Raw genomic sequence first — 72,089 nt, 5'->3', positions numbered from 1 at the left:
AGGTACCATACACTTAAGTGATTTTGGCATATCATAAGATATTGGTCACATACACTTAAGTGGACTTTTTAGCTTGCAGTCCACACAAGTGGTTTTATAAATAGAACCCTTGTGCAGAAGCATTTGTGCAGTTGCAATTTCATTTCTCTCTCTCTCTCTCTCTCTCTCTCTCTCACACATACACACACACACACACACACACACACTCACTCAAAGCCTTCATTCGTAGCAACTAGTACTGAGATTGAAGGAATTCGTTCGTGTGGACTGAGTAGAGGCATTGTCACCATTCAACGTTCGTGATCGCTCCGTAGATCTGCATCAAAGGTTTCAATCTCCATAAGAGGTAACGATTCTATCACTGATCATGCACATTCATAAGAATCACTAAAGGAGAGTTTTTTTTTTAAATTCCGCTGCGTTTAGGATCACTCTTCTCCTTCAGTGGTATCAAAGCCACTTACAAAACCATGCATCTGATAGCTGTTTATTTTCTGTATTTTTTGTATTAATACGATTAAAAGACAGAATGAATCAAAGAATAAACAAGTAATTAAATTTGGCATCATCTGTGTACGATTTGGATGATTGATGTTGACTATGCTTCGGAATTCAATGTTAGTATGGTGAAGCAGCGATACATTGATCGTCCATATGTTACGCAATTGAGATCGATCAAGTTATATATATATGATATAAGTAATCATGATGCAAAATACGGTATATATGATATACTGTTTCTGTTTCGTTCATTCAAACACTTAATGGTTATTTTCCTTTGAGCGATCAATGGTCATTTGCTTCTTGATCCGACATTAGTATGGTGAAGCAATGGCATGTTGATCAATCATACTGAATTAACAATCGAGGTGTGTTTGACGGTCTAAAATTGGCGCATTAGGGTTCATGACGGTACAAGGGTTGTGCTGTCAAAGAGTTATGCGATTAGGGTTGTGACTGTGCAAGAGTTGTGCTTTAAAGTATCAAGTGTTGATGCGAAAAACAACATTGATTTCAAATGAATTTTTCATTAAAATTTTGCGTCGGGGCGCTGCCCATGCAACCCCGCAGGGGGCACTTCCCCCTTGACCCTCGTCCACTGAACGGTAAGCGGAACCCCCGGCTAACTCTATGTAGTGTGATCGGTCGCCGAAATTTAATTTGGTTTTAATTAATTAACAGAATTTAAATTAATAATAACAATGTGTTTATTATTATTGTCTTGTGGTGATCGGTTATGACCTTAGTTTTCCTTTATTTTGTTTTGGGATTTTAAAATACGACTTGCGTGTCGTGCCTCTCTTTTAATCTCTGAATGTAACTTCTTTTCTCATCTCACTCCTCGTATGTAAAACGAGATTCTTTTATGTAATGTAATGTTATGAAGAAAGAGAAGAATACAATATCAAAGGAGGATAACCTTGAAGATCTTGCTTGGAGAAGCTTATATTGTTATTAGGTTAGCTTAGGTTCTCTCATTGGCTTGGGCAAACAATTGCGCTAGGGGCCATAACTGTTTCATTATGTATGTTGATGCATGTGAATGTATATTGATGCATGTGAATGTATGTTGATGCATGTGAGAGACGATTTATATGATAAATAAGCCGGTGAGATCAGAATAATTGCAAATTCCCTCAAATTAAATATTAAGTTTATGCTTTCCAAGTTTTAGCACTCATCAAGACTAGTATCGAATAATGTAGGTTTCGCCTACGCGAGGTGCATACTCTATATTAGTAAGGTGCGATGGGATAATTGTAATATCCAATTGCTAAAATAATGGGTCAAACTTAAATAAACAAATTATAATAAGATTATATATGTTTAGAAGCAAGAGTTGGAAATGATCCATGTGATGGATTGGAATAAGGAGTTATTCACCCAACTAAAATATTCGAGAGTTGTATTAGATACAATTGGAAGGAGTTCCTACCTAAATAACGTAGTTTTGTGTAATCCACGTACGCGGACTTAAAACAAAGTGAAATGTGGATCTCGACCCACTAGAAAATCTTCCAACGGGATTTTCCGAATCAAATGGTGAGGGTCATTTGTTTTGAGTAAAATAGTGGGAGCATATTTAATTAAAGGCCTAATTAAATATGTTATTGATACTTATATTTTTATTATTTTCATGTAGATTACCATGACAACAAACACCTCTAACAACATTTTGCGATCAATCCTTGACAAGGAAAAATTGTCTGGGACAAATTTTTTGGATTGACACCGAAATCTGAGGATTGTCCTCAAACATGATAGAAAGTTGTATGTCTTGGAGAAACCTGTTCCTGAAGAGGAACCTCCTAGTTCTGCACCTAAGGCAGAAAGAGATGCTTATAAGAAGCATGTCAATGATGCCAATGAAATTGCTTGCCTCATGCTAGCTACCATGAACTAAGAGTTGCAAAAGCAACATGAGAACATGGCAATGTTCAATATGATCAAATACCTGAAGATGCTCTATCAAGAGCAAGCAAGGCATGAAAGGTTTGAAGTTTCAAAAGCCCTTTTTCAATGCAAGTTAGCTGAGGGAGCCCCTGTAGGTTCCCATGTGCTCAAGATGATTGGTTATGTGGAGAACCTTGAGAGGTTGGGTTTTTCCCTTGGAAAGGAACTTGCGACTGATTTGATTTTGTAATCGTTGCCAGATAGATTCAGTCAATTTATCCTTAATTTCAATATGAATGATATGGACAAATCTCTTCCTGAACTATTATCCATGTTAAGAACTGCTGAGTAGAATCTGAAGTTAAAAGGGAAGTCCATTCTGATGATCGGAAATGGAAAGAGACAAAACAAAAGACCCACCAAGCAGGGTGATAAAGGGAAAGGCAAGGAAGTTGCCAAACCCAAACCCATTGCTCCTGCTTTGAAGCCTAGTGGAGGCATAGCAAAGGAAGGTACCTTCTTCCATTGCGGTAAGATCGGACACTGGAAGAGAAACTGCCAAAAATACCTGGAAGATAAGAAGAATGGAGTAGAGACTTCAACTTCAGGTATTTTTGTTATTGAAATTAATTTATCTACTTCTGCATCATGGGTAGTAGATACTGGATGCGGTTCTCACATTTGTACCAATGTGTAGAGGCTAAAAAGGAGTAGAGATTTGGCAAAAGGTGAAGTTGACCTACGAGTTGGCAATGGAGAAAAGGTTGCTGCTTTAGCCGTAGGAACTTATGTATTGACTTTACCTAGTGGTTTAATAATTCAGTTAGAGAACTGTTATTATGTACCTGTAATTAGCAGGAATATTATTTATGTTTCTTGTTTAGACAAGTTTGGTTTTTCATTTATAATAAAGAACAATTGTTGCTCCATTTATTTGAATGATATATTCTATGCTACTACACAAATGAACAATGGATTATATGTCCTTGATCTTGAAATGCCTATTTATAACATTAATACTAAAAGGATGAAACCTAATGAGTTAAATCCAACTTACCTTTGGCATTGTCGATTAGGCCACATAAATGAGAAACGCATTTCCAAACTCCATAAAGATGGACTCTTTGACTCTTTTGTTTATGAATCATATGAGACATGCAAATCTTGTATAATTGGAAAGATGACGAAGTCTCCATTCACAGGAAAAGGTGAAAGAGCTAATGGTCTTTTGGCCCTCATACATACTGATGTATGTGGACCACTAAACATACCAGCCAGAGGAGGTTTTCAGTACTTCATTACATTTACTGATGATTTCAGTAGATATGGTTATGTGTATTTAATGAAACACAAATCAGAGTCCTTTGAAAAGTTCAAGGAATTCAAGAATGAAGTACAAAACCAACTAGGTAAGAATATTAAAACTCTTCGATCAGATCGAGGTGGTGAGTATTTAAGCCTAGAGTTTGATGACCATCTGAAAGAGTGTGGGATCCGATCCATGATGAGTCACACCGATCTTCCAAACTCCTTTTGGGGACATGCACTATTGATAGCAGCTTACACACTTAACCGTGTTCCATCCAAAAAGTTTGAGAAGACACCATATGAGATATAGAGTGGTAATAAATCACATATGCCTTACATGAAGATTTGGGGTTGCGAAGTTTATGTGAAACGACAAATTTCAACTAAGCTTGAGCCCAAATCTGACAAATGCTTATTTATGGGGTATCCTAAAGAAACAAGAGGGTATTACTTCTACAATCCTTTTGAGGACAAAGTGTTTATCGCTCGAACTGGAGTTTTCCTAGAAACGGATTTTATTTCCAAAGGAATCAGTGGGAAGAAAGTAGAGCTTGAAGAAATTCAAGAATCACAAAGCATTGATACACTTATGGAGGAATTAGAACAGGAAACACAAGTAGTTGTGGAAGAGCAACCTGCTCAAGTAGAACAAGATCAGCGTAGGTCAAGCAGGATACGTCACCTACCTGAGAGATATGGATATCTCATAATTGATCAAGGTGATGTATTACTCATGGATCAAGATGAGCTTGTGACCTACCAATAGGCCATAACTGGTCTCGAGTCTGAGAAGTGGCTAGAAGCCATGAAATCTGAAATGGATTCCATGTACACAAACCAAGTTTGGACCTTGGTAGAGCCTCCTGTAGGAGTTAACCCTATAGGATGCAAGTGGGTCTTTAAAAAGAAGAATTACATGGATGGTAAGGTGCATACCTATAGGCAAGACTGGTTGCAAAAGGATATAAAAAAATTCATGTGGTTTACTATGATGAAACCTTTTCACCAGTTGCAATGCTTAAATCTGTTCGGATTTTACTTGCTATCGCTGCATGTCATGATTATGAAATATGGCAGATGGATGTTAAAACTGCTTTCCTTAATGGGAATCTTCTTGAGGATGTGTACATGACACAACCTGAATGATTTAACATACCAGAAGAAGCCCAAAAGATATGTAAGTTACAAAGATCAATCTATGGATTGAAGCAAGCTTCCAGAAGCTGGAATGTTCATTTTGATGAAACAGTAAAACAATATGGATTCATCAAGAACGAAGATGAGCCTTGTGTCTACAAGAAGGTTAGTGGGAGCGTGATGGTTTTCCTGGTATTATATGTAGATGACATATTACTCATTGGAAATGATGTCCCTACCCTGCAACAAGTAAAGTCTTGGTTGGGGAAATGCTTTTCTATGAAGGACCTAGGTGAAGCAACCTATATATTAGGAATCAGGATCTATAGAGATAGATCACAAAAACTACTTGACCTAAGTCAGAGTACATACATAGACAAAGTGCTGAGATGTTTTAATATGCATGATTCCAAGAAAGGATTCATACCTATGCAACATGGTTTGTGTCTATCAAAAATGCAATCCCCTTCAACTAAGGAAGAAAGGGATCGTATGAATAAGATTCCATATGCATCTGCAATAGGATCTATCATGTATGCCATGTTATGTACTAAACCAGATGTCTCATATGCTTTAAGTGCAATGAGTAGGTACCAATCTGATCCTGATGATGCTCATTGGGTAACTGTCAAGAATATCCTTAAGTATTTGAGAAGGACTGAGGACTCATTCTTGATATATGGAGGTCAGGAAGAGCTTGTTGTAATTGGATACACCGATGCTAGCTTCTAGAAAGATAAGGATGACTTTAGATCACAATCTGGTTATGTGTTTTGCTTAAATGGTGGCGCTGTGAGCTGGAAAAGTCCAAAGCAAGATATAATTGTTGATTCTACAACTGAGGCCGAGTATATTGCTGCCTCAAGTGCAGCAAAGGAAGCTGTTTGGATCAAAAAGTTCATTAGTGAACTTGGCATAATTCCTAGCATTGTGGATCCCATTGGTCTCTATTGTGATAACAATGGTGCTATCACAAAAGCTAAGGAGCCTAGATCTCACCAACGATCCAAACACATAATTAGGCGTTATCACCTCATTCGAGAGATAATAGATAGAGGAGATGTGAAAATATGCAGAGTACCTACACTTGACAATATTGCTGACCCACTGACAAAGCATCTTGCACAGCAGATGCATGATGGCCATACTAGATCTTTGGGCATTAGGGGTATGCCTGATTGGCTCAAGTGCTAGTGGGAGATTGTTGGTGTAATCCCTAGAGGCCAATACTTTTGGTAATTGTATCGAATTATTTATTAATAATAAAAGGCCTTTTCTTTATTATGTTTGTTTAATAAAGTCCCTAAAATAGCTAGTCCGTTTAATGTATCAAGTGTGACTTAATCATGAGATCCTATTAAACATAAGGACATTATTCTTAAAGTATTTGTAGTCGAGCTTTGTTGTGAAGTGGGATAACATTAAAGCATTAAGACTATTATGTATATAGACTGATGATCACATCTCATGGATCATGGATAAGGAGTTATCAAGTCTTAAACATAAGTATGAATATTGAGAGTAATATTTATACTGGATTGACCCGCTATGAGAATACTATATAGAATGTTATGCTAAGTGTCATAAGTTATTCTCATGGTGATAATGGTGTATACCACCCTTTGACCTGAAACCACTATGTACCCTAGATGTAGAGTCGAGGGCCTTATTGCTGATCAAACATTATCCATAATTGGATGACCATAAAGACAGTTGATGGATGATCCGCGAAGCATGCTAAGGGACATGAGTGACCTAGATGGAATTTGCCCATCCTGCGTAATAGGATAAGTGTCTACGGGCCTAATATTGAACTAGACAAGGATGACACGGTCTATGCCTTGTGTTCAATATAGACATAAGGGTAAAAGGGTAATTATACACATAAGTATTATCACAAAAGGATTTGTCAGATCCCATGACATTTTCATGTCTTGGGTAGCAGTGATGTGTTTCTAGATACCGCTCACTGCTTATTATGTTAAATACGTGGTTTAATATAATTGCTAATGTCGTGAAAACCTACAGGGTCACACACAAAAGGAAGGATTGATGAGAGATAGAGTAACTAAGGAACACCGTAAGGTACGATGCACTTAAGTGAATTGTAGAACATCGTAAGGTACGGTGTACTTAAGTAGAATACGAAATATGGTAAGGTACCATACGCTTAAGTGATTTTGGCATATCATAAGATATGGGCCACATACGCTTAAGTGGGCTTTTTAGCTTGCAGCCCACACAAGTGGTTCTATAAATAGAACCCTTATGCAGAAGCATTTGTGCAGTTGCAATTTCATTTCTCTCTCTCTCTCTCTCTCTCTCTCTCTCACTCACTTACTCACTCAAAGCCTTCATTCGTAGCAGCTAGCACTGAGATTGAAGGAATCCATTCGTGTGGACTGAGTAGAGGCGTTTTCACCATTCAACGTTCGTGATCGCTTCGTAGATCTGCATCAAAGGTTTCAATTGCCATAAGAGGTAACGATTCTATCATTGATCATGTTCATTCGTAAGGATTACTAAATGAGATTTTTTTTAAATTCCGTTGCATTTTGGGTCGCTCTTCTCCTTCATTATGGTTATTACGAGTATTAAATTATGTCTTTTAGTGTGACTAATGTGTTAGGAATGTTCATGAAGTATATGAACAGGATTTTCAATCCCTATTTGGATCAGTTTGTCATAGTGTTTATAGATGATATTCTGGTATATTCTAAGTCGAAAGAAGAGCATGAGGAACATCTAAGAATAGTATTGCAACTCTTGAAGGACAAGAAGTTGTATACTAAGTTGTCAAAGTGCGAGTTTTGGTTAAAATAAGTTAATTTCCTTGAGCATGTAATTTCTAGTGGTGGAATAGAAGTGGATACATCTAAGGTAGATGCGGTATGTAGTGGGAAAGGCCTAAACGAATAATCGATATCAGGAGTTTTCTGGGATCAACTGGTTATCATGGAAAGTTCATGGAAGTTTTCTTAAAGTTATCACTGCCTTTGTCTCACTTAAATCAGAAGGGTCAAGCATTTGTGTGGGATGTGAATTTTGAAGAGAGTTTTCAAGATCTTAAGAGGAGAATGATGTATGCGCTAGTCTTAATTTTTCCATGTCTGAGTGAATCTTTTATGGTGTATTATGATGCATCTAAGTTGGGTATGAGTGGCGTCCTTATGCGGAAGGGTCAAGTTGTAACTTATGCTTCTAAACAACTCAAGACTCATGAAAAGAATTATCCTACCCATTATTTAGAATTAGTGGCAGTGGTTTTTGTGCTTAAGATTTGGAGGAACTATCTTTATGGATCAAGATTTGAAGTTTTTAGTGATCACAAGAGTTTAAAGTATTTTTTCAATCAGAAGAAATTTAACATGAGGCAAAGGAGATGGCTAGAATTTTTGAAGGATTATGATTTCAAGTTGAGTTATCATTAAGGTAAAGCTAATGTAGTCAAAGATGATTTGAGTAGAAAGTCGTAGCATGTCTCTGCTTTGATGGTCAAGGAAATGGATTTAATCGAGAAGTTTAAAGATCTAAGTTTGGTGTGTGAACTAACAATGACAAATGTGAAATTAGGTATGTTAAAGGTAACTAATAATGTGCTAGAAGAGATTAAAGAAGGTCAGAAGTTGGATTTACACTTACTGAAATAGTTGACATTGATAAGTCAAGGAAAAGAAGTGGAACTTAGGGTAGGTAATGATGGAGTTATGAGATTTTGAGATAGGATCCGTGTGCCATATAAGTCAGGACTTAAGATGATGATTTTGGAAGAAATTCATAGAATTGCGTTGAATATTCATCATGGAGATACTAAGATGTATCAAGACCTTAAGAAAATACTTTGGTGTCCAGGCATGAAAAAGGATGTTGTTGAGTTTGTGCATTCTTGCTTAGTTTGTCAGAATATGAAGATAGAACATCACAAATCATATGGATTAATGCAACCTTTGAGCATTTCTGAGTGGAAGTGGGATAGTTTATCTATGGATTTCGTGTTGGGTTTTCCTAGAATCGTTAAAGGGTATGATTTGATATGGGTTATAGTCGATATATTGGCTAAATCGGCTCACTTTATCCTAATCTATATCACTTACTCATTGAATAAGTTAGTAGAGATGTATATTAATGAAATAGTGAGATAACATGGGATTCCATCTATCGTAGTTTCAGATAGAGATCCTAAATTCACGTCGAGGTTTTGGGAAAGTTTGCAAAAAGCTATGTGAACTAAGTTAAGATTGAGTTATGCCTATGATTTGCAGATGAACTGTCAGACGAAAAGGATTATCCAATTCTTGAAAGATTCGTTGAGAGCGTGTGTTTTGGAACAAGGAGGCAGTTGTGATAGTTATTTACCGCATATTGCATTTACCTATAACAACAATTTACATTCTAGTATTGGAATGACTCTTTTTGAAGTGTTATATGATATGAGGTGTATGACACCCTTGTGTTGGTATGAATCTTGTGAAAGCACCGTTTTAGGACCTGGAATAGTTTAGTAGAGTACCAAGAAGGTTAAGATAATTCACAAAAAGATGAGGGCGTCGCAAAATCGACAAAAAAGTTATCATGATAAGCGAAGAAAAGCCCTTGAATTTCAAGAAGAAGATCATGTGCTATTGAGAGTCGGTCTAATGAATATGGTCAGTCAGGTATTGAAGTCGCGGGAGCTTACTCCTCATTTTATTGGTCCTTATCATATTCTTAGAAAATTCGGTGAAGTCACCTACTAAGTTGCATTGTCCTCATCTCTTTCAAATCTCCATAGTGTCATTCATGTCTCTCAAGTTTGTAAGTATATTCTCGATTCGTCGCATGTGATTCAGTAAGATGATGTGCAAATAAGAGATAACTTCGTCCTTGCGAATTAATGATTAAAAGGTAAAAGACTTGAGGGGAAATGAGATTCCTTTGGTTAAGGTCGTATGGGGTAGAACTATTGACGGTAGCGTGACATGGGAGCTGGAAAACGAAATGAATGAGTCTTACCTAAAATTGTTTGTTTCAAGTAAATTTTTAAGGACGAAAAATTTAATAAGTGGGAGAGAGTTGTAACACCCTAGATTTTATTCAAATTTTATTTTGTTATTAATAAGTCAATTTTGGCGTGTTTCATGATATTATTATTCTTATTATTGTAATAGTTAAAAAGAAAATATATACGTTTATTTTATTATTAAAGAATTTTTGTTATTATTAAGAATATGAATTATTAGAATTAATTAATTTGGAATTTGGTGGAATTATTGGAAAAAGGAAGTTAGAATGGTAAAATTAGTGGAAAAGTCAAATTAGTATAAATCATAATTTTAGGGGAATGAATGAGAATAAATATGATTGATTTCAGAATTTTAATTATAAAAAAAAAGAGTTGGAAAGAAAAAGGTAGTATGTGTTCTTTAGGAAGAAAAAGAGAGACACAAACCCTAATACACAAAATTTCCTTCTTCTTCTCCAAAATTCTAAGAGGAAGACTCAATTCACCAACGGGAAAGATATAAAGATTGTGCAAGGAAGTATTTCTAACATTGTTAGGAACTCGAAGGGAAAATTTTGCACTAACGAGGTAAGAGAGAGATTTTTCTATGAATTAGTATTTTGGCGTTTAGGGTAGTGGGATTTTACCTTGAACCCCGAATTTGATGAACTTCCATTTGAATTTCCCTTACGAGATGATTATTCATAATCTTAGGTTAAGATCCCTCTCATCATCATCTAATTTCCTTTGATTAGTAAATGATTGGTTCTATCAATTTTCATTCTTGCCATGAATATATGTGAATTTATGCTAGATTGTGTTGTTTTAAGCGTTTCTAATCTTTATAATATGGCGATTATGTTGAAGGTTTGATATGAACTAGTGTTTCATTATGCTGGAGGTTCGAAAAGGATCAGTGTTGAATTATGTTGTAGATTTGATAGAATCAATGTTGAATTCGATTGGAGGTTCGATAAGAACCAGTGTATTAATTATGGTTTGGAGGTTCAGATGGAATTAATGTTTGGTTGCTTTTCATACATCATATATATCAGAGTAGGTATCGTCTAGCGAGAGTGTGTAGTACAACATAACTCACATGTACTTCTAGACATTGCTTGTCTATAGAAGTCTAGGAGAGTGTCATAATATGTGTGTAGCTTGCATGTACTCCTAGAAGTAGAGTTTAGCAAATGATATTGTAGTGCATACGTAGCTCACATGTACTTCTAGACATTTAATGTCTACCGACATCTAAGAGAGTGTTGTAGTGCGGAACGTAGCTCATATATCCTCCTAATCTATTAAAACTCATGAAAATAAGCTATGAGTTCAGTGATAGTACCACATGCATTGAATTATATGAGTAATCCATTTCATAAGCATTCATGTATATGTTGTGTAATATTGTATGAATCTATTTGATGTGGTATGAATAATCTACGTGATGTGGTAGGAATTGTGTAAATACGATATATTATGATATTGTTGCCCTTTGCTGTTATTATATCATTTAATTTATAGAATGTAGTCTCACACCTCTGTTGCTATGTTTCTCAATGTGAATCTATGTGCAGAGTATTATCATGTCAAGATTGAAGAGTAGTCGTTTTGCAGTGCTTGATGGAAGAAGGTGTAGAAGACCAATTCATTAGTTTCTCTTATGGTTATGTTTTGTGGAACTATTAAGTTATCTAGTTAGTTTAAATTGTAATAAAGCTATGATATTGTGACATCGGGGTTGAGATTCATATCTTTGAATTATTTTGTTCGTTGTTATGCTTTGATCAGGTACTAATTTATGATTATTTTCCTTGTTATCTATGTTAGTGTGATACCATATTGATTTTATAACAACTTATTCCGCAACGTATGTTATATTATAAAAAAAATTATTGGGGTTTAGGGTGTCACATAGTCAAGGGGGAGAAAATACTGTCTCAAAGTGTTTCCTAAACCCTATGCCTAAAAGGCCCTTATATATACTTCTCCCTCAACGGGAGAAATGACATATCACCACTTACACATTCACCACCTAAAGCAACATGCTTGCATAACATGTCCTCTCACCTCATGTGAGCAGGACCTCAAAAACCACCGCATATGGCATCTCACCATCGTGGGAAAGTCCTAACCTTTATAAACTGTTAAAAAACTACTAAGGTCAATGAGTACCCATGTCCTTGCAAGGGTAACATGCACACATGTATTTTTTGACCAGTAGATAAAATTATCTCACAAGACTTTCTTTATATTTCTGCACCAAACACTTTTCTGATGAGTCCCTCTACAATGTTCTCTCCTCCTTAGCTATTAAAAACTTTATGTTTCTTCATGGAAAATTCAGTTCAAGGGTAATGCGACCCCCAAACAAGGACTTTAAGCCTCAAAATATTGTCCCCCAAAAAGTCTCAATAAAGTTAAATTTAGTTATAATATATATATGACATATAAATTACGGATATACTCATAGTAGAGTGGGTAAAAAAGACTTCATATGTTTTTGGTCTTTGTTTTGACTCTTGTCGTCCACACAAATTAAAATATATTTTAAATGTCTCACTTTAAAAGTGACTTAATTAAAATATATTTTAAATGTCTCACTTTAAAAGTGACTTTAGACATCTAAAGTGGTTAGATCGGTTATGCTTCATGGCTCCAACATTAAACCTTTTTGGTCATGATGTTAAAGACCATCGACGTATTTTTTTAAATTCTTTATTGTCTTCTTTTTTCTACTTAACCATAAATTTATTGACTAGGAACATTTGTTACCTCCATTAATTTTTTACACACACAAATATATATATATATATATATATATATATATATATATATATATATATATATATATATATATATATATATATATATATATATATATATATATATATATATATATATATATATATATATATATATATATATATATATATATATACTAAATAAAATGGTAAAAAGGAAGCAAAAGGGTGTAACAAAATATAAAAAGGGGTTAATAGCTTGATTTATTTTTATGTTGATTATATATATATATATATATATATATATATATATATATATATATATATATATATATATATATATATATAATCAACATAAAATAAATCAAGCTATTAACCCCTTTTTATATTTTGTTACACCCCTTTGCTTCCTTTTTACCATTTTATTTAGTTTCTTTGTTAGATAAATAATGGATGCTAAATTGTGATGATGAATTAAAGCCAATACTGGACATGGATGCATATGCAATCAAATTTACTTTGTATTTATCATCTAAGATTAAAGATGAAAATGGTGTGAAACATTTGAAATATTTATATACTCAAAAGAAAGTTATTTGTCAAATAAGACAAAATATAAGAAGGAAGATGAATCTATTGTCAATGCTATAAGAATAACTAGATAAGGATGAAATGAAAATTTTATTCAAAACAAGTGGAAGAAATTGAAATGTTTTTCTTAAGATGTTAGATACAATATTGTAACAATGTATATGATAAGTTTAGTACGAAATCAGTAAAATGACACAAGTTAACAGTTTGGTGTAAAGTCATCTATGTCTGGAAGAACTTAACCCAAGAAAAGAAATTCACTGTTAATATTGAAAAATATAAATTGGTCTAATTTAAACTTTTCTAGTTCAATATCATTTTTCCTAATATTACCCGTGAATTTCTATTAAGAACTCCCCTTGAATATGATAGCCCTCTCACCTCTTCTCAACCAATTCTTAAGTGTTTGGACATTTACAATAAATCAAGAATGATTATACAAATCACAACTCAAACTACTATATCCCTTAACATATAAATAAGACTTACGAATAGAGTATTACAACATAAAACAAAATGACTCGGACAAATAAACACACATTGCTAGATTCTCAAGGTCCGAGTCTTGACAATGGAGAACTCCTCCTTAAATAGCAACAAGGTCCAACTTTAAAGCCTATTAGAGTTTTCATCTTAGAACTCGGCTGAACAATCCTGCAAGCGCAAGAAACAATTATTCATTAAGTTAATTTGTAATCATTGATTTGTTGCATCTTTATCATATTTGATTTAATCCGTTTAATCTTGGTGAACAATCTTTTGGGAAAACTTCCATATTCTAAAAAGTGCATAAAACATTTAAAACATGATTAGAAGAATATAGCAACAAATTTTCAATCAGGCGCAAGATTCACTCAACGCACAACAAGTTCTTGTCGAGAAAGAATGTCTCACAATCTTGGAAATATTTTGCTCTACATATTACCTATAAAATGACGTAAATCATATGTAACAAAATAAAATAGTATAAGATAGTTCAATTTTATAAAAGTCATGTGCATGCTCTTTTTTATAAAGTAGAAGTGAATACAAAAAGGAAAGATGATTAATTTGTGACCACTTAAAAAATTATTCTTATAATTCAGAAATTATTTTACGCAATATAGACTTGGCAATAAAAGGGTTAATTAGTTAATTTTATTTTTACCATAAATTTATAATTAATTTGTAAATAAAAACAATGTTTTTGTGTGATTAGTGAGTGCAAAGAGATGCGATAAAAAAAAAGATCACACATAGAAAGTATCTTGGTTCAATCAATGTAGGTTAGTTCGATTCTCACACTTTTGTGATATTTTTCACTATATGGTGCTTAGCTTCAAAATGTTTTTCTTTTCACTATCATTCTTGATCACTTTTTTTATCAATTATAGTATGTATTTTGATAGTCTCGCCATTATTACAATTTCCTTTTAACATATATGCGATGTTATTTAATCTATCTTAATAATAGATGATGAAGAACTTGAAGATAAGATGGGAGAATAAAAGAGGCATTAGACACTATTCATAATATATAGTTTGGGGTGTTCAAAACCGAAGCAACCCAATAGAAAACTACAAATCATACAAATCAAACCAAATTAAATTGAAACTAAAAAAAATGCATTTGATTCGAATGTGTTTGAGTAATTTTTTAACAAAAAACCGCGCAGTTTGATTTAGTTTGCGGTTTATATTTTGCAAACTAAATTAGACCAAACCAACTGAATTATATTACAGCCCAAACTTCACTAATCTCACATCCAACCCAAAATCCAAACCTACTGTACCTTAGCCTTACAATTACGAATATTTTTTTTTACTCGCATTTAGGGTTTCAATTTCAACCTTCTCAAATATCTTCTAGCAGTATCTCACGTTCTCCTCATCTTCTTTACCTTGTACGTCACGTATCTTCTACTCTAATTTATCATTTCTTATATACTTTCTTTTTCATCTTCTCACTTTTATGCTAGTGTTCTCTCTTCCAAATAAGTTTTTATCGTACATTTCTTCTCTAATCTCATATCTCTTATGTTCTTTTTTTTTCCATCTTTTTAATCTCCCATCTCCTTTGTTTTTCTATTTTATTATAATGGTGTTGATACTGTTTTATGTTACTATTTTATGTTTTTTATTTCACTTTTATTTAATCTGATTTTTTTTATATTAAATGAAAAGTTTTTGTTTAAATATGATGTGTTTCGTTGTTATTTGATAATGTATGAATGATTAAACACAAAATTATGTTATTTTTTATAGGTGTATGTATGACTCAATAAAAATCTTGTAAAAAATCGAATCAATCTAAATCACGTTAGTTTGGTTTGATTTGATTCAATTTTATATTTAAAAGTCAACTAAACTTAATCGAACCACATATTTTTTTCTGACAGTTCAGATGATTTTTAACGTTAAAATCGTTCAAAATCGCATTGCAAATACTCATTGTTATATTGATCATTCTTTTTAAGGTAAAAGTTTGATATGTTGTTTGTTTCACAAAATTGATCAAAACGTTCTTTCTAACCATAGTATTTTTTCACATTATTGAGACAAAGTGACATTTAGGGGATAGTTGATTGTAAGTAGCCTTTAGGGATGTGATGGCTTGAAGAGAGTCGTGCTAGTGTCATTTCAGTATTTGAAAGAGTAAATTTGTTCTTTATTGTAAGATCATTTAATTTGTGTTTCATTCATATTGAGTTGTCTAGATCTTTGTTAGATATTTACTTTTTAGCTAGTTTCTTTCCAATTATATATATAGTATGATACGTGAGATTTATGCATGTTGCATTTTTTTTTAATTCAAATCTTAAATAACATCCTCACATGCATAGGTGAATTTATAACGAGATCAAAATAATTAAAGAACATAATATATGTTTGTCATCTTTAAAAATTCAAATAAGGATTTTTTTTAAACAATCTCTTTTTTAATGATGACAGTCATTTTAATTAGATTTTTGAAATTTCATTCTTATATAAAAGAGGTTTATAATTAAAATTAGAGGACTAATACAAGTCGGATAAATTTGCCATGACATATCAATGGTTCAAGAAATGAAGAGGAAAAAACATAAATAAAAAAGGACACACATCATAAGATAATTTTTAGAATGTAGTCATCGAAACCCTTCCCTCTACTAAATGAAAAATTAGAGGAAAACTTGATTTTATTTTGTTTTGAAAGTGAAAATAAACATGCATGAAGACACTTGGATAATTTAGGAATATTTTGTTAGAAAATTAATTATAAAATACGTTTAAATAGTCTTTTTCTCTTTATAAGTTAGCAAAATTTTGAATTTAGTCCTATATTATCTTTTTTTTGTCTGAGTCCTTATATCTCAATTTTATGTTGACGATAGTCCCTGGGGTTAGATTTGTGTTAAAAAAAGGTGAATTGACAAACGGCGCACACGTTGAATTGTTTTATATATGTTTTATATTCAACAATTTACATACGTGGATATTCCTTTATTTCCCACCAAAAATACAATGTTGTTCAGAAAATATATTTTGCTTTTAGTCCCTGTAAATTAGAGTTTTGTATGTTGGAAGAAAAAAGAAACTCAGATTGTGGGAGGGAGGAGACGAAGCAACGAAGATGACGAAATGCTAATTTTATGACCTAGTAACACACAATCGCATCTTCGAAACTCAATCTCATCTATACTATCTTCTTTCTTCCTTCTATCGGTGAGTCAACTCTGTTCATTGTGTCTTCTTGAAACTTGCATGTATGAAATTCAGTTTGATTTTTCATTACGAGGGTAGATTTGATAGGGACTGTTTAGTATATTACACAGGGGAAATGAGCATGCAGTAGAAATAGATCCAGATAGGTGGAGCTTATTTGAAGCAACAGGTATCATGAAAGAGTTAACTGAGCTTGAGCATTCAAAGTATTGGCTACGTTGGTATAACAATAATGCTCATAAGTATAGTAGAATGGTGAGTGATAGTGATACTGATAAGGTATATCAATATGTCATGATAATGAAATGTGCAGTTCACATATATGTTGAACATAAAGATAAAGGCAATGCAGAAGAAGTTGATGTAGGTGATTTTCAAGTAGACAATGTTGGTGGTGTTGAACAGGTTAAAGAAGACAATGATGGTGGTGCTTAACAGGTTAAAAAGGCTAATATTGATGGTGTTGAACCGGTTGAAGAAGCTAATGTTGGTGATATTGAACAGGTTGAAAAAGTTAATGTTGGCGGTGTTGAACAGGTTAAAGACACGGAGGACAGTGGTGATAGTGACTTTGAAGCTGATGGTTTATCATTTTATGATAGTGAGGATGAGAGGGCTCTTGGGTTGGATAATTGCTTTGATGTTATTGAAAATCAAGTTGAAGAAAGGGGTAAATGAGATGATCATCAACTATGCTAGTGATGAGCTTGGTAGTAGTGACCCCGATGCTTCTAATGGGGAGAAGGAACCAAAATATCCAAGGTTTAAGATGCAAAATTTGGACAAGAATTACAAATTCAAAATGGGATTAGAGCTTGTATCACTTCAAGAATTTAAAAAATCAATAACTGAATGGTCGGTATTAAATGGGAGACAAATAAAGTATGTGAAAAATGACAAAGTTAGAGTAAGGGTAATTTGTAAGTTGGGAATAAGCACACATATAGAATGAAGAAATGGGTTGGAACACACACGTGTGGTAGGGTATTGAATAATAGTTCTGCCACTTCTAAGTGGGTTGCAAAAACGGTGGCGGCTAAGATGGCATCTTTAGATGGTGTTAAGATTCGTGATATTGTCTCTGGGATTAAGAGTAACTTCTCTATTGGTGTAACTATGGGCATGGAATGGAAGGCCAAACAAATTGCCAAAGCTCTTATTGAAGGTGATGTAGTAAAATAATACAACATTTTATGGATATCCTCTACAGAGTTAATGAGAGTCAATTCTGGGAACACTTGTAAAATTAATCTAACAAGGGTTGGACCAACAATACAACCAAGGTTTAACAACTTTTATTTTTTCTTAGATGGGCTTAAGAAAGGCTTCACAACATCTTATATGTCATTCATTGGAGTTGATGGATGTCATCTTAAGACTAAGTATGGATGGACTCTTCTTATTGCAGTTGGTAGAGATCTAAATTACCAATATTATCCCATAGCTTTTGGTGTATGTGAAACTGAAACAAAGGAATCATGGAGGTGGTTTCTTACCTTGCTTTTGGAGAACATTGGTCAAGAAAAGAGGTGGATTTTCATCTCTGACCAACAAAAGGTACTTTCATAACTACAATATTTTTTGGATCCTATCTCTAATTATGTAATATGTTTTGGTTTTCATCCCTAACTATGTTAATTATTTTTGGTTTTCATCCCTAACTTTGTAGGTTTTGATCCATGTCTTTGAAGAATTGTTTGAGAGGGTAGAACACAAACTTTGTTTTAGGCATTTATATGCCAATTTCAAAAAGAGTTTTGGTGGAGGGACACAAATTAGAGACTTAATGATGGATGCTGAAAAAGCCACATATATCCAAGTCTGGGATGCTAAGATGAAAGAATTGAAGGAGCTCAATGTGTAAGAATGAATTTTATTTTTATCCTAGATGTGATGTTCTTATGAATAATGTATATGAGGCATTTAATAACACTATATTAGTGGCAAGAGATAATCCAATATTAACTAAGAATGAATGGATAAGAAATATCTCATGAATATGAATGTCAACTTAAGAGAAAAGGTTGATAGGTGGAATCATAGGATAATGCCTAGACCTAGACTTAGGTTGGATAAGGAAGTGGAACATGGAGGGAATTAAATTTCTAATTGGCCTGGTGACACATTATGGCAAGTCGAACATACACATACCAGGAATAGTTTCACTGTGGATACTTCAAGGAAAACATGCACATGCAGCTTTTGGGAACTAGTGGGCATTCCTTGTAAACAGCCAGTCGTTGCATTAGGTTTTAGGAACCAATCTCCTGGAGATTGTGTTGATGGCTATTATTCCAAAGATACTTATGAGAAATGTTATGGTTATAATGTAAGTCCTATAAAGGGACAAGACATGTGGTCGGAGGTTGACATGGAAGACATGTTGCCTCCATCATATAAAAGAGGACTTGGACAACGAAAGAAGCTGAGGAGAAGGGAACCTGATGAGGACCCTAATAAGGTAAGAACACAAACAAGTTATTGTTACACAAGATGTGGTGTACATGGCCATAATGCAAGAAGATATACAAGTCAAGTAGTTGACCATGAAGCTAAAAAAAGAAAGGTATTGGACTCCCTGTAACTTTGCATATGTTATCAATGTCATTGATATGTTACTAATGTTCTAACTTGTTTGTCTAGAGAAAACTAAAGAAAACAATAATAGGACAAGGACAAACTCAAACTGCAACACAAGAACAAACTCAACCCACCGAAGCTCAAACTGCAACACAAGAACAAACTCAACCTACTGAAGCTCAAACTGCAACACAAGAACAAACTCAACCTACTGAAGCTCAAACTGCAACACAGGAAGAACCACAACCTAATGAAACTCAAATTGATGTTGACCCTGAGTTTGAAATGCTTGCTACAAATCTTGTAACAACATTTTAGGCAACTCAAACTCAACCAAATATTGATGTTAATAGACCAGTTGCGTCTGCACCAAGTCAACCAAATCATAGTGCACCAATTACACCAGCTTAAGGTGAAAACTTGTTACATCTTTCACAAATTTATGATGTACCTGACTATATTTTGAGTGCACCTGTTCGAACAATTAATGATGTACCTATTGCACCTGCTTATACCAATCCAACAGTTCTTAAACCAGTTAAGTTCAATATACCATTTCATAATGATTTGGAATTATTTTGTTGATGTCTTGCATCTCTAATATTCTATATTTTACAGAAAAAGAAGACATACAAACCAAAAGTTGCAAGAAAATTGGAGTTGAGGATAAGTGGCAGGACAAGGGTCCTAAGATGCAAAAACCTAAAAAGAGAAGGAAGTAATCAATCACAACCTATGGATGTGGACAAGGCTCCATAAGCATCTTGTTGGTGTCTTGCACCTTTATTATATTTTGAGACTAAAGTCTATGCCCTTTGGCTTTATGTAATTCTGAGACATATAACATCATTATTATTTATTTATGGTGTGTCTTTGCTGTACTTTGAGACAAAATTATTTGCCTTTTGACTTTATGTAATTCTGAGACATCTTTATGGTTTATGTGTGGTGTGTCATTGTTCTATTTTGAGACAACTTTATATGTCTTTATGTTCTACAATATTAAGTAAACGCATGAAATACATGGATGACATAGAAACATAACATTAAAAAATAGGGATGTAATACAAAACGCTACAAACATATAGGGACATAAATTAAAATTTTCAAACGTTCTGATTCATTCAATAATTAATCCTTACAGGGACGAAATTAAACAACTACCCTTCTTCTAAGGACTAAAACCAAAAATAAATTACAGACACCATGAACATGAAAATCACTATCATTTCTGGTAAGCAAAGAACAAACACCACGAAAGAGTCAACAAAAGCTTAAACATTTTGGTCTTCTTCCTTTCGTTTTCCAACTTCAGTTTCATATTCTCCTTTTTCCTAGCTTCAAGATCTTTAATGATGCAACCTAACTCCTGAACTACCTCTGAGCAATTACATCTGATTGAGTTTTTATGTTCAGTTGATGTGTTACATTCAACTTCATCATCCTATATGAAAAGCGAGCAACCTAATCCCGAATTAGAACACTTCTAGAATCTTCTTTTAGGGTTTTTAGTTGAATTTGAGATGAACATCCCCATTGCTTTATTGCAACCATAAACTGGAATTTCAAACTCAGAGAAATTACCTAAAGATGATGTTGTCATGGTTGAATCTGCACTAGGTTTGAAGTTTTGGACAAAGGAAGAAGAGAAGAAGAAGCGGCGAAGATTTGAAGAGAAGAAGAAGAGATGCAAAATTGTGTCTTTTTTTGGATTTAGTCCTCCTTTTTAATTATCCTCCACTAGGTTTTCCATGTATTATCCCCATAAAATTATAAAACAATTCCATGTATGCGATGTTTGCCAAGTCACCTTTTTTTAATGGAAATCTAACTCCAGGGACTAACACCAATACAAAAGTGAGATATAGGGACTCAGACAAAAAAAAGAAGATACAAGGACCAAATTCAAAAACATGCCAACTTACAGGGACCAATAAACTATTTAAGCATATAAAATAAATGGATTGAGACTAAAATCGTGAATAATCACTTTTTTATAGTATTTTAAACACTCTCGAATTTTCTTAGATTTTATACAAGAATATCCAAGATAATTCAACATATACTCGAGTTTGCACAAGATCGATGAAACTCGAATGTAAAGAAGATAAAATACGGAATTTTGGTGAAGAGGATAGGCTTTCTGTTACATTTTTCTGAATACGAAATGCTCAATTTATAGGTCAAAGTGGTGGTGTTTCATAAAGTTGCGACCCTTGATGAAACACACAAGTTGCGACCCTTGATGAAACACACACTTTCAACAATATTTTTATCAAATATTTCATTGTTTCGCCTAGAACAACACTTTTACCAAATGTTGTACTATTTTGCATTCTGCAACACTTCACGGGTGTTGTCTATTTCAAAATGCAAACTGCCTACTACAACACTTCACAAGTGTTGCTTATTTTTGAATTAAAAAATTAACCTTCACATGCATATTTTCTTGTTATTTTGGAATACATTCAAGATTATTAATTGTTAATAATTTACAAAAATCCTCCACTTGTTCTAATAATGACAAGATCAATGACAAAAAAAAGGGAAACAAAGAATATTAATACAATTAAGTATCTTTCGATTTGAACATAACCTTAGTAAGGACAACACAAAGCCTAATCGGAATGTTAGGTAGTAATGCTTTGAACTGTCATCCCTTGTGATTAAAAGGACATTACCTTACACACACTCGTTAATGGTTCTTCTCCTATATCTCTCGCCTAACACTATTTATGGTCACATGCTTTTCCTGTTTCATGAATTTTTCGTGAGAGATACTCCAGTTCTCACTTTGAGATGACACCATATCGAAATTCACATAGCCGGAGTTCATATTGTATCTATCTTCCTTGAGATACATATTCTTGACATTGAACTTCATTTAGAGTTTGAAAACCCAATCCTCAATATGTAATAGTCAATAATTTCATATAATGTTGCACAAACATTCAAATCAACGAGTTGTTGTTATCCATTGAATCTTAGGTTAAGGTTTTCTTAACTTCATATTATGTTGCTATCATTGTTGGAACTCTTATTCAATGAGTTTCAATCCCATACCTCTCGAGGTAGTCTTTACTAAATTTTTTGCCAGTGATTTAGTAAATAGATTAGCCAAATAATAGATCGACTGTATGTATATGAGTGAAGTGACTACATCCTTAATCAATTTTTTTCACGAAAGAATGTCTAAGTATTATGTTTCTAGACTTTCCATTATACACTTAGATGTATGCTCTAGGTAAAGTGGCTTGATTGTCACAATGTATAAACACCTTTGATGAATTTTCGTTAGCCAATGTAACTTCTAGCAGAAGGCCTCCCAACTATTCATCTTCTTAACCTGCATAAACGAGAGCCACAAAATTTGATTTCATGATCGAAAGAGTAATACATGTTTGTTTCTCACTCTTCCAAGAAATTGCACCTCCAACTAGTGTAAATATTCACTCAGTTATATGTTTATGATATTCAACAAATGATATCCAACTCGCATCGATATATCCTTCTAATATGGTGGGAAATATACCATAATTAAGACCAATTTTTTTGGTTTTCATAAGATAGCCAAAAATCCTAATGGTGGCCTTCCATTGCTCACCATTTGGATTGCTAGTAAAATCTACTCATTTTACTAATTGTAAATGTTATGTCGGGCCTAGTACATTGCATCAGATATATTAGACAACCAAATGCACTTATATATTTCAATTGAGCCACAATTCTTCCAGCCTTCTTTTGAAGTTTGACACTAGGATCAAATGTAGTGATCGTTTCCTTAAAGCGTAAGTGTTTGAACTTATCAAGCATTTTCTTAATATAGTATGTTTGACAAAGTTCATAACCACCACTATTTCGCTTTACTTTGACCCCAAAATTGTGTCAACTAACATAAGATCTTTCATCTTGATATATGGAAGTTAGAATCCTCTTTGTTTCTAAAATTTCATTCATCTTGTTGCTAATGATCAATCACATAGTCAACATGGAGACAACTGAATATCACAATACTCTCACATAACTTTGTGTACAAACACTTGTAACAAAAATTAGATGAAAAAAGTTTTTAGATAATCATGCATGATGATGCAAGAAGGTTTTTAGATGAAGTGAGAGATGCAATTATGAGCAATTTAAAGTAGTATAATATAAATTGCAATGAACGCCTTAATTATTTTCACTTGTCTCAAATCATCACTTGAACTTATATGTTCAACCTTCTTGATCAATTTCATCATTGATGTGCATGATAATTTTTGAGCATTTTCTTCACAACCTTTGTCTTCATCAAAACTGAATTAGATATACAATGTATTCTTCACAACCTCCCCCTTTTAATGATGACAAACTCTTTGAATTTGTGTTTTGATAATGATTGAAATATCTCCCCTTAAGTCATGTGTCTCCCCCTTAATTGGTGAATCTTGCAATGATATAGTCAAACTTTTTGATGTCATTGTTCTGATGCTTGTTTTAATCCATACAAGGATTTAACAAGCTTGCATGCCTTTTGCTCACTACTAAAAAGCACATAACCTTCCGGTTTCTCCATGTAAATCTCCTCATCGAGATCTCCATTTTGGAATGTCGTTTTGACATCTATTTGATGAACATAAGGTTATGCAAAGAAGTTAATGCAAACAATACTTCTAATTGTCATCGTCCTTACTAGAGGTGCATATGTATTAAAATAATTAACTCATTCTTTTTGTCTAAAACCATTGGCTACTAATCTTCTTGTAGGTGTTTAGTGTACCATCACTATGATACTTCCTTCTAAACACCCATGCACAATCAATAGATCTTGATCCTTTAGGTAGATCGACAAGTTATCAAGTCTGGTTTGACATTACTAAATCCATTGTGTCTTAGATATCATCAGTCTAAAAGAATGAGTCCTTTGAAACTACTACTTTTTTATAAATCTTAGGATCATCTTTCACTTAAAGAATAATGAGAATATTACGAACAAATTTTTCTTAAAGTGAACGGTAATTATATAGACTTACTACACCAAAATGATTTATATATGCACAATTGAAACAAATGAAACCAATGGACTTTGGCAATTTCTGTATATATGTATACTGAAAGTTTTAAACTATACCCGATTAATGCCAATGTTCCAAGCTCTACCACAATTTTGTCTTATATCAATGTACTCTCAGAATAAAATAAAATGTGTACATGATAGTTTACATTAAAAAAAAAAAAAGAAACTGTGTTGTGGTCTTAGACAATTTATGTGACAATTAATCCAAATGTCTAACACTTTACTATGTTCTTAATATTATATTAAGATTAATTAAATGCAGCCTTAGTTTTTCTCATTTGATGCACTGTTTATTTGCAAGCTTACTTCATACCATTGTTTACTTGCAGGACTCGGGCAAAAACAATATTCAATATCAATTAGGTGAAATATGTATTACTGTATCCACATCAACTTCCATGCAAACAAAACCCATACATTTGAAAAATAATTTCATATATTCTTTCGATTTCTTTGATAACATATACGAAAGTTTAAGATTTTTTTTTTTTGGAAATCGTTGATTTATAAAATATAACATAATTCATAGTTGACACAATTATTTTGAAATTTTCGAAACAATTATAGGCACAACATATATATTAATTAATGATAATTATAAATTTATATTGCAGTTCATATCAATTAATAATTTTTTGAAAAATCATAATATTTATAACAAATAGAATTATGATTATTTATTTATTTATTTATGAAAAACAATAAATCGTATCCGGATAGATAATACTGTTGAGAGAGTTTTTCACTAGGGTACATTGAACATTGTGAGAGTTCTTCTAAAGCAACATCTTTCTGAGAGACATACCATATATTCACCCAAAATCTTAAGGTGATAGGTATGTGGGTTATCTCACTTATAAATGTCCAAGTCTCCATATTTCTAACCAATGTGGGACGATTATCCACACTTCTCACATTTGATACATTCTCAACACTTCCCCTCAAGTGTGAGTCCACAATATTCCCCTCAAGTGAAAGTTCTTTTTACTTCCACAAACTCTTGTACCGCACGGAACGTTTCTTATTCACCACACTGACACCGTTGACACTCTTCAACGAAACATTTCTTTTTCACCATACTGGCGTCGTTTGACTTTCGATACAAGTAAGTCGGTCCTTTTCTCGAACCAAAGACTCGTGATACTATTTGTTGGAGGAGTCTTTCTCACTAGGGAGCATTGAACATTGTGAGAGTTCTTCTTCTAGAGCAACATCTTTGTGAGAGACACACCACATATTCACCCAAAATCTTAAGATGATAGGTGGGTGGGTTCTCACACTTCTCACACTTGATACATTCTCAACAAATACTGATTTTTTTTCTCGTGTTCTTTCTTCTAATATTCTTAATATGAATTTTTCCCTCCTCTTTTCATTCTTACCTTTAATACTTAAAACGAAAGTATCGATTGTCATTATTTAAAATACTATAAGATTGTTAGAAAAATAATTATTAAATAAATTGATCGAGACTATAATCGTGAACAAATCACGTTTCTTATATTATTTCAAGCATTCTCAAATTGTCTTAAAGTTTGTACAAGAATACACTGGATAACATAGGCTATGCTCGACTTTGCATAAGACCGATGAAACTCGAATTAAACACTTAGTCTCATGCATCGAGACATCATCTAGATCAAGCATATAGACATTTTCAATCATAGAACTCTTAAACATAAGGTCCTTACTAGTCTTATGCTAAATTATACAACTAAGAGTATCAAATGAAATTCAATACCCTTTGTCACATAGTTGACTAATACTTAGGAAGTTGTGTTTAAGCTGTTTCACTAACAACATATTTTCAATGGTAACTATGGATGGATTTTCCACAACACGTTCACCAAAATTTTTACCTTTTGTACTGTCTCCGTAGGTGACATGACCACTTTCTTTCTTATCGAACTTGATGAAAATGGAAGCATCTCCCGTCATGTGTCTTGAATATCCGCTATCTAGAAACCATAATCTTTTTGCGGAGGTAAGTTCCTGTGACAAATCAATAAGGTAATTTAGGTCCCTAACTAGTGGGTAATTTAGGGTTAGTTGAGTTACATTTAGGTATCCATGTCATTTTATCATTGGGAACTTGAATGTTCCTAACATGACAAAGAGGCCTAATGTGACCCTTATATCCACAATAATGGAAAATAGCTTTAGATGAAACATTTCTTCTACTTCTCCTAGTGATATCAGGGTTTTTTCTTAAAAACCTTCCCTCTTTCACTTTAAGAACTAAAACAAGTATTAGATAGTGTGGTAGCATGTGTTAATTTTTCCTTAAGAGTTTCAATTTTAGTGTTTAAAATTGGACATTCAGAACATTCCATAACTTATATCTTTTCAGCTAAAGTATTTGAAACAATACAACACTCTTCCATAAAAAATGAATAAGCTTCCTTTAAACAATCTAAAGCACAATTAAGATTTTTTATCTCTTGTTCAAGTGTATCAATAATTTCTTTTTGGAGAGCAATTTTCTTAAACGCTTTAATGGAATCAACATACATGTCATTAAAAGCCCTAGACAATTCACCATAAGTATACTCATTTTCAAAATCTGATTTATATACCTTTGAAGTTCCACTTTTCTTTCATTCCATCAAGCAAAAGTTGGCACACTCATCATCAGAACTCGAGAAGGAATTAGAGGAGAATTTTTCCACCTCTTATTCCCACGCGATGTAGGTTGTACGACCTTTGGAAGAATTTTATGTTGCCTTGTAGAAAGCCTTGTCTTTGCTTTTATGATGTTTAGTAAGATTTGAACATGTAGTTCTATATTGTCCAAATTTACCATATTCATAGCATATGATCTCATCATCTTCTTTCTTGTGATCCTTCTTAAGTGGATGAGTATTTATGAAATTCACTAAACCTTTATCGGTATGCTTGAGCTTGTTTCTCTTAAGATATCTATTGTAGCGTTTGACGAATAAACCTGTTTCATCATTTTTGGAGGCTTCTTCATCAGAGTTGTCACTTTATTACTTTGAGTCCTTCACTTTTAAGGATGAAGCTTTCAAAGAAAGATCTTGTTTCTCTTCTTTCCCCTTTCTCTTTCTTTTCGAATTTACTGCTCTATCGATGTGTCGTTTCAGCTCATTCTCATGCTCGACTAACTTCCTAAACAAATTTTGTAATATCCAAAGTACTAAGATCATTTGCTTATTTTATTACGGTGACTTTTGGTTTCCACTCCTTGCACATGGATCTCAATATTTTGTTAGTACAATCTTTGTTGGAAAAGGTTTTGCCTAAGTCTCACAGTTTGTTGATCAAATTGAGGAATCTAGCTTGCATAGAATCCACAAATTATATGGGTTCCATACAAAATAGTCTAAACTCCTATGTAAACATATTTATTTTAGAATCCTTGACGTCCTTCGTTTTGTTGCGTCTCAAAAAACATGATCCTTCGTGAAGTCGCAAAAAAAATGATTCAAACAGAGTCGCCGCTGAACTTTATTTATTCTAAAAGAGGAAATGGAAAATATTTATAAAACCCTTAAGAGAAAAGGAAATTGGTTGTCGCAACCGAATTCGGGTTCGGGAGTCAATTATGAAAGGGGAAGGTATTAACACCCCTCACATCCGTTGTATCCAACGGGAACCTTTTAACTAAACTTTTGATTGAATGTTAACTTATGTTATTTGCTTTATTCAAATGGTAAAAGATGTAAAAGGAAAAGGGGTCGCAAAAATGTTTTTATTAGGATACTTGAAAAGATTGCGAGTTGTGCTCCTACGTATCCTCGGGTATAATGAGGAATTCAAAGCGACGTAGTTTTGGGCAAGACAAAGTATATTTTTGGTGTTTTTTGTTATTGTGCTTGACGAGATGTTGAATCTCACTCCTACGTATTCCCAGGTGTGATTGGGAACTCAAACCTATGTAGTTATTGGTAGGAAATGAGTGTTTGTTGATTGATTTTAATAAGCGAATATTTAGATCACATTCTATCGGTTAAAGATTGACGATTTTGCTCACGGAGGAGGCTTAAGCGCTAGTTTGTATACACATTAGAAAGAACTAAACAATGTCCATTTATGAAAAGGTTTTAGATAGCACGGGGTGAGAAAAGATAGGATTGATGTGTTGAATGTTTTGTTGGATGATGATTACTCAGATAGTCGAGTAAGGCAACTCGTATCCAAACAATCGAGGAGAGGAATCGAAGGCTCTAGACCATCTCCTTTTACATCCTTAATTGCAAAAGGATTTGAATATTGTTAAATTATTTTGGATAGATAATGAATACTCGAATGGTCGAGTAAGATAACTCGTATCCAAATAATCGGAGAAAGGAATGGGAGGCTCTAGACCACCTCCTTTTTTGTCCAAATTATTACGAAAAATGAGTTTGATTAGATTTTGATTATGAAAGTGGTTTGGGATGAATCAGATTAGAAGTTTTTTAATGGATGGAAATTGCTCGAATGGTCCAGTAAGGCAACTTGTATCCAAACAATCAAGGAGAGGAATCGAAGGCTCTAGACCATCTCCATTTTCACCCTTTGAAATGATGTTTAAATATGATTAAGTGTTTTGACTTAAATTGGAGAAAAGGAACTCAATGTTGATCGAGTTTTTATTTATGTTGAATCTAAACAGGATGAAATGAGTTTGAGAAAAGATCTATTTGGCGTTGGACCAAGGGTTTTACTTATTGAAAATGATTGAGAAGTTAGGATAGTGGAAATGATTTTGATTTGGGGAAAATTACTTGACGTTCAATCGAGTGCTTATTTTGTTCCTTTTTGAAAGAGTTTGATTTTAATCTTGAGTTAAAAGTTAACTAAGATAGCAAAGCAATCAAAAGGAAGGCGATTAAAATACAAGTCCATTAAACAATTATATGTAAATAAAAATGAGCTCATTGTAAGAAGGTCCGAGAGAAAGCCACAAGACCAGAAACAAACCGAAGTCTAGGGTACTGAATTTAGCGATATGTTAAGCTAACTTAAAGTGAATTCATGTAGGAACACTCTATAAGAAGCTGGTCAACAAAGTCTATGTGTCTAAGCAGTTTTCAAAGCTAAATTGAATTTGAGCTTTGAAATCACAATGCAATAAAAGTAAAGGCAACAACAACCAAAATTGTTTTACATCATTACACTATATGAACTACTCAATTTATCGACTTAACAATTAAGAGTGATTAATTAATCAAATAAATCAATTAATAAACAATTTAATTAGTTACTAATTTGGGTAAACAATTAGGAAAAGATAATAACAATAAATAAAACAAAGAGGGTGCATTGTATGAATATGGGGTTGCAAAATACCATGGACTTTATAGCCCAATCAAAACTCACTTAAATCCTAATTAGAATAAAATAATAAAATAAAAAGTGAATAATAATAATAATAATAATAAAAACAAACAAATTAAATGAAACCAACACATGTTGTGGAAAACATGGGACGACGCCCCTCTTGCAAGCAACTTTCCTCTCCTTTTGAAATTCCAACCACATCCACACAAAAATCGACACATGGCAAGGGATATATTTTTTTAAAATAAAACAAAAAAAGCAAACTTACTCTCTTTCTCGTTTTTGAATAATGTAAGTCACAACTCTTCAACCCTTGTTGACCGGTCCATCATCAATAACAACAACGCTGATCCTTTTAGGAGCTCGTAAAATACTTCAATTTTGCCTACACTAACAAATGTTTCCCTTGCGAGGATTTAAAGATCTTCAAGACTAGTTGTCTGTTTATCCTACCTCCATTTTTTATTATAAGTCACTTTGGGAAAATATTTTGTACCACAATATAAGTTGTTTTATAATATCAATGAATCATTAATGTTGACTTTCCCATTATACACTTAAATATTTATTACTCTATCTCTTTTCAATTATATCAATTTGTTTCTCCAATACCATTAATGAAGGATAATTTTGTAAAATCCTTCATAGTTTCTCTTTTTTATACCACAATTATTACATTTCTTAATACGTGTGAAAAGTCAAAAACGACTTATAATAAAAAATGGAGGGAGTATAAGTTAAGGTCACACCAACATAATAGAGGAGCAAACAATTACTTTAATCCTTTTATGTACTACAACATGATAGCTCTTAGAGCACAGAACTAAAGCACTTCATAACTTTTAATCATTTCCAATATAAGCGTTGTGTGTTCTTGGTGGTCTGCGGTGCATGCACATTTGTGAAGTTATAGTATAGTGGTTACGCAGTTTTATGTTGATGGAAACACGGTGGCCAGAAGTTAGTTGAGCGTGTGGTTTGAGTTTTACATAGACGGAGGTGATGACACAACTTGAATGGAAAACAAATGAGAGAATAGTTTATGAAAAAACTTGTGAGTTATGGAGTTTGAAGTGTGGTTTGTTTTGAGTGAAGGTGGGTGGATAATAAAAGAAGAGTTCAAAGTAGAGAATTATGATGGTGTGAATCGTCGGTTGAGGTGGTGGATCTTGAAGTGTGTTATATATAAGGGTAGTTCGGTTGTGATTATGGAGTTTGGATCGAGAGTGGTAGAGGGATTAATAGTGAAGTTGTTTAAAAGGTTGAAGGAGGATCGTGTTGTGTAACCAAAGGTGGTTGATGGTGGCTGGAGGTTTGAGAAACTCACGGTGGTGGTTTCATTGTTTAAAGAGGAGTGTTATTTATTTATTTATGTTGAAGGTAGTAAGTTGTAACATATGAACATGGAGAGAGGAGAGTGGTAAGTTGGTTTTCAATTTTTGCAGAAAAGTGAGGATGAGAAGAGAGTGAGTTTATTTTGCAGAAAAAATTGTTGAGTGAGTGAGGAAGTTATAATGAAAGGAGAGTATTATATGTGAGAGCTAAGTTATTTTCTTAAAATGTGAGTGGATTTTTATTAAGATAGGAGAGAATATTTTGTGGATATCACCAATGAGAAGTCATGAGGTGTGAAGAAAGCAGTTGATGAGAATAAGGATGGAAAGTTGGTTTTGTTATTGGTCCACATTCTTCTCCCTTGCAGTTTTTACTCCTTTTTCATTTCCAATTGAGAGAATGAAGATTCAACGTGGCATTTTGCTATTGGTAATGGATCACCCTTTTTTCACACTTGTTCACATCCTCTTTTTTCTTCAATTGGTGAAAGATCATTCATCTCTCATGTGGGGTGTGTGTCCCCAAGTGAATGGAAAGACTCCCCATGAATAGTATGACGAGGTGTGTCCATGTGATGGAGGGAAGGAGGAATAGAGATATTTTGATTTTTTTCTCTAATTTTCTTTATTAATCTTATTTATTTAATTTCTATTTTTTTATTGGTCGCAAGGAATAGACATGGATTGCAAATTTGAGCATTTGATTAATCCTGATTTGAAGATAAGATTAAATCAAAAAAACACAAATTATTGAACAATTTAAAATGTCTAGAATGCCCATTTCTAGATGTTTTAATTGATAAAATCAAATTAAATCAATTAAAATAACTAAAATTTACATTTTTAAAATAAACACAATAAAGTTAAAATGAAAGCATGAAAAATCCTATTTAATTTTTCTGAATCTTTTGACAAGAGAATAAAAATAAAATGAACAAAAAATGCATGCAAAAGTTTTCGAAAAATTTAAATGAATGCACTAAAATGATCAGTGCGAAATAAATTTCTCAGAAACATATAGGTTCTGATCAAATTTTGAAATAAAAAATGATTGGTTAAAAGACTCAGGATGATCAAAATGCGGCCAAAAAAGTAGTCGAAAAAATAAAATGAGTATGCCCGGTTAAACAATGCAAATTGCAGATTAATAATTCTAATGTGTACAAGCTCGATTTCAAAACTTTTCGCCCGCTAATTTTACGTACATTTGAAAATTGATTCAACTGGTTTGTTTGTATATTTAGAAATTTATTATGGTCAACATTTTAGGTATTATGCATGATAAAATGCATGTTATGCTATGCAGATGATGAAAAGTAAAGCAAAGACGAGTGTATGAAAGTTTTAAAATGCGTGAACAAAATTGGGGGTATGACATGTTCCCTCATAGAGAGTTTGAAGAGCATCTCAAATACCTTAACACTCGTATAATGTGAAATCGAATAGACCACTTTAGCACTTAGTGCTGAAATAATCAAACTACTAGCTTTTGATGCCAATTGTTGGGTGTAAATATAAAAGTAGAAAAACTGTCTAGAAGGGGATGAATAGACCCAAATTAAAAAATGCAACCGCCATTTTCCTGTCGTACCCCAAAAATTTCTTTACCTCCTCATTCAATTCAACTGACTTATGGTTTTGTTCATTTACATACATTTGTCTATGTGATCATACATTTAGGTCATTCATCGACATTTGCATATTGTAACAAATTTAGGCCAAAGGTTCGGTAATAATTGATTTAATTGGTTTAAGTGAATTTCCGAGACAAATTATTTGGTAATTATTCTGGTGTATTTCTCATATTACTTATGATGTAAATCATCTCTTTATTCCCGATTCATGGTTACTTGGGGGATTGGAATAATTGTCACTTAATTCAGAGGTTTGCTTGGATTCAAAGAAAAGGGCAAAGTTGGAATAAAAGGAAGTTTTTTCATTCATTTATTATAAATTCATGGTACAATGCATATTTCTTGAGATACAAATCAAAAGAATGAATTACAAGGAATGAAGGTAAAAAACTACATCTTTTGGATACAAATGACTTTTTAATCAAATAGTTAACTTTTTGGTCAATTATTGACTTTTGGTCAACTGTCGACCATTGACTCGGTTTTGACTCCTGAATTTTCCTAGATCTATTCTACAAGTATTTGATCAAGGGATTCATCACAAATAACTTGTGTCATGATTACGTCAAGTGATAATTTCCAACAAATTATGTCTTCCATAAAGCTTCACTTCTATGATTTGTTTTTCAACATTTTCCAACATTGTTTCAAGCTCAAAAATTTAGAATTTGATTCATGAGTTTACACCATTAAAAAATTCTTATTTTCAACACAAAATTATTTCTCAAAAGCACTTAAAGTCATGGGATAATTCACAAAAATTAAAGGCAAAAATGGTGAAAAAGCAAAGCAAAAGCAGTAAAATTCAAGTTAATTACTAGTGACTCTTTGCCTTACATTCCAACTTGATACTTTTGCAAAATACAAGCATCATTTGTCTCTAACTACCTATGCATCCACAAACCTTTCAATTACCCAAATAACCCTTAACTGCCATAACTACCAAACTAACACAAAAATCATCAAACAAACACAAATTCCAAATTCAATTTTCAATCAAATTTTCATTCAATCCTAACCATTCTTAACAATTAATCCAATGGTTGAAATTGGTGATCCTCAACTAAAGCTTAAATTAATTTCCCACCATTGATAAACCTCTTATTTGGATCACAATTCAAGGATGATAATTCATTTACAAAGTCTATATAAGCATGTCATTTCTCACAATTTTGGACTTAACTAAGTTAACTAACCTAATTTAGAAAATTCACAATTAACCATTTTTTCTTTCCAAGTTCTCTCTCTCTCAATTCACCTTCTCCCTCGCCATCACCAAAGTTCATATTCATCACCATCTATAATTTCACATTGAAGTTTTAAAATTGTGGAACTTAGCCATAATCCAATTCTCATAAATTATCAATCAACAATTCATACATTATCATCAGCAATCATCATCTAAAGTTCATCAAGATTCATCAACAATCATCATCCAAAGTTCATCAATTCAAGCTTATTCATCAATATTCTACATTCAAGATTCATCTTCTATATTTATTCATCATCAATAATCATCAAGTTTGGAAGTTAATTGGATTAAATGAGCTTTTTCTTAAAGTATTTCGGGTTTCTCTTCGACACTCCGATTCTCAACACTAACCGAAGTAAACATCCGTTTTGTCGATAATCTTTCATCTCTTCCACACCCTTGCCATTAATTGTTGGATTTTTACTTGTTGTTTAGTTCAGGCCACTATTGTGAATTGCTTATTATAATAATCATTTATTTTGGCATGAGACACATAAACTTGAAAATAGTGATTTTTCAATTCTTAACTATTAATAACATGTAAATATATCATTAGAAGCGCATGATTCCGAATATGTGATTATTTTTCACGAATCATTATAACGAATGTGATCGATCGATTCTTTATAGACTTTTTTCTTCACATTTTTTCCCAATTCTTCAAAATTCGTGGCTCATTTGTAAAATTTGATCGCATATTTGGATCCTTGGGAAAAATCGAGCCCAGTGATATATAATTTGCATATAGTTTATTGGATTTAATAATTTTGGTAGATTAAATTTATGAATATATGAGCAAATGATGAACAAATGCACAAACTCGGAATGTACAGAATTTCGCCACGTGTCACTGTCAATTTCTCCTTTTTTTCCTTTCTCTCTTTGTGTCACTTAGTGCGTTCCCACTCGATATGTGCAAGGAGAATAAGACAAAATAAGAATATGACAAAATAACAATCCTATGCATGCAATGTAGTACGCACCCACTGGTTAGGACCATCAGATCTCACATTATATCGTCAGACATCCAGCAGGCCTTTCTCCCCCCATGTTGACTATAATTTTTTAGTTGACTACGCTGATTTTATCTGGCTCAAGCCTTTGGGCCTTTCTTTTTAAGCGCCCATGTTAGGCCAATCTCTTCTAGCACACCCTTTCAAACCTATGCACCCCATTCTGATTTAAAGAAATAAGAACAATATTAATGGTCCTTAAATCTGCTTGGGTCGTACACCATCTCCCCTTGCTGACTTGTTTTTTAATTTGTTTGTTCTCTTTTTTAATTCTTTTTGTTGTTTTCTAATCAATGGAAAAATAGACAAATGCCTATTAATAGGCATTTTTTAATTAAAATAGTTTAATACATAATTAGTGTTAGATTTAATTAGGTCTTAATTATGAATTAATTGAAATACATTTTCAATTTAAGTTCTTTAGAAAATAGTATTCATGTTAATCTGTTTTTTTTTTCTTTATGCTTTAGTCTTCAAGTAAATCCATGTACTTAGCTTGTCTTAGCAGGATCTTTGTCCCTTAATTAGTTGATCAAATTCAACTTTGATCAATTAATTGCACTTGATATTGGACTTTGTTTCCTGATTCCCTTGAGATTCATACTCAATTAAGTGATCATAAGTCCCTTGATCACTTGATTGAGTTGAGACCTTTGCACTTGCACTGTGTTGGATCCCTAAAGCCAAGTCAAGACTCCATTCTCAAGTCAAACTCAAGCTCAAGACATCATGCAAGACTCTGAAGACTCTAGATATCAAGCAAAATAAAAATATTCTTCTCTCAACACTTGTCAGTTATGATACGAATTGTGCGCCACGAGCCTTAAGTAATAGAGAAAGGATGAGAGGGAGTATTCATATCCTCATCCTGAATATCTTTAGATATGGGACGTCTAACCTAGTTGTTCAAAGTATTCATCTCTATTCATAGTCTTTAGTGCAATTCAAATAGAATAGTTGTTAAGTCTTATTCCCCACAAACCCTACAACAATCAACATCAACAATAATTGTCTCTTTGGACCAAACACACACATTCTCTTTGACATCCATACATTATTTGGGTTAATCACCTCATGGTAAAACACTCAGCTCTGAACCAATACCCTTTCATGCATTTCCATGTGGAGCTCCATGCTCTGGAAAACCTTTCATGCATTTCCCTGTGGAGCTTCATGCTCTGGAAAACCCTTTCATGCATTGACCTATGGAGCTTCATGCTCTAGAAAACCTTTTCATGCATTGCCTTGTGGAGCATTGTGTTATGGAGAACCCTTTTCTTTTACTTTTCTATGTGGAGCTTTGTGCTCTAGAAACCTTCACGTATTGCTCTGTGGAGCCTGATACTCTGGCAACTCTCATGCATTGCCCTGTGGATCCATGTGCTCTGGAAATTCTCATGCATTTCCTAGTGGAGCCTTGTGCACTAGAAACCCTCATGCACTGCCCTATAGAGCTCCATGCTCTAGCAACCCCCTTTCTTGTAGGTATTGATCTCCTGGATCTAGACAAAAACCTACAACTCTACATTGGCCACACCATTTATTGGTTAACACCACACACTTTTTGGTTCATACACACTTACCTATGGTTTCAAATAACACAATAATGGTTTAAGCAGTACTTTCACTACACCTTAATAACACTTTCCTCATCCAAATAACTATTTTTCAATTCAAGCAACTTTCTCCCTTTTTTCTTCATTTCAATCAATCTCTTTTTAATTCAAGTTAAGTAACTTTTTCTATTTCTTTTATCACATAAACTTTTTTTCAAAACAATTTTCTCTTCTTTTCATAAAAGAACTATTATAATCCATTCCTTAGCAGTCAGACTAAAAAGCTTAGAGCACCCGAACGAGGATCAGGATCAGCTAACGTCTACACACTTCTAGGATACGATTATAACGGTTTCCCTAAAATCAACCAACAAATATGTATTTTCTACCACAAACTACGGATCTCTATTTTTCTCATTACACTATGAGAATATGTAGGCATAAGGGTTCGAATCCTTGACGGGCGCACTAATTAATAAACTTATTTTTTCTTTTTGCAAGTAACCTTTTGATAGCAACACCTATCCATATAAAGAACAATCAAAATGGTTCCGGTTGATTACAACAGATGTGAGGGGGTGCTAATACTTTCCCCTTGCATAACCGACTTCCTTACCCGTTTTCTCTTCTCCTTGGGTTTTATCATTATTTTCCCTTTCCTTCAAGAATAAATAAAGTTCGGTGACAACTTTGTTCTATCTTGGAGCATGTGATGTGTTCAGGTATTTTTCGCAACACGACAGTTGGAGACCCTGTCGGGGACTCCATAAGCAAGTAGAGCTTAGTTTTGTTTGTTTCCTTGTTTGTTTAGGTGTTTATATTTACTGTTTACTAGCTTTATCTTTATGTTATTTATTGTATTATTTATTGCTTTAAATATTTATTATATGCTGCATATTTGTTATATTCTTTGTTGTGGGTTGGGCTTTGTGATTCGAGAGAAGCTCTATACTCAGTATACACACAGGATAGAATCGTGGATAGTCGTATTGACTTACGTTTCACGCGTTAGGTTGACACGAGATCCACACCCAGACTAGGTTCACTTGGAAGAACCATTATCTTGCAAGCATTTTCTATGGCAAGGTATTTTTATTTGGATCCATAACTTTGGGAGGCCTTTTAGGGATCACCTTTGAATACTAGAACTTACCCGGGGATATGGGTTTTTTTTGCAGGAAACCATAGACTCTACATTCCTTGAAAATCATAAATGCGTCGAACCTTTGAACCTACATTGAGAATCGTATACAGGCTATTCGGAATATGTTGATCATTTAACCTACTTTGTTGCATACCAGGCATATACAAGCTTTGATACAAGGCTGACAACCAGACTTTCTAATACTCAAAGAAAAGTCAATTATCAATTGAAATACTTCTGTAACCAGGCTTCTGCATTTTGGAAAGTTAATTATTTCATGTTGATTGAGATATTTTATATGTGTTAAGATTATGTTTAAATTTTAAATTCAGGGGGGAGCTTGCAAACCTAACTCTGAAACTCTAAGCTGAAAAATAATTTCAATAATATAAAATTGAGAGGGAGCTTACAGACCTCACTCTGGTGTTTTTATGTGATTTAACCAAGTAAAAATTGATCATCAAAATACATGGTTTTGTCACCATAAAAAATGGGAGATTGTAAGAACAATATTTGGTTCTGCATATGGCTTTTAGTTCTGATGATAATAATATATTATTTCTTAGAGAACAATTTTGTACCCTAATAGTTTTGTCTAGTGTGTAGCTTTTTCTAACAGGTTTTGATTCTGAAGATTTTGTGTGTGACGTCATCAGATTCTGGACTCAACATATTTTGACTCTAAAGAGATACAAAAAGTGCACTTTACAAGATTATGTTAAGTTCTGGAATGCTCTTAAACGATGTTCTGATGAACATTTGTGCTAAATCTTCTAACTATGACTCGGATAGAAGAGCCTCTGAAGATTTGTCAAGCTCTTAAGATTTTGCGTTCTCAAGTTTTGAAGACTCTGAAGACCAAGCTCTAAAGACTCTAAAGATCGGGTTCTGAGAAACTGTGTCAAGAGTCTAAAGACCAAGGTTTTAAAGTTTCTCCCAACCAGACTCTTGATCCTTCTAAACATGCTTCAATAATATTTATTCAGAAGCCTATGAAAATTAGAAGATAAGATCAAAAGGTTTTATGTAAGAAAATTAGTATACAATACAAGATCAAATATCCCCTCACTGCGCTAATTTTGTAGTCTAAGAAATGTACTATTGTACTATTTTGCCTCCCATTTTGCAAGTCGTTATGCAAGGATGCAACTGCAACTTGGTATTCCAAATCTACACTCTAGTGGATCTTTTCATTGCCTATATAAAGAATACTTTGGAGAATGAATAGGTTGTTAATTCATTATGTTATACAAGTCATCATCTACATGAACAATATATTGTGTATAGAGAGAAGAAAGTGCACATAGAGCTTTTATTCGTTATTGTGTGATAAATTCATTGTACTTAAATTTGTGTAATCATCTTTCTTAGAAGAAATCTTGTAAACACATTTATTGTAATCTCATTGATTGAGTTTGTATTCTTTGAGTGACTAGGGTATAGTCATAATTACTCAAGAAGACATTGACATGTAATCTTTGTGTGTTTGTAGTCAGTTTGGTTATAGTTGATTAAATCCTTGTTGATAGGGCAAACTCACCCTGGCGGGTGGACTAGAGGTAGCTTAGTTAACAACGAACCAGGATAAAAATAATTGTTTCATTTATTTTTGTTCTTTGTTTATTGTTGGGTTGGGTTGGGTTGAAAAAACTTTCTTTTTTAGAAACTAAATTCAAACTCCAATTTCTTGTGTTTCTTGCCACCTTCACAAACATTCAAGATTGTACTTCTTTTTCTTTTTCTGCTTGGCAAATCATGAAATATAATTCCAAAATATTTACCAAGTTGTAAAATACATGCAAGGTGGTATTTTTCAAATTTCCACTTGACAAATTTGGAACTGCACTTTCGAATTTGTCACTAAATTATTAAATTAAAAAAATCATTATATGAATGAATTCAAAGATACACCTTTGTGTGGTGAGAAAACCGTTAAATTGTAGTTGCTCAAACCTTCGGACAAGGAAGAGATAATACAAGGTAAAAGCCCAGATAATATCACTCTTGCACATCCTGTACAACCTATACAGACTCTAACTGTTAATTCAAGTGGAAATGTTTGTGAATAGGAATTAGTTTATTCATAGATTAAGGGTTTATTCTTAGAATAAGGAAAACAAATCAGAAATTGATTTGTTCTCATTAAATGTAATTAATTAGTGTAATTACTTGTATAATCCTGTAACCTCTATATATACCAGAAATAATAATAACAAGAGATATCTAATCCAGACATGGTATATGTTCACATGGTCAAAGATAAATGGAAGACTGTTACGAAAGGGAGCAGGGATAGGGGGAAAACACATGTGCAAACAGGAAGCATAAATTGTGAAAATGGCTTTGAGACACTAGGGGTGGGAAAAGCATAATATTTCACGAGGATGTCCCATGATCCTAGCTTGGAATGTGAGGGGGCTCAAAAATTCGGGGAAGGTGAAAGAGATAAGCTCCCGTCTCTTAGGCCTAAACCCCAATATTGCTATATTGATTGAAACTAGGGTGAAGGAAAACGAAGCTGTGAAGACTAGGTCCAAATTGAAGTTGCATGGAAATTACTTCGATAATTATGAAAAACATGCTAATGGAAGAATCTGGGTCTACTGGAATCACAACAAGATTAAGGTTCAAGTGGTGAAGACAACATATCAAATGGTTCATTGTAGTGCTTCTGACTGTAATGGAAAGTGGTTATATTGGATTACAACGATCTATGCGTAAAACCAACTGAATAACAGGAAAGTATTATGGAATCATCTTGCAGCAATTTGTTGAATAAACTTAATGTTAGAATTAATGGGTTTTTAATAATAAGTTAATAGAGAGAATTGGAAGGTCAAGAGACAGTGGGAAAATTAAGAGTATTTACTATTTATCTTAATTAGTAGAATAGCTAAAGTTTTCTGTATGTATAAAAGTCCAAAATTGCACTCTAATAAAACACAGAAGTTTACAAACAAAATCGTTTCTTCTGACAAATTGGCATCAGAGCTAATGGCAAATATGATGAATCAAATGCCGTTACCACGACTAACGAAGTTGAATTACGAAAACTGGAGTATCCAGATGAAAGCTCTTCTCGGATCTCTAGACGCGTGGGAGGTGAACAAAGATGGGTTTGAAGAACCAACAGATGTTGAGGGATATACGGCAGCTCAAAACAAGGCGTTGAAAGAGACGCGATCGAAGGATAAAACGGCACTTTACATGTTGTTTAGGGCTGTTGATGAATCAAGCTTCGAAAAGATTGTCGGTTCGACTACGTCGAAAGAAGCGTGGGACACACTGGAGAAAGTGTTCAAAGGAGCAGATCGAGTAAAGCAAGTTCGACTCCAAACACTTCGTGGCGAATTGGAGAGGATGCAGATGAAGGAGTCAGAAAATGTATCTGACTACATCACGCGTGTACAAAAAGTGGTGAACCAACTCAGCAGAAATGGCGAAACAGTAACTGATGAACGAGTTGTCGAAAAGATTTTGAGATCTTTAACAGATAAGTTTGAGAATATTGTGTGTGCAATAGAAGAGTCGAAGGACCTTTCGACGCTCGTAGTCGAAGAGCTCGCAGGTTCCCTCGAAGCACACGAACAACGTAAGATGAAAAAGAAGGAAGAAGGAGTAGAGGACGCAAATCAAACCAAGGAGCAAATCAAAGACGAAAAGGTACTCTTTTCTCAAAATTTTCGAGGAAGAGGACGTGGTCGTGGAGGACGTGACAATGGTCGAAGTGGTAGAGGCAGCAACTTCGACAGAGGACAGTCGATCCAGCAAAATTGGCGTGGCAGAGGACGTGGTCAAAGAGGTGGTAGGTCGAACCATTCCAACTTTGAATGCTACAAGTGTGGGAAGTATGGCCATTATGCGAAGGATTGTAACTCATTCAAATGCTATAACTGTGATAAAGTGGGACATCTTACAAAAGATTGTCGAATCGAAAAGAAGGTAGAAGAAACAACCAATCTAACCTTGGAAGCTGAAGCAAATGAAGGTTTTCTCTTGATGGCTCAAAATGAGATCAACACAAATGACAATGTTTGGTACCTTGACTCAGGAGCAAGTAACCATATGTGTGGTCACAAACACCTGTTTAAACAAATGAGAAAGATTGAAGATGGCAATGTGTCTTTCGGAGATGCATCGAAAGTGAAGGTCGAAGGCAAAGGAACGATTCGTTACCTGCAGGAAGATGGGTTGATTGGATCAATTCAAGATGTTTATTATGTACCAAACCTTAAGACCAACATCTTGAGTTTGGGACAACTTACAGAAAAAGGTTATTCGATACTGATGAAAGAACGGATACTGTATTTGAAGGACAAGCTGGGACATCTGATTGCTCGTGTCGAAATGGAGAGAAATCGAATGTACAAACTGAATCTGATAAACGTTCGAGAAAAATGTTTACAAGTAAATGTCGAAGACAAAGCGTCACTATGGCATCTACGCTTTGGTCATCTACATCATGCTGGTTTAAGAAGGTTGGCGAAAAAGAACATGGTTCATGGACTACCAGATATGGATTATGAAGGAAAGTTTTGTGAAGAATGTGTACTTAGCAAACAAACAAGAACTTCATTTCAAAAGAAGGCAGAATATCAAGCTAAGCATATCCTTGATTTGATTCACACTGACATATGTGGGCCAATCACGCCAGAATCCTTTAGTAGTAAAAGGTACTTTATTTCCTTTATCGACGATTACTCACGGAAGACATGGGTTTATTTCTTGAAAGAAAAGTCTGAAGCATTCGAGGTGTTCAAAAGGTTCAAAATAAAGGTGGAGAAGGAAACCGACAGACACATTAAAGCAGTTCGATCTGATAGAGGTGGTGAGTATACTTCGACAGCTTTTATGAAGTATTGTGAAGAACAGGGTATAAGGAGATTTCTAACTGCAACATACTCACCTCAACAAAATGGGGTGGCTGAAAGGAAGAATCGAACAGTCCTTGACATGGTTCGTTCAATGCTTAAAAGCAAGAACATGCCAAAGGAATTTTGGGCAGAAGTTGTACAATGTGTCATTTATGTTCAAAATCGTTGTCCACATTCGAAGTTAGAAGATCAAACACCACAAGAAGCGTGGAGCGGACAAAAGCCAACAGTCTCTCATCTCAAAGTATTTGGAAGTGTTGCTTATGCACACGTACCAGATCAACGAAGAACGAAACTTGAAGACAAAAGTCAGAAATACATACTCATTGGGTATGATGAGAAAACAAAAGGGTACAAGCTATTTGATCCCATAAGAAAGAAGGTGATAGTGAGTAGAGACGTTCGAATAAACGAAGCAAGTAAGTGGGACTGGAACAGTTCGACAGAAGCTGTTGTCGAAGTTGAAGAATCATCTGTCGCTGTACCATCAAACATTTCGATAAAACTTGAAGATTCTGACGATGAAGATGAACCTACACAACCCAGAATGCGAAGTTTGCAAGATTTGTATGATTCGACAAGTGAAGTGCACCTTGTATGTCTCTTGGCAGATGCTGAAAACATCAGTTTTGAAGAAGCAGTACGAGACAAGAAGTGGAAAAGTGCCATGGACGAAGAGATGAGGGCGATTATCCACAACAACACTTGGGAGCTAATTGAATTGCCAAAAGGTAGTCAACCCATTGGTGTAAAGTGGGTATTCAAGAAAAAGATGAACGCTCAAGGAGAAATAGAACGATACAAAGCGAGACTTGTTGCGAAGGGATACAAACAGAAAGCAGGAGTTGATTATGACGAAGTATTTGCACCTGTTGCAAGAATGGAGACAATTCGATTACTCATATCTCAAGCTGCTCAATTCAAATGGCCAATATTTCAAATGGATGTCAAAACAGCTTTTCTGAATGGTGTACTAGAAGAAGAAGTCTATGTCGAACAACCACTCGGGTACATGAAAGCTGGAGAAGAGAAGAAGGTACTGAAATTGAAGAAAGCGCTATATGGGCTGAAGCAAGCACCGCGGGCATGGAACACACGTATCGACACATATTTCAAGGAGAATGGGTTCGAGCAATGTCCGTACGAACATGCCCTCTATGTGAAGAAAAATGGAAGGAATGTATTACTTGTTGCTCTCTATGTTGATGATCTTATTTTTCTGGGCAGTAATGATCAGATGATAGAAGAATTCAAAAGCACAATGACACATGAATTCGAGATGACAGATTTAGGCCTGATGAGATTCTTTCTTGGTCTGGAAGTTCGACAAGAAGAAACAGGAATCTTCATCTCACAAGAAAAATATGCAAAAGAAATCTTGAAAAAATATAAGATGGAAAGCTGTAATCCGGCTTCGACGCCAATGGAACCAGGAACAAAATTGTCGAAATTTGATGGAGGAGAACGTGTCGAAGCAGGCAAATATCGAAGTTTGGTAGGAAGTCTTCGCTATCTCACATGTACAAGACCAGATATCTCATTAAGTGTAGGCATTGTAAGTCGATTCATGGAGGAGCCAGTTTACACACATTGGAAGGCATTGAAGCGAATTCTGAGGTACATCCAAGGAACAGTGTCACTTGGGATGTTTTACTCGAATTCAGAGAAATACAAGTTGGTTGGTTACTCCGACAGTGATTGGTGCGGAGACATAGACGATCGAAAAAGCACTTCTGGATATGTGTTTTTCATGGGAAATACTGCATTCACTTGGCTTTCTAAAAAGCAGCCAATAGTAACACTTTCGACATGTGAAGCAGAATATGTAGCAGCATCCTGGTGTGTTTGTCATGCAATATGGCTCAGAAGATTGATGAGTAAAATGGAGATAGAACAGAAAGATGCTACAATAATACAAGTTGACAACAGGTCAGCAATTGAGTTAGCAAAGAATCCAGTAAACCATGAAAGGAGCAAACACATTGACGTTCGTTTTCACTTTATTCGAGAACACGTGAAGGAAGGAAGTGTCGAATTGAAGCATGTAGCAAGTAAGGACCAAGCAGCAAACATTTTCACAAAACCACTATCAAAAGAAATCTTCGACAGAGGCAAGAAATTGATAGGGATGATGAATAGAAGAAACATTTAAGTTTACAGAGGAGTTTTGTTGAATAAACTTAATGTTAGAATTAATGGGTTTTTAATAATAAGTTAATAGAGAGAATTGGAAGGTCAAGAGACAGTGGGAAAATTAAGAGTATTTACTATTTATCTTAATTAGTAGAATAGCTAAAGTTTTCTGTATGTATAAAAGTCCAAAATTGCACTCTAATAAAACACAGAAGTTTACAAACAAAATCGTTTCTTCTGACACAATTCACATGCACCAAAAAGGATTGTGGTTCTTGATTGGTGACTTCAATAATGTGTTGAAATACAATGATAGGGTAGGAGGTAGAAATATGACTGAGGTAGAATTCAAAGATTGCGCAAATTAATGGATGTATCAGGTCTACACGAAATGAAAGTAAAGGCCAACACTTTACATGGTCAAACAACCAAAGTGAAGGTGCCATCTATTCTAGGATAGACAGAGTAATTGGGAATGTGGACTGGCTGCAAAAACACCTGGATTACACCCTCACTATTATGCAACCTAGTGTTTCAGACCATGCACCTTTGTGCCTAAAGCCAAACATGAATGATGAGAGCAAAAGAAAGAACCACTTCAGATTTACTAACAGCATTGTACACATGGGAGATTTTGATACTAGAGTGAGCAACAGTTGGAGTGAACCTATCTTTGGAAGGTCGATGGCTGTGATATGGAAAAAGCTAAAGCGGTTGCAACCTGTCATAAGGACTATACCAAAACCTCTGGCTGATATGCGCATGAAAATTGAACAGGCGATGACGGATTTGCAGCGGGCACAATTGGAGCTTGAGGGAGACAGGATGAATGCTTCTAAAATTAGTATGGCACGCATGTCTAGTGATGAGTTGGTCGCGAGGCAAGAATTTGAGGAGAAAGTTCTAAGGCAAAGGTCAAAAGTGAATTGGATTATATTGGAACTCCAAGGTGCATGGTCCAAATGAATATCCAAAAGGCCTATGACATAATCAATTGGAAGGCTATGGAAAAAGTCCTTACTGAAATAGGATTTCCTATGAAATTTATGGAGTGGGTGATGCTTATAGTGACTACTGTGTCGTGCCGTTTTAACATCAATGGCAGATACACACACATAATGGAAGTTTTAAAACTAGCGGCAACAGAGAGTATTTATGAAGTTTGGAAATTTAGGAATGACACGTGTTTTGGAAGTGATGTACATAATACACAGAAAATTGAAGAAAAATTATAGATGTGATAACATATATATGGGGTGGACAAATAGAAAGTTACATCATTACTTTGCGAGACTAATGTTGTAACTTCTGTTTTGGGGTGATTTGTCTCAGTTGATATTTTGAGCTGGATCCAAGTGTTCGCTTTTGTTATGATTGCTTTTGAATTAATCAAAATTTTCCACTAATTCAAAAAAAAAATACACCTTTGAACTATTTAAAAAAAAATATGAATGTGTTTCTTTAGAACACTTTTTTTGTATAAAGTAAATGCAGATGCACTTCCAAAATTAAAAAAAAAATTGTTTTTTTATAGAATTTTCTTAATCTCTATGAGTAGTACCCGTCCCGCCTTAAACCCATAAAAAAAGGGATGGGACGGGACGGACAAGCCCGTTAAATAAAATTGTGCTTAAAAATCTACCCGATCCCGTTAAGGTGGCGTGTTGGCGGGCTTGTCCGCCTATTTATTTATTTTTCATTTTTTTAATAGACTAATATATTTATTTTTATATTTTAATTATATTTTTTAAAATGATTTTTTTATCAAATTTTACTTAAAAAACATTGTATATGATCACGAATAAATGTATAAAATTTTACACTGTCAGAGTAAAAAATTTTACACCGTCGATTCATCACCATCATCCGTTTGTATTACTTTATACATTTTTAAAATAAAAGTCAAGCTTCTTTTAATATCCGACGTCTATAATTAACTGGCGGTGTAAAATCCTTTTACACTCTCAGTGTATTTCAATTAAACTCATGTATAAAATAGAATCATCAACAAATATTTCAAAATTATAGTTCAAATATTAATCTTTAATCAATTAAAATAAATATTTTGAGTATTTAATACTTAGATTCCATCTTAAGTTCGTTCCGTCTATTTTTTAACGAAGTTAAGGTGAAACGGATTGAATGGATATGTGAACACAAAATCTCAATTCAATCTGCTATCTTTTTTTAATTAGGAGAATTAATTCCCTAAGAGGGTGTTTGTTTCGTGGATACAAATGTTATTCCCGGGAATATGACATTGGAATTCACATATTCCCTTGTTTGTTTCAAGTTTTGATAGTTTATGCCTGAGTACTTTTTATTCCTAGGAATATGTTTTGTTCATAAATTTCTCCATTTTTATTCCCAAGTCAAAGGATGAGAATCTTATATTCCCATGGGAATTAAAATAACCAACCATAACTTCCCACTCTTATGTTATTTTAACATATTTATTTTTATTTTTTTAATTTTTAAAATTTAATTAAATAAAACTTAAAAATATTCCTATGAATTTTATTGATTTTGCCAAACACATTGATGGAAATAAAGTTCCTGGCAATAATATTTCTAAGAATGATATTCCCGAGATTATAATTTTAATCCATCAAACAAACACACCCTAAATTGATAGACCATTCTAGTCTATTTCGATTTTTAAAATATTGATTTAAAAACTTTCACCAAATTTCCAATTAATTGAAAGGGCCGTTGGAACACTTTTCGGATCCAAGTTAAGATGGAGCAACAACCTTTGAGCACGAGCGAAGTGAAACCATTAGCGCCACCGCAACCACTTCACACGACCGATCTAGACGACGATGATGAGAACGTCAAGCAGCTCGACGAATGTTCTTCTCTCTATCTCTTGATGCAGGTTAATCTCATTCTCTCATTCATCTTCCCAAAACCCTAAACCCCTAAAAAAATTATTCATCGATGATTGGCTGATTTTTTCCCCAATTAATTCACAGGATTGCGTTGTTCGATCTAACCGGAATTGGAAAGAATGCCAGAAAGGTTTTGTTTCTATTATCTATCTTTATCTCTATGTCTGAGACTGTGAGTATGAGTTTTCTATTCCTAAATTTTTAGTTGATTTTATGAGAAAGTGTCGTTAAACTCAATTTAATCCCTAGTTTATATGAAAATTCGTCATTTTAGTCCTATTATATGAAAATCTGTTAGTTTAGTTCTAAATTAAAGTGAGCGTGATAGTTTGAGACTAAATTGATGGTTTATTAGTTAGAAATTAGTAGTGTGAGATGGAAAAAAAATACTATCTTTGTGTATGCTCATTGAACCAAAACATTTTTTAAATTAATTTCTTTTATAGATTTCTGAATTCCTTTATATTACACTCTAAAATGTAGCCGATGCCACAATTGTAGTTGCGGTTTCATTGTGGAGACTTCTAAAACTGTTATATTACGGCCACAACTGCAATTTAGAACTTTGTAATGCCATGCTTGTGTTTAAACTAGTCATTATTAGTTTTACATTAAAAGAAACCATTGTGATTTTATGGGATGTTTATCTTTTGACAGAAATACAAGCTTTGAGGGAATGCTCTGAAAACAGAAAGAAAAATAAAGCAGAAGTGAGAATTTATAAGCGATGAAGTATTTGGTTATTTAGTTACGAGGTCCTCTACTTTGCTTCCCAGCTATTGTTCATGGTATCACATTTTTGTACGCATACACTTTCCATTTTTACCCATTAGCATGAATATTTTGGGCTATAATTCAATTGAAAGTTATTGGGATTGGACTTGGGGGAATGGGGAGCTTGTGCAGAGAGCTGTAAATAAACAGTGCTTCCAATAGGAAATGCCGATGATTAGTTTTAAGGTTGGAGTACTTATCTTGTTTGCCTTGCCTTTACTATAATAATCTCAATTGCACAATTCGTGCGGTTTGATGATAATGTGTTGTTTGAATAATTTGTCAAGGAAATGCCGATGATTAGTTTTAAGGTTGGAGTAGTTATCTTGTTTGCCTTGCCTTTACTATAATAATCTCAATTACACAATTCGTGCGGTTTGATGATAATGTGTTGTTTGAATAATTTGTCAAGCACTCAGCAACTTGGCCTCACTTGATCTAGTTTAATATACTTTCAACAGGTGAAATCTGTCTCTTCTTATGTGTGCTAGCAGAAGGGTGATTTGAGTTAGTAATAGCAGTAAAAGTAATATTGAGACTTAATAAAATAGCATTATCTTGACGAATTTTTACCCCAGAAGTCATCTTGCCGAAAAGTTTGAACTCTTTATAATAAATCAGGTAATGGTTTGATTGGACTCACTGATTAGGGGCATTGTTTGCAAATGTGTCTATGATGCAATCAAAATATGTCTTATGCTGTTGTTAGGTATGAAATTTCCCCTAAACAGGTGTGAATAGAGCACTTACAAGCAATGGCCTAGTTATATCCCATGATTTTATGAAACACACAAGCTAAATAGTGGCTAAATAATGTAACTTTTTAGTGTTTACCATGTGGCTAAATAGTGTAATTTTTTAGTACAAAAAAATAAGTGAGAGTTTTGAAGAAAAGCCAATAGTTGCAGTGTCACGCTATGTTTGTTTCAAGGTATATATAATCATAGTAGTATTATTCCTTAGAACTTCTTTACAATAAATCATGTTTCTTTTCTTTTTTTTTGTCAATTAAGACAAGTGGTAACTATTAGAAATTTACACACTCAAATGAGGTCCTAAATTTAAACTCAAGTCAATCTAACAATATGGATATTTGTATGTTGAATTAAGACATTTGGACCCATAGATGTATTTCGATCAATATATTTGTTAAGTAATTTAGTTTTCTGAAAATATTTTAAGATGGTTAAGTAAAAATAAAAATAAATGTGTTAAAATAAAGTGGGAGTAAAAAAGTATACTTGATTATCTCTTATTGTTATATGGGAATGCAAGAATTCTACCGTTTGTCAAGAGAAAAAAAATTAGAAAGATAATTAATGTATGTTTCATGCATTCTAAACTTATTACTCAAGAATGTGTGGTATTGAGGTTCTTACTTTTCGTGATTGTTTGAGGTTTTAACAGATTATGTATTTGTTCTTTTTATTCATAGGAATTTTATACATTTTTTATTTTTTATTTTCATGGCAAAAAGTTATAATATTGTATTAGCATAAAAAAAATTGACATTGATATCTCTGTCATTTTTAATTTTATTTCATCTAATCTTACTATATATTCAACATGATATCATTTTTGTTATATTTAGTTTATTTTTATATTGTTTTTGTATCGTTGAACATTTTTGTCTCATGCAATATTATCTGTCTAGACTTATAGTTGTGCCCCTTTATGATTTAGTGATACTTTTATATCACATAAAATATCTGAAGCTCTCTCATTTCAATCACATAGATTGATACATAAAATATCTGAAGCTCTCTCATTTCAATCACATAGATTGAATGCTATGGTTTATATATCTTTTTCTTATTTATATTATGGACTTAGATATTTAAATCATGTAATTTGTAGTATGATATAATCTTTAATTTTCACTTCTAAGTTAAATGATAGTATGATACGGATTCTAACATTCACTTCTAAGCTAAATGATAGTATAATTTATAGCATGATATGTACTAACCCTTTTTCAAATCAAAGACATCCATTATCTTTTAAAATCTAGACTTTCTATGGAAAATAGTCTTTTAAAATATTAATCCAATGTATCTGGCTAATTTTTCCACATAAAAAGATAATAAAGTGTTATCATTTTTATGGAATTACTATAAATAATTTTGAATGCCCTTATGATGGCTTGTTCACTATGTGATAATCTAAGAAGGGATGACAATGATGGTTTTAATCTCCGACTTGAAGACTGGGAAAGGAATCAACACCCTTTAAGTCGTAAATGATAGGAAAATGTGTGTAAAAAAACATGTATTTTGAATTCACAGGAGCAACCATGATAAGGAGCAATCATGTTAATCAGTTCCTCTTCAAAAGTAGGGTTTCAATATGACGGCTTCCTCGTCACCTGAGGTAGATAAGTTTATGCTTTTACAAAAAGCGGCAACATATTCCTTGGTTGTGTAAAGAGTTTTGAAGTCTTCAACTCTTAAATGTTTCAGGGAGCTGGTCGCCATCAATAATTTAGCTTGTCCTTAGAATGAATAGGTTAAAAATGTATCATTATCACTACTACAATTAAAATTGATATGGTAACTGCCAAATATTTATAGCTCTACGAGTTTATAATGGACTGATTTGTCCAACTGCCTTGCATTATCCACTTTATCTCCACATTTCCACAATTTTCCCATGAGTATACGGTTCTATTACTTAATGATTCTCATCCAACTCCCTAATTATCGTCATCCTAGAAAAGAAAAAGAAAATATAAAGTAAAAAGAAGTTAAATACCTAAATATGGTTAGATAATGGTGGTGAGTTGGAGAACTGAACTTGGAGAGAAACGGAAAAAAGTTGCTCAAAAATGATGAAAAATGTGTATGAAGAGTAAAAATAATGGTTGTTATTCCTTTTTTTAGAAGGCCAAGTAGACATCATTGTCAAGTCGGATTGCATCTGCTTGTAGGTGGTGGGACATCTTCCGACTAGATTAAACACATGCTTCTCACACAAGTGACACTTGAGGTACTTTTCCAGAGTAACAATTGAGAGACAAGTCCTCTAATTTGCACTTGAAAGAGAACTCGTCTTATTTAAGCATTAATTTGCACTTGAAAGTGACACTTGCCCAAAGTAATGCTTGAGAGACCAACCCTTTAAGTTGCAATTGAAAGAGAACATCATCTATCAAACTTAAATCATTTTGTCCTTCTCAAATCTCGTGCTTAAGGAAATATAGACAATGACTTTAAGGGTCATGCTAACAAGTGTTTCAGAAGCACTCTTTAAATATTTTAAATAAATAAAATATTACATTGAATACAAGTCTTTTAAGAAAAACATACATTTTATTCTTTAAAAAAGTCATTTGTTTTCATTTTCAATGTACTTGAACACAATTATTTTCAAACAAAACATGCATTGTTAAACTCTTAACCAGTGCCTCCGAGACATGTTAACATTTTCTTAACCTTAATTGGATTCTAGAAAAGAACAATCCATGACTCAATCGGCTCAATAAGAGTTATAAATAGCAACTTGACGATCGGGCGGACATGACCTTACAAGTCATAGGTCGCCCGATCCGATCCATCACACCTAATATTTTTATAATTATTTTAATGTTAATTTTAATTTATTTAATAAAAGTTTTTAATTTTATGTGTTCTTTCCGCGTCTAGTATTTTTAGACGTGGTAAGATGCATGTCATAACGAGGTTTATGTCATTTTGATTACTTATAGGTCATACATAGGTATGTGAAACACAAGTATTCCATTTTAAATAAAGTATCAGTATCGGGTACATATTGGGGTACCTATGCACCGAAGTCGTACCAAATATATATTTTTTTAATTGGTACACCAACCAATACCACGTACCCAATTTTCTTTAATTAGATTAATTATTTTATTTATAAAAAAAAAATTCTTTTACAACCAAATTCTTCATCTTCTGCAGAGAGAAATTGAAGCACAAATGAATTTAATCACATTGAAAAAGAATAGAATTAATCTAAAGAGAGTCGAGGGTTTAGTTTTTGTTCATACAAATCTCCGTATTCTCTCAAGAGATATTAAGAATATGGGATATTGGTGGAGATGAATGTAATCTATTTGATGTAGTTGATATTCTTGAAGTTGTTAATCTTTCTAGAAGTCACTCTTTTTACTGATATTGACACGGAAAATGTTGATTTTTAGCAATGATTTTATGATTTATTGATATTTTTGAAGTGTGATTTATTTATATTATTGTGCAAATATTAACTTTTTTTTTAAACAAATTGTTTTATAATTTGAATATTTTATTGTTATTTAAATAATATAACTCCTTTTGTTATTCTTATAATTGTATTTAAAAAATTATACTAACATCCCCTTATTTTTTTTTTTTTTTTAAATATGTACCCCGGGTCCGCGCTCATAGCTATGCAATGCAGATCCAGGCAGAAAAGAAGGGGGAAACCATGTAAATGTCACCACTCTACTGTTTCACAGACCCATCAATCCTACAAAATCAAGTAATTCCTTCCGTATCAAACAGAAAGCCATGATAAAAGAGTAAAAAAAAAGAATTTTATTAATTTCAGTCCAAACTGTGCCAAACTGTGCTAAGTGGTTCAAGCTCATAACCACCAAGAAATACTACAAGCAAGACATTATTTCTCTTTTAACACCTACTACAATTTTTAAAACTAATGCTTCATTTCATATGGCAGAAGCAGCATTTCCAGGAATGAATTTGACAGAAACACTATTAACACAATGGCGTTCATCCGTTGGAACCTTGAACCCTTCTCCTTTGAATACATGACCCAAATGCCCCCCACATGCTGCACATGTTATCTCAGTCCTCCTCCCATCTGGATCAGGCTGAAAATGACAAATTAACTTCCATTATAACAATTCAATTCCAAACCTTCAACTATACACATTTTTATTCCAAAACATTACACCAGAAACACGACGTCGACATTAACTCGTCAATTACAAGTATCAGTATCAATTTTGAACACTTACGAAGCGATTGATTGCTCCAGGAAAACCCTCGAAGAAAGCAGGCCAACCACAACCAGAATCAAATTTGGTAGTAGACTTGTAAAGCGGAGTTCCACAGCCAGCACAATTGTAAATCCCTTCTTCATAAAACTTGTTATACTCTCCAGTACCCTTCAATCTGCACAATCATAAAAATTTCAACTCTTAAATTGAAATTGACAGTTACAATATTATGATACAAAAAGAAGAAATTGAGAAATTATTACTCAGTTCCTTTCTGGCGGAGGATGCGAAACTGCTCGGGGGAAAGAATGGCTCTCCATTCTTCCTCTGATTTCTCGATTGGCGTAACTGATGATGCCATTGATTTCGATTTTGATGTATGGTGAGGAAGCGTGAGTGCAAAAGCACTTTATAGTGTGATCAAATCGGAACATGGTAATTAAGATTTGTGTATGTTTCGAAGAGAAAAGTTTTTGGAGGAAATGAACTTGGACGGGAAATTGGGAAATGGAGATGGAAGAGATAGACGAGAGTTAGGGCCACGTGGCATGAAGTAGGTTAGGTTCGCTTTCCTGTCACTACACCGTTAACGTTGTCATTTCTTTGACTAGGAAAACATTTTTGTTTGGTAAATAAAGTTAATAAATCAGAATATGATAATGAAAAATAATATTAAATAATATATTGTTATTATAAAAGGAAAATTAATTTGAGATAGAAAAAAAAATAAAAATAAGACATTTTTATGGGACGAATGGAGTATTTATTTTGAATTTTTTTATCCAAATACGAAATGACTTCTCTTAACTTCACATCGAGAGGGGTTGGAACCACTTGATATCATAACTGACCTTGAAACTGAATTAATCGATCTAGTGGATTGTAAAAATAAAAAGATAATATTATCATCTTCTAAAATAATATTCTCAATATATTTATGGGCGTTCATTGGTTTGAGCAAATCCGAATCAAATCGAAATCTAAACTAAATTATGGTGTTTGCGTCGAACATTTTTTCAAACTGAAACAACCCAATGAAATCATATGTTAATTGGTTTGGACAATGAACTTCTCAAACTCTAACCGTGAACCCGTCTACCCGAATCAACAATTTTAATTCATATAATTTATATGGTCGTTATCATAAAAATTAGTCTACAATATTCAACTTTAAGAAGAAAAAAAATGATATGTTATTTGAGACATTGATAATATAGGAAGTTACGAAAAAAATTAAGAATTATATATTATTATGGAAAATTAGTTGATGTAAATTAGATATTTTTTTAAAAATATCTTTACACATTTGTTTTTAATCTATCTGATCAATACAACCCGAACCAACCATTTATTTCTCGGTTTGCTTCGGTTTGGATTTTATCAAAAAACATGAAAATTCAATCCAAACCAATCCATATTTTTTTATCGGTTTGGATATCAGATTCTCTCAAAACCGAATCAAATTGGCCCACGAAGACCCCTAAATATAATATCTTTTGACATTTTTTTTAATTCAAAAAAACACTACCTCCATGCAATATGGTTAATGGTGCCAGTTCCCTTAAGGGGTCCTCCATCCGCAATGAAACATCTTTTTTTTAGTTTATATTTTTTTAATCATGCCTATGTTAGTTTTTATTCACATAGTTGGTCTCAAGCTCGGATAAAATGAAAGGGTTGTGTTAGGCATTCGATAGTCAACAGATTTTTTTTCGAATTTCTATGACATGGATCAACTATGAAATAATGTGAATGATAGGTCGTTACCCGTAATCAACATGTAATATGGCTTAACTATAGTGTCAAAAGAGCAAGTGTTGCTACATCGTCGCCCCGATGTAGTGAAAAATAAGCAAGGATTTCTATATTTTCGTGAACATGTGTGAGTAAAGAAGTTAGTTAATGAGAGAACGATTTGTTTTAGATCATGGAATATATGCACACTTACTGGAAAATTTATGGAAATAGTGTACGCTATGGTTAGGAGGAAGATCAATTTTATGTGCCTACAAGAAATTAAGTGGACATGTGAAAAAGCGAAAGATTTAGATAACTCTAGATTTAAGCTTTGGTACACACAAAAAGTTAGGTAAAAAATAGGGTGGGGATTATTGTGGACAATGAGTGGAAGAATGATATTATGGATGTGAAAATAGTAGGAGACTGAATCATAACCTTGAAATTTATAGTGGAACAAAACACCTTTAATGTTATTAGTACTTACGCACCTCATACTGGGTTAGCAAAACACCTTAAGATAAAAATTTGGGAGAACTTAGAAGGTTTACTTCAGAACATACCTCAAGGTGAGAAGATTTTCCTATGAGGGGATCTTAATGCACGTGTTGGTAGCTTAGCAAGAGGTTTTAAGAGAATATATTTAGGGGTTTGGCGTAGGGGGTGAATGTGGAAGGTAAATTCATCTTGGATTTTCGTTGGGCTTTGAATCTTACCATAGAGAATACTTGGTTTAGGAAAAGAGATGAACATCTTTCAAATATAAAAGTGGAGTGGCATGTTCTCATATAGACCTTTTCCTTATCAGGAAGTCCAATACAAAAACTTGCTTGGACTATAAAGTTATTCTGAAATAGAATTTGACTACCCAACATAGAGATTGGGTTATGGATGTAAGAATTAAGGGGGGAGCAAAGTGAAGAAGTCATATGGTAGCGCCACGAATCAAATTGTGGCATTTTAAAGGTGAAAACAAGGAATTTTATAACATAAGATATTTGAGGGAGGGTTTGGACAACCATAAGGAAGTTCAAATGATATGTGGAATAAGATGGCCCAAGAGATGAACATCTTTCAAATATAAAAGTGGAGTGGCATGTTCTCATATAGACCTTTTCCTTATCAGGAAGTCCAATACAAAAATTTGCTTTGACTATAAAGTTATTCTGAAATAGAATTTGACTACCCAACATAGAGTTTGGGTTATGGATGTAAGAATTAAGGGGGGAGCAAAGTGAAGAAGTCATATGGTAGCGCCACGAATCAAATTGTGACATTTTAAAGGTGAAAACAAGGAATTTTATAACATAAGATATTTGAGGGAGGGTTTGGACAACCATAAGGAAGTTCAAATGATATGTGGAATAAGATGGCCCAAGAGATTATAAATGTGGTTAAAGAGACGTTGGGTGAATCAAGAGGTTTTAGACTCAGAAGTAAAGAATCACGGCGGTGGAATGAAAGTTCCCAAAGTAAAATTAGAATAAAAATGGATTGCTTTAAAGTTTGGTCTAGGTGTAAAATGTCGAAACATGGGAAAAGTACAAGAAAGTTAAAAATGAGACCAAGAAGGCAGCAAGTGAAGCAAGAACCCAAACTTTTGACGAATTATACCAATCTCTAGAAATCAATTAGAGAGAAAAATCTATATATATGCTTGCTGAGAGAAGAGAAGAGAAAGACTAGAGATTTGGATCAAGTGAAGTGTGTTACAAATGAAGAAGACAAAGTCTTGTTCAGTAAAAAGATATAAAGGATATGTGGAAGACGTATTTCTACAACATATTTAATGAAGGATATGATATCTCACTAGACTCTAGCAGACTCGACATTAGAGAAGCATATCAGAATTATGATTATTATTATCGAATTCAAAAATAGGAGGTAAAGAAATCGTTGAAAAGAATGAGCAATAATAAGGCGGTTGGACTAGACAACATACTTATTGAAGTGTGAATTTTGATTTAACATACTGTGACAACGCCTAACTTCACTTACGTTGGTTGAATTGGGATATGATACCTTTAGTAGAAGTTAGCGAGTTGTACACCGAGGAATTGGGTACAATAGTTTCGTTAGTTCGCAATGAAAGTATAACGACATTACCATCCATATAATTCATTAAACATCAACAGAGGATAAAGAAGGGATTCACACAAAACCTAGTCGCTTTCTCGCATTAATTTTAGAACAAGTTTAATTTCACATTAAAACTCAAAACATTTCATAGTTACTTTCATTATTTGCACAATTGTAGGTTTGTTAAATAGAAATCCATGTGAAGATGATATCTTTTAGTATTTACTTCAACACTATCGGTATATTTGACGAGAAGTCATCAAGTTTTTGGCATTGTTGTCGGGGATCGCAAATTCCAACAAGGCAGTTTTTGTGCGAAATTTGTTTCTTTAGGGTTTTTTTATCTCTATTTTTCTTGTCTTATTTAGTTTTTATCTAGTGTAGTACTACTAAGACAATTTTCTTTTGAATTTGCATGTGAGGTAAAGGAAAACATGTACGATAGAACGTAATGTTTATTTTGATCTATTAGCAAAACTCCAAATTTTGACAAAACAGTTGGATGCCTCAATTCTAGCTCATGCAAATGCTAGTCAAGTCAGAGTATTCTGGTGTGATTATTGTGGCGGAGGTCATGCAAATCTCTATTGTGTACAAGCCAGATACATTGGAGAAACACATTATGCTATAAATTACCAAAAGTCATATCCTTACTTAAATAACAATAATTCATGGTGGGTGATCATTCAAATCTTAAATGGAGTAACACTTAATTTCAAAATTTTAATCAAAAACAATTCCTAACTATCCACCATCAAAGACGTCATCTCCTCTAGAAGAGACTTTGAACAAATTCACGAAATCTATTGGAAACAACTTTGAAGCAATGAACAAAAATATTGAAGCATCCAACAAAAATATTGAAATATCCCTGAATAGTATGGAAAATCACATTAACCAGTTAACTAAACAAGGGGCGACCAATGGAGTGGAGGTTTTTATGGGAATATGTTGGATAATTATAAGGATGGTGAAGGTGTGAGAGAAATAGAACATGAATGGGAAGTAGTTGATGAAGGAGGACTTGAAAAAGAAAAAAAGAATAAGAATGCACAACATCTATTGAAAAAACCGAATTAAGAATAGAAGAGTTTGGGGTAAAAAATAAATGTGAGAAAAGAACAAGAATGCAATATGAGGATTTTCTAATTTTGGATGAAGCTCCAATTTCAATAGTTTATTTCGATGTCCAACAAGAAAGTCTTTAACAAAAACATTCTCCTAAAGAGTATTGTAGCAATAAGGCATATGAAAGAACATAAACTGATAAAGTACTGGATGAAATGTATGCCTTTTTTTGCTACTATCAAGTTGAAGAAAACATGGAAGAATAATCATCAATACCTCAAAGTAATGGAATTTCTACCAAACAAAAGGAAGAATAGGGATTATGTATTTTTCGTGTTATATATGTCGCCCTAATAAAGAATCAACCGATCAAGCTTAGGACCTTAAAGAAGTGCTTATGTCGCCCTAATAAACAAACAACCCATCCGTAAGTTCTTATTTTCATTGCAATTTAAATTTCATGTTGTTTTAATTAATAATGTTTCGCCTTGTGTAACATGTTATTAGGTGTGATATTTATAAAAGCAGTGGAACAAGGAAAGAAAAAATAAGGAGAAAATATAAATAAATGAAAAGAATGGAAAAGAAGATAAGAAATTTCCTAGAATTATTGCACCCTAACGTGGTCGCGATGGGATCTCATCGCAGTCACGATGCATTAGAATAGAGTCATGATATAATCGTTGGGAACGTGTGTGCTAGGTGTCAATTAGATCAGACCTTTCGGAAAAGTCCACTCACATTGCGATTGCAATTCTATTTATCTCGGGTGTGATACATGTGTTATCGTGCCTATATATTTAGTTCAAACATCACTTTCACACACACCAATTATTCCTTTCTCTTTTCTATCCTATGTTTTTTCTTTTAATTCTACTTCCATCCTTTAGTCTCTTGCATATTTTAGTGTTGTTATAGTTATTATGGTACCAAAAAGAAACCGAGCATCAAGAGCATCAACATCAACTGCACAATCTGTACAAGACACATTAGCTTAACTAAATTATAGATTTCTTTTTGAGGCAAATGCAGAAAAATATAAAAAGTTGATAAAATATCATATAGTGAGGAAATAGCGTTTGATTGTGAAAATTTGGAGGGATATGAGAAAGTGGTGGAGATGCTTTAGCAAAAGAAATTGGTAAAAATAACTCAACAAATTAATCTGTGGAACTTAGAAATCCATTAGATCAGAGTTTTATGCTACTGCTGCTCATCAAGACTTCAACAACACCATGAATAATATACATGATTATTTCCACTTCGATAACATGTGACTTGGAAACACTATTCATCATATTTGTTTGTTTTCAACAATTTCCCGTTTTTATTTTCATGAACCAACAAAAAGTACAAGCTACAAATCAATATTTTCCCCATTATTATTCTTTGCTTTGATTAATGAATGAGTTTTCTACTGTTTGTTTATTTTAGATTAATATTGTGTTATTGTACTAATGAATAGATGAACAACAAAAATCATCAGAAAAAAGATGATCATCATGGAAGTTCCTTAGTGGATTGAAAGATAAGGAAGAAAAAGACAATCAATCAATTTGTACTCAATCTCCAAATACCTCAATTAGTAAGGTTTGAGCAAAATTATTCCATTGTTTACTTTTCCTTCTATTGAGTGTATCATTACAATTGTGTTTTATAAAATGTACAATTTTTCTAATTTAGTTTATTGGTTTAATAAATACACAATGAGATAATTTTTTGTTATAAACTCTGAGCCTTTTTAAGCCAACTCGGTTTTAATGTTTATATCCTTTGCAAATCACTTATAGCCTAAGCCCTTTCTTTCGGTGACATAGTCAAATTAATTAGCCCATGATTTTAAAGATTAAATTTCCCCACCTTCTCTTAAGAGTTAGGTAAAAAAAATAGTTTTCTTGTTGCATGCAAAAGAATAAGCTCGGGGTTGCTTTTGGAAATTAATAAAGTTTAAGTTTGGGGTTGGGGTACTAGAGAAACTGTTAAAAAAAATATTTAAAAAATTGTGAAAAAGAAAATAAGGAAGTTAAATAACTTCTTAAAAAAAGAGAAGAAGAAGAAAAAAGAATGAAAGAAATCACCTATAGTACCAATAGAACAAAGCAAAGAGTTGTATGAAGAGAATTTTGATAAAATAAGAAAAACTAAGTATCTAACTCCCAAGGTTTAAGCCTATTTTCCCAAATTATTTTACCTTAACATAAGCATTGTTACAACCCGAAAAAACCTTTAAAAATATGTGTTTAAACAACTTTGATTTACTTTTCTATAAACTTTTCAAATTCAATATAAAATATTATTGTATGATGATTGAGAGATTACCCTGTCATTACGAGTGAAATCATAGTGACGTGAGAGACATATTGAGTATTATTGTATTGGATATATTTTTCTGAATTTTCTTGAGTAAATCTAGAAGTATTAGTGGTGATCAGGTAATAAAAACTTAAAAGGTGATGTTCATTGGTTATAGTTAGCATGATGTTTTCTATTGAAATTGCAATTGCAGACAAGTTACTTGAGGACAAGCAACAAATTAAGTTTGGGATTATAATGATACTCAGTTATTACATGTTTTCGACAATAGTTTTGAGCAATTTCAATCAAACATGGAGCCAATACAAAGAAAAAGGTGCCTAAGAAGTGCTTAGAATGACCAAGTGTGGAGAAAATATGGACTTAGTAAAAAATGTGTGAAAAAATGCACAAAAGGACAAAAAGCCACTTGATTTATCGCGCTCCAATGTAGGCACGATGACATTGAATCTCACCTTATCGAGGGCATGATAGAAGCCATCGTGAGCGTAATACTTTTCATCATGGGTCCGATGGGCCTTTGTTATGGGCTTTTCTTACACTTTTGATGTGTTCTTACAACTTTAAAAGAGGATTTTTGTCATCTTTTTTAGGGTTCTACAATTTTGATTGGAAGTGACGACAACAAGTACTGGAAGGATGATTTTTGGAGCAGTGGAAGCCATGGAGGCCAAACTCTTCAAGGGTTTCACATGTTATCTTCATCATATTTCTTAGTATTTCTTTGTATTACTATCAGTAGCTGAACTCCTATATATTATGTTTTGTTTGACAAACTAATTTGAAACTTGTTGCTTCACATGCTTAATTTGATGTTATATGGATAATTGAAGTTATATTGTTATTTAATTGTCTTTGTTCATAATGCTTATATTTATGGGTGTGCTGATGATATGATTTTAGACGAGTAAGGATTCCTGACCCTAAGCCTATGAGTCTCAACTAGAGCAATTAATCTACTTCCACATGTTGAATATGAAAATGATACTGCTAGTATTGGCATTTGAATTAATATATTGTAACTACGCCTAACTCCACTTACACTGGTTGAATATGGCTAAAATACCTCTAGTATAATTTAGTAAGTTGTATACCAAGGCATTAGGTAGAGTGTGTCATACCCCAATTTTGTTCGATCCTTGGTAACATCAAGTCTTTAATGATACTTTCATCTGTTAAGATCCTTAAGAAAATATTTGCTGCATTTGTTTTTACTAAAGCATGGGATGGTATATGCATTTTTGGTTAACAAGGCCCATTTTGGTTTACCCATGAGATTTCTTTTTTTCAAAAGGTCCATTCACATAGACATGTCCATGATTAATGTTGCAAAGTGTGGTTTGAATCTTTTTACGTCATTGGTCCAAAAGTCCATTTGATTATCAGTAAGTATTAAGAGACATGATTATTTTTATGATCACTTGTCATTAAACTCATTTGCACATTTCAAACAAATACCAAATCTCTAAAACGTTCATGAAAAAAAACCTTAAACTAAACTTGCATCTTTTCTAAGTATTATGTTTGGTTTATATCAAGATACCACATATATGAGTATTGGATTGGTTTTTAGGATCAAAGTTTGAAATTGCAACATTTTTGTGGCATGTTTTATTCTAGACCTTTTGGCACATTTTATTTTGGTTAATATTAATGTGTTAAAGTTAACCAAGTTGAAAATCCATTAAATTACATTTTTTTTTATCCAACCCATTTTTAGTTTGAGATATAGTTTAAAGTTTTCTTTTGATTAATACAATTAAATTGTTAAGACGAAATTTAAAATTAAAAAAAAGAGACTAATTGCACAAATAATATTTCAAATAATATTCCAAACAATATTCCAAATAATATTCCAAATAATCCAAAGTTCCAATTAATCCAAGTTTATATAATAATCCAAAGTATTTACAAAATTATCACAATAATTTTTTTTAAAAAAAAATTAAAATATATAACATGCCCAAAAGTTCTGTTATAGCTAGGAAGTTGAAAAGTTGGAGATAAGCTGTAAAATACAGCAGTTTGAAGCAACTCTTCAAAAGACTTTTCCAAAAGCTTCTTGAAATTCCCAAGCGCCCAATTTCAATCCCTAATTACAGGGCCCCAAATCCAAAAGCAAACCAATTTTCAATCAATGTCCATTCACTTTTTGCAAACCTGCAAAACCAATTCATAATTTAAAAACAGTTTATCAAATAAGCACTTAAAAAACTGAAAAATAAATGATAAAGTAAGCAGATTAATTGGTTACACAGGAAACCAAGGAGAACACTCAAGAACACTTTGCAATATCCACATCAACAACCTTAAATCCATAAGGTAATTATCCCACAAAATCTGGAAAAAAGGATAACTTAACAAGTTATCTCAGAACCTCAACATTCATCACATATATAACAACAACAAATTAACAGTAAAAAAAATGTTTTGAAAAATCAAAGAGAAAACAATCAAATTATTTTTCTCTGTTAACCTCAAACCAAAACAAAGAACAGTCTGGAAAAATCCAAAACAACACAACACACGTTTTTTTAGAATTAACCTCAAACCCTAAACAACAAAACAGAGATGTTTTCGAGAATCCAGGAAGAGATCAAAAAATAATTATAATTATTTTAACTCATAAGCATTCAAAGAGACCAAGACAGCCAACAACAACGGGATTCAAAACCCAAAAGAAGAAGGAAGAATAGAAGAAGGCGAAAAAGATTTAAAAAGAGGAGAAGAACTTATATCTACAAGCGACGGAAAGCTCACGTCGCCGGACGCAACTCAGGGCAAGTAGTCATTCTTCTTTCCTTTCCTTGCTTTAAATTCATATGCTTCTTGTTCGTTACTGCAAAACAATTAAAACCCTTATATTATTGCTTCAAACCGTGACTATTGAAGGTTGAATCACGAATTTAGGTTTAGTTTTTTTTTCTTATTTTCTTACCGCCGATCCGGTTGATTGAAGCGGATTTTAAAAAAACTGAGGCCGGATTTGAAATCTCCGGCCAAAAACAAGTGGGATTCGTGTTTTAAAGTTTGGGTTTGGAGTGAAGAGTCGCCGGAGAAGAGGGCGGCGACGCCGCGGTTGGTCGGCCGCCACCGTCTTCTCCGGCAGGTTTGGCCGTGAGGAGAGTAACAGAGAAGAAAAAGAAGTTGCAGAGCAACTTTATTTCAGAAGTGAAGAGAGAGAATGAGAGGAGCAAATGAGGCTCTCTCTCTCTCAATTTCTGTTTTTATATGGTGTTTGGAATTGCTGCATGGGCCCAAAGACCATTTTTCTATTTAAACCCCCGTTTTGTTCAGTAACGCCCAGATTTGGGCCTTCCTTTGCTTAGCCCTTTTTTTTTTATTTGTTCACTAATTTTCTTTTATTTATATACATATAAAATATATACATTAGAATTTTATGGCTATCAAACAAAAAACAATATTTTATTTTATTTACTTTCTTTCAAAATTATATAATTATATATTGTAATTATTATTATTAATACTTAATGGTAAATATGCAATTACATTATTATTATTATTATTATTATTATTAATACTTAATGGTAAATATGAAATTATTTGGTTATATCATCATTTTTCAATTACTTATTATTTAATCAAATAATCTACTAAACATTTAATTAATTAATTTATTATTATTAATATCACTTATAATTTAGATAGTTGTTTATTTTTGTGGAGTGTATGTGCATGATTATTTTGTATTTATCTATTTATACCGAGTCTTGAGTACATATGGATGACATGTTATAACTGTGAGAAGATTATGTTGATTTCACCGATCTAAAATCATTCGAACCAATTTCAAAAATAAATCATATATTTCTCGATTCAAAGTCGAGTCCATTTTTTAAAATACCTTTGTAAGTCGATTACTTGTAAAAGTATCGCCATCAATCTCACATAGCGTACTCTTGGGCTTTCTTACAATAAGACCTATTCGGTTATTAATTAATCGAGTAGATGATTGATTCCCTAAATAATACAATATATCCACAAATACAAATTTAAGACCTCGATCCAACATCGAGTATTTTTATTCAAAATTAATTAAAATATCTAATTACGATTAAATATCATTTCATTTGGAAATGAAAATGGGGATGGTTTTGAGTTTTCAACTCCTTTCCTCGATTGTTCGAATACGAGTTTTCTTACTCGGTCAGTTAGACAATCGTCATTCTTTTCAAACCTTAAACCGAGATTAAATCAAATTATTTTCATAATAATGCAATGAAAAGGGAGATGACTTTGAGCCTTCAACTTCTCTCCTCAATTGTTTGAATACGAGTTCTCTTACTCGGTTAGTCGAACAATTGTCATTCTTCCACAAATTAATAACTTAATCAAATCATTTTCAGAATAAACTGTACGAAAAGGGAGATGGTCTTGAGCCTTCGATTCCTCTCCTCAAATACTTGGATACGAGTTGTCTTACTCAGTCATTCAAGTACTTGACGTTTATCTAAAATACACCAACCATACATAAAATTATTTTCATAATCAGCCAGATGTAAAAGAAAGTGGTCTAGAGTCTTCTATTCCTTTTCCCGATTATTAGGATACGAGTTGTCTTACTCGGCTATCCGAATATTCGTCATCCATTCAAAACACCTTAATAATCATTAAATCCTTTTTATAATTAAGGATGAAAAAGAGGGTGGTCTAGAGTCTTCTATTCCCTTTCTCGGCTATTAGGATACGAGTTGTCTTACTCGACTATCCGAGTAATCGTCATCCAACCAAAAATATCTCAACACATCAAATTTATCTATCCTCGCCCTTGTGCGATCGAAACCAGTCAAACCAAATATCCAACATATTAATCCAACTTGTCACCCTCGTGTGATCAAAACTCTTTTCAAAAAGAACATTATTTAATCATTTCTAATGTGCACAACAAATTAATGCTCAAGCCTCCGCCGAGAGTAGACAAGCCAACGTTTAGCCTTTAGGATACGACCTAAACAGTTGTTCATTAAAAAACACTAACTAACCGTAGTTCCCCGAACTACGAATGCTCTAATTTCCTTATTTAAGGATGCGTAGGCAGGAGATTGTTGTATCTTCGCGAGCACACTAATAAAAAAAACTTCCCCTTTCCCTTTCTGAGGTTCTCATCTATTTCTATTTTTAATAATTTTATAGCCTAAAGATAACAAACAAATATAAATTTACACTCAAAACGCACATTAGAACTAAAAGGTTCCCGTTGAGTACAACGGACGTAAGGGGTGCTAACACCTTCCCCTTACGTAATCCACTTCTGAACCCGAATATGGTTGCGACGACCATCATTCCATTTCCTAAAGGTTTTATCGATATTTTCCTATCCCTTTATTGGGATAAATAAAGTTCGGTGGCGACTCTGTTCGAACGTAATTTTTTCCGCGACCATCGCGAGGAATCGTATTTTTCGAGATGCGACAGAGTGGTTTTATTAGTTTGCCATGAAAGTATAACGAAATTATCATCCATATAATGCATTAAACATCAATAGGGGATAATCAAGGGATTCATGCAAAATCTAGTTGCTTTCTCGCATTAATTTTAGAACAATTTTAATTTTCACATTAAAACTCGAACCCCCACCCATAGTTACTTTTATTATTCGCACAATCGTAGTTTTGTTAAATAGCAATTTCTATGGAGATGATATATTTTAGTATTACTTCGACACTATTGATACACTTGCCAATAATTCATCAGTTAGTTTATGATTTTGAAGATAAATGATGTTGTTTGTTTTGTTTGTTGATAAGTGGTTTTGTTTTGTTCTTAAGTTTATGATTTTCTTTACATATTTTTTGTTGAAGTATGTTGATGTTTTTGTTAGGTATGTTGATAAATGTTATTGTTGAGGTATGTTTGATAAGTTTATGTTAAAGGCAGTTTATGATTGTGTAAATACAAGTTGTCATTTGTGTTGTTTGTTCATAAATGATTATGTTTTGCTCGTAAGTTTATGATTTGATTTACATATTTTTTTGTTAAAGTGTGTTAATGTTTTAGTTAGGTGTGTTGATAAAAGTTGTTACTTTTATATCATGTGTTTGTACATATATGTTGATGTTTATGTTATTGTTTATGATATTGATAATGTTATTACTTAGACATTTTATCTATCGTGTTTTTCATTCAACATGTCCTAGAATATGAGTTTATTATATCCTACATGGTTAAACAATTTGATAAGCAGCAAAATTACAAAAACACTTGGGACAAAAGCCTTAACAATATTATTAGTTCGAAAGGTGGTTCATCACAAAATAAAATCAAATAGCAAGATATGCAACATAAACAAATAAAGGACAACTCGATCCCCTTGTGTTACATATCAGAGCAACTCCACTATAAGACTCGGTCGACAAGCAACTAAAGAGGTACAACATCGTCCTCAACCTTAATCTCATACTCATGTACCTGATTATTTGTACTCCAAAGGAGCACATACGCAACAATCAGGATAAATTCACACACTACAAAATCATCCATATGTTATAAATGCACATCAATACCATGTATTCAAATCTCGCCCATATCATAATCAAACTCACACAATCATATAATAGTATACATCAATACACAAGCATATCATTTTCACAATCATTATATAATGCAATGCAACAATTGACTCAATTGTTACTCATCTCGATCCCCATTCTAAATTGGACTCACAACTCAACTCTACATACATGCGTTACCGACTCAATAATTGGTTATTCATACAAACCTGGTTCCAATATCTACGAACTCCAATCCCCCACTTTAAGCTTCAATCCCCTAATTTAAGCATGGGACAAGTCAGTAGTCCCCACTATGAACTAGGAAACACGCCTCTTTCATAACAATGACAACATATGATGCATGACATATCACAATTCAATGACAATAACATAACAACGAATACAACCCCACTCTGATTGTAAATGGTCACACAATAACATAGTAAGGACTACAACCTCACTCTGACTGTAATTCATCACACATTCAAAAAATACGATTAGTTATCACTCTGAACCATTCGCCTCATCAATCATCAACTAAGCATGTATAATTATCACTCAATTATACATATGATACACAACAAATATTCACACATTGAACATACACTTATATAACAATTATCTCATAATGCACTACCACGAGGTAGCTCTACGCATTAACTTTCTAACACTACAAACCACGCCCCCATTGGAGTCATGTGGCTCAAGTTATGGCGAAAACAACAACTGAAACAATCAATTGACACAGAGGACCAATCGATTGACACGTATGGCCAATCAATTGTCCTTAACTCTCTGCCTGTGTTTTTATCAATTTTCAAAAGGAACCAATCGATTTCCCTAGGGGATCAATCAATTGTTCCAAATCCACTATTCAATTTTTTGGTTCAATTTTAAAAGGGAACTGATTGATTTCTCCCTATGGTCGATCAATTGGTCATTACAAAATTTTCCCAAAACTCAGTTTTTCTACATCGCTCGTTTCCTACATCGCTCGTTTCCTACATCAAATACCTCTCACACCTCAACCCAGTCTCTATTATATCATTGCAACCCCAACAAATTCACATCCTAACATGACTAACACATCAATTACCCTAAGTTTAACATTAATTCATCATTTTTATCATGAGTTGATCCATCATAGATATATCCTAAAATCCCATAACTCAACATAATTTCATAACTTGATCAATTGATTCATGAACACCAAACAAAATAGAAACAAAACATAATTCATCACATCAATTCATGGCAAACAAAATTATAAACATTCATTTATCATACTCATCATCGAGCAATAGATAAAAGCAAGACCCTCTTGGAGGTTAAGGGAAACCTTTATACCTTTTCATGATATAAGCATCCTTAGATGAAAAATCCCCATTACCTTGCAATTCCTGCAAAGTCAGCAAAAGCAAACAACTCATATGTATTTTTCCTCTTAAGCCCTAGTTCTCCCTTCTAGTGTTCTTGTTCTTTAAACTCCTTGTTTTCACGTACAGATACAAAAAGGATCTAAAAACCTAATTTTCTATAGTTTTCAGAATATATAATATTTAACTATTTCTCATAATTATGATTTTTTCTCATTACTTCTAAAAGCCTAATTCTCTAAAAACCTAATTTTCTAGATTGATCCTATGACATATGTGTATAATTTTTTGTTTAAGGTTTGTTTTACTAGTAAGTTCTTTGGTGATAATGTTGAAATTAAAAGTAATGCAAAGAAGATTTATAGAAAGTATGAAGAAAGAACATAATTTCGACAAGAATGAAAATGGAATGAAAATGACTTTAATGTAAATAGATTGACATTGAATAAAAATATGGTGTTTCATACATACATATTCTCATAAAACTCTTTTCTCAATAACACTTAGATACTTCAAGTGGTTTTGAGTTTAATACAATATTGAACACCCTGAATCCTAATGCTAAGACTCATATTTATACTACTTCGACAATAACGGTAACAAACAGTCTTTTCTCCAGAAAATGACACGTTCTTGCTTGCATGTGTTTCACCTTTCATATGCCTCCACGCGTCCTTTGAAGGAACGGATAAGGCCAAAATATGGTTATTAGCCTCGTTTTGAATTATCTTCGTCGAACTCATCTTCAAACCGTTTCAAAAAACTTATAAATCCTATAATGCTATTTCGACAATATAGCAATTTCTTTGCCAAAATTACAATCGAAAGGTTTTGCCTAACTCCTGTCGAAGTCATCTTGGATTTCTTCCAAAAATTTCCTTAACTTTTATACTTGACTTCTTGTATCTTTTTTAGCGTTGAAATCACAGCAAACAAATTGCCCCCTCAAAAATATCTTTTTCGGCCAAATGGAGAAAGGGACATTTTTGTAAAGCTTTGACGCGACAATACTTACCGTTGTGATGTCATAGTCATCATTACCATATTTTCAAAATGTATTATCGGAAACGTACGAACTCTAAACACCATCATTATCCATATATTGTAGGATCAGTATAACAACTAAAAGGGCAATCGCCTGCTCAACAAATGAAAAACATATGTGTGTCCCATTATTCGTTCCACTTGTCATCACAAAGGAAATGTGAACGGATTTTCCTCCCTCTATAAATATTCTTCATCTTCCTTGTTTGTAAACTTTCCATTTATTAAGCTCATAACCTCTGATTTTCCTGTGATTCGTTCTTAGAAATAAACTACATAAGCTCTTCCTCTTCCAAAGCTCAAATCTTCAACAATGGCGTATTCAAAAACCAAGAATAATAAAGCCGGTAAGCAACAACAAGAATTCTTACCACCCATATTGCAAAACCATCACTGGTAGGAAATCCAGAATATGTTCCTGGATGTCCTCTCCTTGAAGAAGAGTGGAAAGTCTATCAATCCCAAGTATTGATTCCTCTCACTATTGCTGGTAAAACTCATGCGTATATGGGTCATTTGCCTAACCTTAATGTCGATGTTGTAAAACTCAAAAAAAATTTCTTTACTTATCATCATACAAAACCCTTAGCCAGTAAGCCAAAAACTAATTATTCCCAAGTGAAAATTGTAGATGATAATCAGGCAAAGTCCTCGACTGAAGCCTTAGAAACAAAAAAACCTATCAATCTAAACTATATGAGTGACGCTCTTAGAGTGTTTGGCTCTTGCCCCTTGTCGAAAGACCATGAACCCTATATCACTTGGCTTACTAAAGTTGAGAAAGAGAAAGCCCGATTTTGGAAAGAATTGGGTATTTATGACATGATTGAACTGTTGAAAGTAGGGCTAGGATATAGTCAAAATATGTTAATAGCCTATTTATATTTTTGGGATAGTACTCACAATACTTTCCATTTCCCCTACGGAATATTGACTCCTACCCTTATTGATATTGTTGTTATCGTTGGTTTTCAACCAACTGGAGAAGTCTTTGACCCAAGTGATATGAACGAAAACACCATCAATAAAGAAGGAACTACAATCTTTGCTGGGGAAGATTAAATTCATAAGGAGGTTCATGTCGAACCTAAGTGGCAAAACTCAAGCCTTTTCGCCTCTTCTCCGATAGACAAAGGAAGGTTTCGAATGGGGACCAACATAACAGGAAGCATTCAACAAAATTAAAGTTTATCTTGTTTGTCCTCCAATTCTATCACCTCCTTGTAGAAATAAAAATATGAGGTTATATATTTCTGCATCTGATGTAACTATAGGGAACATGCCTGCTCAAGAGGATGAAAATGACATCGAAAGAGTCATTTATCACCTTAATCGAGTCCTTAATAATATAGAAACTAAATATCGTTTGGCATGCGCGGGCCTATGTTTACCCCATTTCACGCCATAATCCTTTCGACCATGGGTGCCAAATTGTTACCCTCTGCAACTTTGTCCTGTCGAATCTGATGAATGATTTCGTTAGCATTTTGGTTTCGATTGACCATTACTATTCTCGGGGCTTCTCTCTAACTAGGTATTTGTTGCTCGACCCTACGGGGTTTGCCCTATTATCCCTGGTCTACTTCGACGCCATTGGGTAAAAACTGTTGGGCCTGATTTATTGTTGGGTCTTCTCTTAAGATCAAACCCTGGTTCTCTACCATCCATTCTCGACGAGGTTGTCGAACTGGCGCTTGAGGGGCGCCAAAGAAATCTACAATTCACGCATCTGCGCTGCTAATTACTAATTAGTCTGAGCATCTTGCTGATTAGTTTGGGTAGTATCTTGGACTAGAAGATTGAATAGCATCCTCATATGTTGGGCAAACATATGAACCATCTCATGGTTTCTTTCGTCCATTTGCTGCCTTAATACCGCTGCAGAATTGGTTGTGAAACTGGGTAATTGGGCAGAAAATCCCACCCCTGAGGGTTGGGTACTTTGACCCAAATTGTTAACGGCCGATCCTGACCCTTTTAACGGTGAAATTATAGTCGTCATTGGATCAGTAAATGTTGACGTACTATTATGCAGATTTGCCATCGTAAAAGTTGGCATGCCATATGGCTGTTTGCGACCATTCATTGGCATTGTAAACCCAGTCACGTAAGGCCTAAAACTAATGGTCCCTACTGGTCTTGGGGTTACCGGTTACCCTTGCGTTTGCACGGGGGATGATAATACTGGTCCACTTTGTGTGCTTGACGGTATTGTCATCGTGCTTTCTATAGAAGGCATTACTTTGGTTATATCCGTTTTGGTCATATTCTTTTCTATCGAATGAGGAGGTTATTCTCCATTGTTGTTTGGTGGATTAACCATCTTTCTAACGCACTTCCTTTTTGGTTTTGATACATTATTTTTGGCTACCGTACCACTTCTCAATCTCATGCAACAATGTTTGAGGAAGATTTGATGAAGAACTAATGCAGAATTTGATTCAAATACAATAAAAACCTAGACACAAGGGTCCCAATGGGCGTGCCAATTCGTTTACCTTGGATTTTGGTAAACAAGCATTAGTCTTCCAAAATTGATACTTTGGTTACTTACAGGATCAACTAGATTGATCCTAGGACATATGTGTATATTTTTTTGTTTAAGGTTTATTTTACTAGTAAGTTCTTCGG

The 72,089-nt window shown here is 33.4% G+C and overlaps 3 protein-coding genes and 1 long non-coding RNA gene across 4 annotated transcripts; 2 read left to right on the top strand and 2 right to left on the bottom strand.

Annotated features, from left to right (window-relative positions):
* Window positions 1-17,787: 17,787 nt before the first annotated feature.
* LOC127113766 (uncharacterized) lies at window positions 17,788-20,178 on the top strand. Its single transcript, XM_051046505.1, has 6 exons — window positions 17,788-18,004; window positions 18,149-18,396; window positions 18,509-18,699; window positions 19,039-19,300; window positions 19,483-19,722; window positions 20,038-20,178. The coding sequence occupies exons 1-6, from the start codon at window positions 17,788-17,790 to the stop codon at window positions 20,176-20,178; spliced, it is 1,299 nt and encodes a 432-aa protein (XP_050902462.1).
* A 27,205-nt stretch (window positions 20,179-47,383) lies between these two features.
* On the top strand, window positions 47,384-48,676 carry LOC127078918 (uncharacterized). Its single transcript, XM_051019332.1, has 3 exons — window positions 47,384-47,579; window positions 47,677-47,722; window positions 48,250-48,676. Exons 1-3 carry the CDS (start codon window positions 47,442-47,444, stop codon window positions 48,321-48,323), a joined length of 258 nt encoding a protein of 85 aa, XP_050875289.1. The 5' UTR covers window positions 47,384-47,441; the 3' UTR covers window positions 48,324-48,676.
* Window positions 48,677-52,881: 4,205 nt separating this feature from the next.
* LOC127078910 (peptide methionine sulfoxide reductase B5) lies at window positions 52,882-53,827 on the bottom strand. Its single transcript, XM_051019325.1, has 3 exons — window positions 53,593-53,827; window positions 53,348-53,504; window positions 52,882-53,200 (listed from the first exon to the last, which is right to left on the bottom strand). Exons 1-3 carry the CDS (start codon window positions 53,688-53,690, stop codon window positions 53,036-53,038), a joined length of 420 nt encoding a protein of 139 aa, XP_050875282.1. The 5' UTR covers window positions 53,691-53,827; the 3' UTR covers window positions 52,882-53,035.
* An 8,547-nt stretch (window positions 53,828-62,374) lies between these two features.
* On the bottom strand, window positions 62,375-63,761 carry LOC127078904 (uncharacterized). Its single transcript, XR_007787884.1, has 3 exons — window positions 63,465-63,761; window positions 63,287-63,365; window positions 62,375-62,686 (listed from the first exon to the last, which is right to left on the bottom strand). It is a non-coding gene; the product is annotated as an uncharacterized LOC127078904 (long non-coding RNA).
* Between the last annotated feature and the right edge of the window lie 8,328 nt (window positions 63,762-72,089).

The sequence above is a fragment of the Lathyrus oleraceus genome, chromosome 1, assembly GCF_024323335.1.
Source record: "Lathyrus oleraceus cultivar Zhongwan6 chromosome 1, CAAS_Psat_ZW6_1.0, whole genome shotgun sequence".
Lineage (NCBI taxonomy): Eukaryota > Viridiplantae > Streptophyta > Magnoliopsida > Fabales > Fabaceae > Lathyrus > Lathyrus oleraceus.
This window is presented reverse-complemented; position numbering and strand designations above follow the sequence as displayed.

What these genes read in the sequence shown, in the direction of transcription:
- LOC127078910 (XM_051019325.1), bottom strand. Translation starts at nt 53,690, where the DNA reads ATGGCATCATCAGTTACGCCAATCGAGAAATCAGAGGAAGAATGGAGA. An exon ending in CTCCGCCAGAAAGGAACTGA is followed by an intron (nt 53,505 to 53,592) that starts GTAATAATTTCT and finishes ATGATTGTGCAG; the next exon opens with ATTGAAGGGTACTGGAGAGT. An exon ending in CTGGAGCAATCAATCGCTTC is followed by an intron (nt 53,201 to 53,347) that starts GTAAGTGTTCAA and finishes TGTCATTTTCAG; the next exon opens with CCTGATCCAGATGGGAGGAG.
- LOC127078918 (XM_051019332.1), top strand. Translation starts at nt 47,442, where the DNA reads ATGGAGCAACAACCTTTGAGCACGAGCGAAGTGAAACCATTAGCGCCA. An exon ending in CTCTCTATCTCTTGATGCAG is followed by an intron (nt 47,580 to 47,676) that starts GTTAATCTCATT and finishes ATTAATTCACAG; the next exon opens with GATTGCGTTGTTCGATCTAA. An exon ending in TTGGAAAGAATGCCAGAAAG is followed by an intron (nt 47,723 to 48,249) that starts GTTTTGTTTCTA and finishes ATCTTTTGACAG; the next exon opens with AAATACAAGCTTTGAGGGAA.
- LOC127113766 (XM_051046505.1), top strand. Translation starts at nt 17,788, where the DNA reads ATGAAGAAATGGGTTGGAACACACACGTGTGGTAGGGTATTGAATAAT. An exon ending in GAATTGAAGGAGCTCAATGT is followed by an intron (nt 18,700 to 19,038) that starts GTAAGAATGAAT and finishes ATGCACATGCAG; the next exon opens with CTTTTGGGAACTAGTGGGCA. An exon ending in AAATGCTTGCTACAAATCTT is followed by an intron (nt 19,723 to 20,037) that starts GTAACAACATTT and finishes TATATTTTACAG; the next exon opens with AAAAAGAAGACATACAAACC.